This window comes from Perognathus longimembris, chromosome 22 (genome assembly GCF_023159225.1).
Source record: "Perognathus longimembris pacificus isolate PPM17 chromosome 22, ASM2315922v1, whole genome shotgun sequence".
NCBI classification, from domain to species: Eukaryota; Metazoa; Chordata; class Mammalia; order Rodentia; family Heteromyidae; genus Perognathus; species Perognathus longimembris.
Window position 1 is genome coordinate 8527240 of NC_063182.1, and position 60948 is coordinate 8588187.

At 47.4% G+C, this 60948-nt stretch overlaps 4 protein-coding genes across 6 annotated transcripts in view; 3 read left to right on the forward strand and 1 right to left on the reverse strand.

Moving 5' to 3' along the window:
- Window positions 1–1808, forward strand: part of Sting1 (stimulator of interferon response cGAMP interactor 1) — a 6756-nt gene extending 4948 nt beyond the window's left edge. For both annotated transcript variants that reach the window (XM_048331224.1, XM_048331225.1), the window contains exons 6-7: window positions 1–102; window positions 1084–1808. The exon at window positions 1–102 is cut by the window's left edge and continues 85 nt beyond it. In XM_048331224.1, the coding sequence (XP_048187181.1) occupies window positions 1–102; window positions 1084–1271 (290 nt within the window). In that variant the 3' untranslated portion in view covers window positions 1272–1808. The remainder of the gene's footprint in view (window positions 103–1083) is intronic.
- A 2998-nt stretch (window positions 1809–4806) lies between these two features.
- On the reverse strand, window positions 4807–6936 carry Smim33 (small integral membrane protein 33). The gene is made up of 3 exons (XM_048331655.1): window positions 6768–6936; window positions 5920–5934; window positions 4807–5174 (listed from the first exon to the last, which is right to left on the reverse strand). Exons 1-3 carry the CDS (start codon window positions 6934–6936, stop codon window positions 4807–4809), a joined length of 552 nt encoding a protein of 183 aa, XP_048187612.1.
- A 7478-nt stretch (window positions 6937–14414) lies between these two features.
- Ecscr (endothelial cell surface expressed chemotaxis and apoptosis regulator) lies at window positions 14415–24566 on the forward strand. 2 transcript variants are annotated; one of them, XM_048331245.1, is made up of 11 exons: window positions 14415–14553; window positions 18348–18386; window positions 19165–19215; window positions 19348–19407; window positions 19874–20011; window positions 20361–20408; window positions 20979–21098; window positions 21741–21839; window positions 22003–22039; window positions 23251–23347; window positions 23466–24566. In XM_048331245.1, the coding sequence occupies exons 1-11, from the start codon at window positions 14493–14495 to the stop codon at window positions 23472–23474; spliced, it is 759 nt and encodes a 252-aa protein (XP_048187202.1). In that variant the 5' UTR covers window positions 14415–14492; the 3' UTR covers window positions 23475–24566. The 2 variants fall into 2 exon arrangements, with proteins under 2 accessions (XP_048187202.1, XP_048187203.1); XM_048331246.1 differs by having other exon boundaries at window positions 20985–21098; window positions 23466–24565.
- Window positions 24567–33101: 8535 nt separating this feature from the next.
- Window positions 33102–60208, forward strand: Dnajc18 (DnaJ heat shock protein family (Hsp40) member C18). Its single transcript, XM_048331243.1, has 8 exons — window positions 33102–33210; window positions 34998–35181; window positions 43226–43371; window positions 46716–46901; window positions 49367–49476; window positions 50441–50550; window positions 54440–54612; window positions 59301–60208. The coding sequence occupies exons 1-8, from the start codon at window positions 33171–33173 to the stop codon at window positions 59423–59425; spliced, it is 1074 nt and encodes a 357-aa protein (XP_048187200.1). The 5' UTR covers window positions 33102–33170; the 3' UTR covers window positions 59426–60208.
- Window positions 60209–60948: the final 740 nt, after the last annotated feature.

The following is a 60948-nucleotide window of genomic DNA, read 5'->3' on the forward strand; positions in this document are numbered from 1 at the left end:
AGGATCGGCTCGAGCAGGCCAAACTCTTCTGCCGGACACTCGAAGACATCTTGGCTGATGCTCCTGAGTTTCAGAACAGCTATCGCCTCATTGTCTATCAAGGTGAGATGCTGATAGGGTAGAGGGGCCCTGGGATCTCCCAGAGGGTCAAGACATGTGCTAGCCCCGTTGCTCGGACCTTCCCAAGCCATCAGAGAAACCAAACCTTGCCCTTTCCTCCCAAGAGGGGTCCCCTGTTACCCTAAGAGGGTAGTCTTTGGCTGTAGAACTTCCATGGAGAATCCAGAGCGGCGCAGGAAGCACACGGGTCTGCAGCCTTAGCCCTGTTACTCCTTGGCTATGTGACTTGGCAGGCTTCCATCCCTTTGTAAAAGTGAGAGAATGGGGGGCTGGGAATATGGCCTAGTGGCAAGAGTGCTTGCCTCATATACATGAAGCCCTGGGTTCAATTCCCCTGCACCACATATACAGAAAATGGCCAGAAGTGGCGCTGTGGCTCAAGTGGCAGAGTGCTAGCCTTGAGCAAAGAAGCCAGGGACAGTGCTCAGGCCCTGAATCCAAGGCCCAGGACTGGCAAAAAAAAAAAAAAAAGTGAGAGAATGGGCTTCCATCCTCTCTAAAACCACTTCGAAGCCAGGCTACACAATTAGACTCTGGAAATGGGGAGGATTGTGGTTTGAGGTCAGCTCAGGGAAAATATTAGCAAGAACAAATCTTGGTCAACAAGATTTGGGTATGGTGGCCAGTGCCTGTGATCCCAGTTTTACCAAAGAATAACGTTTGAAACTGGTCCTGGCAAAAATAGGAGACTCTACCTGAAAGTAAAAAGGGGCAGGAATAGGGTTCAAGTGGTAGGGAGCCTACCTAGTTTTAAGTTTCAACCTCAACACTGCCTCCAAAAAAATCAGACAGAATAAAAACCTGCTTCTAGCTTTAGGAGTCCATGAGACTCTAGACCCAGGGGTGGAGGGGGTGGGGAGAAGGGGCTAGGGAGGAGGTCTCAGTGATTCCTCAGGGCATGTTCCGATGGCAGGGCATATCATTCCTGTCATTCCCTAACACTCTGCCCATGCCCCGTTCCAGAACCTGCCGAGGGAAACAGCTTCTCACTGTCCCAGGAGGTTCTCCGGCACCTGCAGCAGGAGAGAGAGGTTACTGTGGGCAGCTACCAGACCTCAGTGGCGCCTCATTACTCCGTGCTGTCCCAAGAGCCCAAGCTCCTCATCAGTGACATGGAACAGCCTCTCCCACTACGCACAGATCTCATCTGAGGCCCAGGGCCATCTCGCCCGAGCCTCCATGACTCCCAAGACTGTGAACTGGGTGCTTCCTTCAGCATCTGGATTCCCACAAGTTATTTCTTTCCACTTCACTGAACTTGACATCGCTAGAGAAGTCCTATGTTCTTGGGCAAGTCAATTCTTCCTGAGCCTCAGCCTCCTCCTCTGTGATGTGGGATTATAATTGCTGCTCAGGCCACCTCCACAGAAGGGTTTTAAAGACTATATAGACATGCAGGGTGTTTTATAAACTAAAGGCGAGTTAAATTTAAGGGATGTGCCGGGCCTGTCCCATTGGCTCTCTAGGCCTCCTCTATCTTGGGCCGACCTATCTGCATGGCATCAACAACTCCCTTTGTCCTCAGGCTCAAGGGGAAGGTCCAGCAAGAGCACGGAGGGGAGGAGGAAGATGTAGGCAGGGTATTTATTTCCCCAGCTCCCTTCCTGAGTGTTACTGAGGGCTCCCCTGTCAGCTGACCCTCACAGTAAATCTCCAAGTTTCTGCTAAAGCCTCTTTCCTTTACCCCTGGCGGTACTGTTGGTTCTCCATTAAAGAATAGCTGCTTTTTCTTTGTTTGTTCATTTTTTGTGGTGTTGTGTTTTTTGGCGCCCTTCCTGGGACATAAACTCAGGGCCTGGGTGCTGTTCCAGAGCTGCTGCTGCTTCTTCTTTTCCCCTTCCTTCCTTCCTTCCTTCCTTCCTTCCTTCCTTCCTTCCTTCCTTCCTTCTTTCCTTCCTTTCTTCTTCCTCTTCCTTTTCCTCCTCCTCCTCCTCCTCCTCCTCCTCCTCCTCCTCTTCTTCCTGCTCCTCTTCCTTCTTCTTGGCATCACTCCCAACACAGCTCCACTTCACACTTTTTGGTGGTTCATTGTAGAGAGGAGTCTCATGGACTTTTCTCTCTGGGCTGGCTTGAACCACGATCCTCAGATCTCAGCTCCCTGATTAGCTAGGATTCCAGGTGTGAGTCACTGGTGCCCAGCTACAACCTCATTTTAAAGAAAGTCTACACACAAACACACATGCCAGAGGGGACCAGCTGCCCTTAAAGATGGAAGAGCCATGAGATTTGAGCAGGAAGCATTTTCTTCTCTCCCCAGCTATCCCAGCCATCTTGTCCCCAAGACCTGAGGACTCTAGTGTATTCGTAATTCTTGCACCAGAATCTAGCCCAGATCAAGAGCCTCCCCAACTTCACCTTGCCTCATCCTTCAACTATAAGCATGGTACTCAGGCTGTGCAGTCTGTCAGCCCCAGGTCCAAACGCCTCCATCATTTAGTACATGTCTGGGTGATTCAATAAGCCACAGTCTTCCCAAGTGTGAAATGGAGATAATATGGCACTTCCTACTAAGGTTATCGTGAAGAGTGAATGGCGTAGTGTCCACAGGCTCACAGATGGCCCAGTGTCTGCCACATAGCTGACTCACAAGAAGTAGCAGCTATTAAGATGAAAGCTTCTTCTCTCCAGTCGTTGTTCTGCTAGTCCTGGGCTTGAACTCAGGGCCTGGGTACTATTCCTGAGCTTTTTCAGCTCACGGTAGCACTCTACCACTTGAGCCACAGCTTTACTTCTGGCTTTTTGAAGGTTAACTGGAGAGAAGAGTTTCACAAACTTTCCTGCCTGTGCTGGCTTTGAACTGAGATCCTCAGGCTTCAGCCTCCTGAGTAATCAGGATTACAAGCATGCACTGCCAGTACCTGGTCTGCTGTCCAGTCCTTGAAGGAAAGCCTGGCCTCTGCAAACTGCAGCTCGGCTTCTGCTCCTGGCCACCTTCCATTATTTCACAGCCCCCTGACTCGGAGGGATACTGACTGAGGGTTAACTTGTCCTCAGGAGTTCCCTAGGGTAAAGCACCAGCAATCCCTTCATAAATGTCTTTTTTGTTTTTTTGCCAGTCCTGGGGCTTGAACTCAGGGCCTGAGCACTATTTCTGGCTTCTTTGTGCTCAAGGCTAGCACTCTACCACTTGAGCCACAGCGCCACTTTCGGCTTTTTCTGTACTTGTGGTGCTGAGGAATCGAACTCAGGGCCTCATGTATACGAGTAGAGCACTTTACCACGAGGCCATATTCCCAGCCCCCCTTTATAAATATCTATCCACATGTTCTTGACTACACGTGGGTAAGGTTCTAGGGCGCCAGGGACAGACGTGCCTTCCCGCCAGCCACCAAGAGGCCCAGCTTTGTGCTGGCCTTTCCCTAAGGCCCTCCTACAGGGAAGGGGCCCTTCCCCCAAACAAGTTCCAGGGACCTCCTTTACCTTTCCTGTTTTCCACCAACTGGAAAATTCTGAAACTGAGAAATGTTTCTTATTTTTATTTATTTTTTTATTTTTGTCGGTCATGGGGCTTGAACTCAAGGCCTGGGCACTGTCCTTTAGCTCTTTTACTAAAGGCTAGTGCTCTACCACTTGGAGCCATGGTGTCACTTCCTGAGAAGTGTTTTGTAGTAAATTCTAGGTGTTTCCTCACAGGCCTGTGTATGCAGAGTGGGTGGTATATCCTGGGAAAGCAAGACAATCAGGAAGCAATTCAAAGCCAATCCTCCAACAATAAATGCTTCTGTCTCTGTGCTTGGAGCTCTTGGTTGGAGTGTGGTGTGGTATTCTTGATGTAGTAAGCTCAAGGCTGCAGCTGATTCTGGGGTACTTGGGGTTTCCAAGGTCTTGAAAGGTTATCAACAGGTCAGGGCTCTGTCAGCCAAAGGGCTGCTGCCCTCCAGTGGGTGAAAGGTAACAGACATTTCTTCCTTCCCCAAGTTCCCAGAGTCTAGACCATGGCAGAGCATGGCTGTCCATCTCGGCTCTCCCTGGCTGGTCTTTACAGGACCCAGGGCATGGGACTTCTGACATTCCTGTGTGAGGGTAGAGTCTTCCAAGCTGAATCTTTTTCTTTTCTCTTTGTTGTGAGACTGGGACTTGAACTCAGTCTCTCATGCTCTATTGGCTGGCCCTTTCTCTTTACATCTCCATTCTCTTTACATCACAAGGAAAGAAGACTCAGGGGTGCAAGGATAGAACAGGGACTCATGAGGAGGTTCAGGATCTAGAGTTCCCTGAGGACAGGGAACAAGATCCTAAAGGTGGCCTCGGGGACTGGGAATGTTCACAGTAGCTTGTCTCTGGGCAGGACTGTCAAGCTTTTATTTTCCTGTCACAACAGAGTTTTCTCTACACACATTGAAAGTGAAGCTCTAGCTGAGCCCGGTGGACCTTCTGTAGCTCTGGTGCAGATACTCCAACTTGCTTGTGCTTGAATCTTCAGCCCAATTTCTAGCTTATTATTATTATTAATGCCAGTCCTGGGACTTGAACTCAAGGCCTGGGCCCTTCCCCTGAACTCTTTTGCTCAAAGCTAGCACTGTACCACTTGAGCCCCAGTCCCACTTCAGGCTTTCCCAGGCTGGCTTTGAACTCTGATCCTCAGATCTCAGTCTCCCGAGTAGCAAGGATTACAGGCGTGAGCCCCTGGTGCCCTGCCTCATTTCTAGTTCTGAGCTAAGTAAGGTTCTTTCAGAGTCTCGGCATCTACAGATATGTGTCTTCCCCGATGCTGGGCCTGGGCCCTGGTGCAGGGTCAGAGCCAGGGACGGGAGGGCTTTGCTGGACTTCTTTCTGAGTGTCCTGGGGGCCCAGGAGCCGCCAGTGGATGAGATCGATGCCATCCTTCGCCTTTGAGGCTGGTGGCTCTGTAGGAAGAGTGGCACGGCCTTGGTGCAGCTTTGGCCCGATGTGGACTGCCACCACGATACAGACCGCCAGCAGGACGAAGGCAGCGATGATGACGGTGAGCAGCGGCAGCCCGTCCTCAGGAGGGGGCTCCCAGACCCCACCTAGCACCTCGGGCAGCTGCTTCTGGGGCTCCTGTCCCAGTGAGCCATTCACAGCTGGAGAAGCCTGGACCGCAACAAATGGCAGAAGGAAAGGTTGGCAGGGGCATGTACACACAGAGGAAGAACATTAGAGAAAAGGAAACTGAGAGACAGTCCCAGGGAGAGACAGGAACACAAGAGTACACAGAACCGCAGAGTGTGAAGGATGAGAGAGAGAGAGAGAGAGAGAGAGAGAGGAAACGTCAGAAATGAAGATGGACACAGAGATAGAAAACATCATTGAGGAAGGGACAGAGGATGAGGTTTCAGTATACTCTGGCATAATAGAGTTTGTCCTCAAAGTCCCCTCCTGCCGCCTCTCTTCCTACGCCTCCAGCAAGAGGCCTCCACAGAGCTGCATCAGTCTGAGCCTACGTCCTGGACAGTGAGCAGGCCTGGAAAGGGGAGCTGCTGTCCATCCTCTGAGGGAAAGGGGAGAAGATGTGGGGGGGCCTGGAGTAGGGTGATGCCCAGGGTAGATTCCTAGCTGTACTCCAGCCAGAGGAATTCCTCTGCTGGTCTACCTCTGCCGGGTTCCTGAGTTCTTCTACGAGAGCTAGAGGTCCGGACCCCCTGTCTCCAGCCTGCTACATGTTGAGTGGAGGCGGGAGGCACGCAGTGAAGCATATAAACCATAAAGTTATAACCCCGAGGCTTACACCAGGAAGCCTCGCTACTCAGGAGGCAGAGATTGAAGGACTGTGATTCAAGGCCAGCCTACATTAAAAAAAAAAAAAGGTGCAAGAGACCTCAGCTCAACTAATAAAAAGCCAGGCATGGTGACCTACCTGTCATCCCAGCTACCTGGGAAGTATGAGCAGGACCGCTGTCCAGGCCAGCTTAGCCTCCGTGTAAGCCCATACTGAAAATAACAAAACCCAAGTGGACAAGAGCATAGTGCAAGTGGTACAGTGTTTGTTTGCAAGCTTGAGGCCCTGAGTTCAAGCCAAAAATCAAAACAAGCCAAGCACCGGTGCTCACACCTGTATTCCTAACTACTCAGGAGGCTGAGTTCTGACAATCAAGGTCCGAAGCCAGCCTGGGCAAAAAAGTCCAGGAGACTTATCTCCAACTAAGCACCAAAAAACCCAGAAATGGAGCCGTGGTTCAAGTGGTAGCAGGGAGGGCAGGGAGATGGGGGTGGGTGGGAAACTCACTGACAGTGTCCAGACCCCGAGTTCGAGCCCCAGGACTGGCATCAAAACAAAAAATGAACCAAAACAGAACAGAGACAAATAAACACCACCCTAAGAATTACTGAGCCCCCCCACCCTCCTAGCCACCCTCCTGCCCCAGACACTTCTGCATGGGGCCGTCCTCCTAACCCTGCGCCCTCAGCCTCCCCGGCCCTGTGGTTAGGCAGTTGGGGTTCAGGAAAGGCTCTCAGGGCCAACCCATTTCCTTCCGTCCCCCCATTCCGTCCCATCTCCCCGACGTGTCCCTTTGGTGTGGAAAGGCTGCCCACTTCCCCTTACAAGGCGGAGCTCTGTGGGGCAGCGGCTGGTCCCGGGGCTCCCGGGGCTCCCGGGGCTCCCAGGGCAGGGGGAGAAGGGAACTCACGCCTGGAAAGGCATGGGGCCCCTCGCCGGGCAGGAAGGGGGGGAGCAGGGACTCTACCTGGTGCATCGTCCAGGACTTCCACAGGGCTCCTTTGAGGCTGGATGGCAGCTGGGTAAAGCAGTGCTCGCTGCCCTGGCACCCCTACTCCGAGCTGCCACGTCTGCGGGGCCCACGCCCTCCGCACACGCCCTCCGCACACGCCCTCCCGGCTCTTTCCCGCGCGCATGCTTCCGGGAACATCTGGTCTACCCCGGGCCCGCCCCTCGCTCTGAGAGTACCTTGATCTTCCTCCTTCCCACCTGCCTTGCCAACTTCAGGAGCCCGGCTCCCCACTATTTCTTTTGTTTTGGCTTTTGTTTATTTGCAGTACTGAGGTTTGAACTCGGGGCCTCTCTTCTCATGAGGCAGGAATTCCACCACTTGAGTCAAGTCCCTAGCCCATTGTTTGTTTTTTTTTGAGACAGTCTTCAGGTTGGTCTTGAACTTGCTATGTAGTCCAGGCTGGCCTCAGACTCACAACTTTCCTGCTTCTGCCTCCTGAGTGTTTGGATTATAGGCAAGTTCCAATAGCCTGCCTCCCCCTCTCCTCTCCCTCCTGTCTCTGTCTCTTGGTCTCTCTGTCTTTGTCTCTCTCTGTCTCTGTCTCTGCCTCTCTGTCTGTCTGTCTGTCTGTCTGTCTCTCTCTCTCTCTCTCTGTTTCTGTGTTTGTCCTGGGGCTTGAACTCAGGGCCTGGGCTCTGATCCCGGAGCTCTTTTGTTCAAGGCTAGTATTCTACCACTTTGAGCCACAGTGCCACTTCCGGTTTTCCAGTGGTTACTTGGAGATAGGAGTCTCATGGACTTTCCTGCCTGGGCTGGCTTTGGATCCTGATCCTCAGATCTCAGCCTCCTGAATAGCTAGGATTACACAGGTGTGAGCCACCAGTGCCCAGCTTAAGGCATTCCTTCTTTCCACTTTTTTTTTTCCTTCCCTTTGGTTTTTTTTTTTTTTTTTTTTGTCAGTCATGGGACTTGAACTCTGTGTGAGGCAAGCACTCTACCACTAGGCCATATTCCCAGCCTAGGGGCTTGAACTCTGGATCTGGGTGCTGTCCCTGAGCTCTTCAGCTCAAGGCTAGCCCTCTACCACTTGAGCCACAGCGCCACTTCTGGCTTTTTCTGTATATGTGGTGCTGAGGAATTGAACCCAGGGCTTCATGTATATGAGGCAAGCACTCTACCACTAGGCTATATTCCCAGCCCTGTTTTTGTTTTTGAGACTGGATCTCACTATGTAGCCCAGCCTCAAACTCAAGATCCTCTTGTTTCATCTTCCTGATGCTGGGACTACAGGTGTATAACACCATGCCCGGGCTTGAGACAATTTCACAAGATAATATTTGGTCCTAGGTATCTCCATGAGACCACCCATCATTCATCTTGTCCCTTGATGCACATGTGCCCCTTCCCTTTACTCATCAGGAGACACAAGGAAACCCCTCCTTCACCCAGTGACTTGAAGCAGAAGGTGGCCTCAGGTTCCTTGTCTCTTAGGCAAGCTGCCCTTACTCTTACTTCCAGGGACTTGATTGGGATATCTAAGTCTACTTATGCCCTAAAGAATATAAAGAGTAGTCCATCTTCCTTCACCTTGTTCTGACTAGAGGAAGCTAGAGTTAGGAGTCTTAGAGCCATAGGACAGTGGCATTGTGGGCTTTGAACCACAGTCCTCAGATCTCAGTCTCCTGAGTAGCTAGGATTACAGGTATGAGCCATCATTGCTCCTCTTCTCTTAGACTCTTATCTCCAATTAAACACCAAAGTCTGGAAGTGGAGCTGTGGCTCAAATGGTAGAGCCTTAGCCTTGAGCACAAAAGCTCAGGAACAGCATCCAGACCCTAAATTGAAGCCCTGGGACTGGAACACACACAAAAAGTTTATTAGTTGAGATGAGTGTCCTGCTAACTTTTTGTCCAGGGTGATCTCCAACTGTTATCCTCCTGGTCTTTTTATTTATTTATTTATTTATTTTTGCCAGTCCTGGGGCTTGGACTCAGAGCCTGAGCACTGTCCCTGGCTTCTTTTTGCTCAAGGCTAGCACTCCGCCACTTGAGCCACAGCGCCACTTCTGGCCGTCTTCTATATATGTGGCACTGGAGAATTGAACCCAGGGCTTCATGTATATGAGGCAAGCACTCTTGCCACTAGGCCATATTCCCAGCCCCTATCCTCCTGATCTCTGCTTCCTGAGTATCTGGGTTTACAGGTGTGAGACAGCACTCTTGGTCTACAGTGTGTATTTCTGAGCATGCTCACTTTAAAGTCATGGCGGCAGACAGGAACACTTCTGGGAATGCACGATTCCATTTTATAACAAGCCAAATTTATGCCAGGTTGCCTTGAAGAGTAAGTGGGAGTGGCTCAGTGACATTGGCCAGTTCTGGACACGTTTCTCCAAAGAATTTTAGCTAAAACAAAAAAGGAAGTCAGCTCTGTATGTAGGGATTTGCCCCAAAAGGTACTTTCCTCTTAATAGCTATACCTGAATACCAGTGCCCACGGCTGCATCTCAGTCTGTAAACATCTCTTGCTAAATAATGTAGGCTCGTGTAGAAATAATTGATTCTAGGGATTGGGCAGGTAAATAAGTACAAGATAAACTTGGACTGTCTCATCCTACTGGAAAATAAATGTTTAAAAATGAGGGTCAGAAGGATTCAGAAACTACCTTGAAGGAGCTCCAAGTGGCAAAAAAGGGGGACAATTTGAGCAGCAAAATCCCAAAATATTTTAATATATTAGAACTCATTAAGCAGACATATGTGACTCTATAGAGATAGGAATGGAATAAGTACATTAAAAATGCAACTAGAAATGAAATATTTACACAATTTATAAGTATCTTCCCACAAAATATCCATTGATTGATTACAAAGTGGAAAGCATAATTGTAGAGAGGAGACAGTGGACTCTTACGGGTGCTTGTTAGTCTCCCACAAGATATGTCCACATCTTAAGCCACACCTTAATGCATCTTTTGCAGATGCATTAGGCAAGGATCTGGAGATAGGGAAATCATCTTAGATCATTCAAGTGGGCTGCAAATTCAACAGCTTGTGCCTTTCTTGTTTGTTCCTTTGTTTGTTGTGCTGGTACTGGGATTCAAATCAGGGGAAAGCTCAGGTTTTCCCACTAAAATCTTGTATAATGCTACTTAAGTCAAGTCTCCAGACTTTTATTTACTGGTGAATTAAAGATGGTGTCTAGTAGACTTTTCAGATTGGGCTATTTTGGAACTTTGATTCTCTGGATCTCAGTTTCCTGAGAAGCTAGGATTATAGGTATTAGCTGTTGGCACCTGGCTGTAAGTGTCCTTGTAAGAGACATACAGAAGAGAAGGAGGAGATGAAGGAATGTAGTTAAAATCAAGGAATCCCAAAGCAATCAAACAGCAACCCGAAGGTAGAAGAGCAAGGAACAAATTCTTCCCTAGAGCCTTCAGAGGGAGAATGGTTCTCCTGCACCTTGGTTTTGACTGCCCACCTCCACAGCCATGAAGCAATGAATGTCTATTATTTAAAGGCACTAGTGTGTGGCCACTTGTTACAATAGCCAAAGGACATGAATACACTGGCTTTGTAAACAAATAATCATTATGAACAATCTAAGTCATGCCCAAGCCTGGCACCATGGCACAGGGTTGTGATCCAAGCATTTGGGAGGACCAGAGGCAGAAGATCAACAGTCTAAGGCCAGTCTGGGCTACATAGTAAGATCATGGCTCGGACTGGGAATATGGCCTAGTGGTAGAGTGCTTGCCTCGTATACATGAAGCCCTGGGTTTGATTCTCAGCACCACATATATAGAAAAAGCCAGAAGTGGTGCTGTGGCTCAAGAGGTAGAGTGCTAGCCTTGAGCAGAAAGAAGCCAAGGACAGTGCTCAGGCCCTGAGTTCAAGCCCCAGGACTGGCAAAAACCAAAAAAAAAAGATCATGGCTCAAAACAACCAGACCACCACAATATCAACTCAAACGCAAAGCTGTTTGAATTCCAGCAACACACACACACACACACACACACACACACACACACACACACACATCAGCAACAATTTTTTCTTTTTTTTTTTTTTGCCAGTCCTGGGCTTGGACTCCCGGCCTGAGCACTGTCCCTGGCTTCTTTTTGCTCAAGGCTAGCACTCTACCACTTGAGCCACAGCGCCACTTCTGGCCGTTTTCTGTATATGTGGTGCTAGGGAATTGAACCCAGGGCTTCATGTATAGGAGGCAAGCATTCTTGCCACTAGCCCATATTCCCAGCCCAGCAACAAAAATTATATACTGCTTGATAGGACACAAAAAGAGAAATATCACATTCTGTGATATTTCTGCCAAAGGTAAATATCTGAATCTCATCATAAGCACAAATCAGACAAACTCAGTTGAGGTATAGATAGGTAGTTAGATGGATAGAGATAGAGAGAAAGGTATGTGATAGATAGATGGATAGATAGATAGATAGACAGACAGATAGATGGATGGATGGATAGATAGATCGAGTCTGGTACCAGTGTTTGAACTGAGGGCCTCATGCTCACTCAGCTTGCTTACTCTCAGTAGACACCCTACCTCTTGAGCCACACCTCTAGACCACAGACATTCTGTAAAGTAATTAGACTAAAAGCTTTATAAAAGGCCTGATATCGGTCATCTACAGAGAACTCAAAAAACTAAGCCCCTCCAAGCCCAATAAACCTATTAGGAAATGGGCAAAGGAGCTAAAGAGAGACTTCACAAGAGAAGATATAAAAATGGCAAAGAAACACATGAGGAAATGCTCAACATTCCTGGTGGTAAAGGAAATACAAATAAAAAACAACCCTGAGATACCACCTCACCCCAGTTAGAATGGCCTATACTCTGAACTCAGGCAACAACAAATCCTGGAGGGGGTGCGGGGAAAGAGGAACCCTTCTCCATTGTTGGTGGGAGTGCAAATTAGTACAACCACTTTGGAGAACAGTATGGAGGTTTCTCAAAAAGCTCAATATAGACCTACCCTATGACCCGGCCATACCACTCCTAGGCATCTATCCTAAACAGCAAACCCCAAGCTATCAAAAAGACATTTGTACTTCCATGTTTATCGCGGCACAATTCACAATAGCCAAAATATGGAAACAACCCAGATGCCCCTCCACAGATGAATGGATCCAAAAAATATGGTACTTATACACAATGGAATACTACATAGCGATTAGGAATGGTGAAATATTGTTATTCGCAGGGAAATGGTCAGAACTCAAACAAATAATGTTGAGCAAGACAAGCCTAGAACACAGAAAACAAAGGGGCATGATCTCCCTGATATATGACTGTTAACAAAGGGAGATGGAGAGACAGTAGAGACCAAGTCTGTGAATGCTGTATATGTTCTTGATACATTGTATATTGTATATATGTCTACCTGACCTAGAGAAGGGATAGAAAAACAGGACATAAGATATCACAAGAAATGTACACACTGCCCTACTATGTAACTGTACCCTTTTTGCACAACACCTTGTAAAAAAAATTCGTGTTCAATTAATAAACAAAAAAAAAGCTTTATAAATGTCAAGGTCTTAAATATTAAGGAAAGCCAGGCACCAGTGGCTGGGCTAGTGGCTCCACACCTGTAATCCTATCTTCTCAGGAGGCTGAGATCTGAGGATGGTGGTTCAAAGCCAGCCAGGGCAGGAATGTCTGTGAGACTCTTATCTCCAATGAACCACCAGAAAAACAGAAGTGGCATTGTGGTCAAGTGGTAGAGCACTAGCCTCAAGATAAAGAGCTCAACGACAGCATCCAGGCCTAGAGTTCAAGCCCCATGACTGACCAAAAAAAATTAAGGAAAGCTGCGTGCTGGTGGCTCACGGGTAATCTTAGCTATTCAGAAGGCTGAGATCTGAGGATCACAGCTCAAAGCCAGCCTGGGCAGAAAAGTCCTTCTTTTCTACACATTCTAAGACATTCTTTTTTTTTTTTTGGCCAGTCCTGGGCCTTGGACCCAGGGCCTGAGCACTGTCCCTGGCTTCTTCCCGCTCAAGGCTAGCACTCTGCCACTTGAGCCACAGCTCCGTAAGACATTCTTATCTACAAGTCACTACAAGAAACCAGAAGTAGGGCTGGGGATATGGCCTAGTGGCAAGAGTGCTTGTGCCTTGTATACATGAGGCCCTGGGTTCAATTCCCCAGCACCACATATACAGAAAATGGCCAGAAGTGGCGCTGTGGCTCAAGTGGCAGAGTGCTAGCCTTGAGCAAAAAGAAGCCAGGGACAGTGCTCAGGCCCTGAGTCCAAGGCCCAGGACTGGCCAAAAAAAAAAAAGAAACCAGAAGTAGAGCTGTGGCTCAAATGGAAGAGTGCCAGCCTTAAGTGAAAAAGCTCAAGGATAGCACCCAGGTCCAGAATTCAAACCCCAGGACTGGCAAAAAAAATTAAAAAATAAAAAAATAATTGGGGCTAGAGGCGTGGCTCAAGTGATAGAGTATTAATTGAACAAGTGCCTTGAGTTCAAACTCCAGTATTGCTTCCAAAACAACCAAACCCACCAACCAAACAACAAAAACCCACCCAAAGTAGGATTATGTGTAAGATTCCTCTGCTCTTAAGGTTTCTTTGTTTGGCAGTGCTGGGGACTGAATGGACACTCTTGAATTCTTTGAGTTTGAAAGGATTGTTGTGGTGGATGGAAGTAGAGCGCTCGGTCAGGAGAAGTTACTTCGGTGGTCCTCTGGGTGGGCTTAGGACAGCAGAATAGGTTCCCGGGGCAGCTTGGACCCCCCAGAAATGGGGGAGCAAATCCACCGGGGAACCTATCCCAGGTTCCGACACCAATGAAAGGATCTGTCCCGGCCATCCCAGAGGACCATGCGGAGATAATCACAGACAGGAGAAGAAGGTTCATAAGGAGGTTTATTAGTGGGGCCATAGTTCCCACGGGAGAGGGAGCAACATGGCATCTGCACCTTATCCAGGGGGCAGCTTCTCTCTCTGGGGGTACAGGGGAAGTAGGTAGGTAGTGAGTAGTAGTGGCTCATTAGGTATGGGTGGATCTGGGGGCTAGTGGGAGGAGCTGAGGACCTGAGGCTAGGGAAATGCTAACAGAGTTCACTTTAATAACTCTTTGCTCTATGACAGTCATTGTGTCCAGTCCTAGGGATAACAATGCAGACCTGCAGTCCACGCAAGAGAGGATTATGGGAGGTGAGCTAAGTCCAGGATGGAAGCCAAGAACAGAGCGCTGCCCGAGCCCCTCATACCCAATCCCAGGGGAGTGGGGAGAGGCCACGGAGAGATACTGGAGATGGTGGTCCTGTTTTTCTCTTTAAAATAAAGTCAAGTTCCATCTGGACTGAAAGCCCAGAGGAGGGAGAGGAATGTGGAGAATTCAGTCTCCCAAGCATGGGCGGTGGGTGGGGCGGAGCTTAGCCCCTGGTGTGAACCAGCAGGCGGCAGGGGGAAATCTATCTCCCTGTGGGGTGTGGAGGGTCCTGGGCGACCCCTGGGAGGGGAAGGTGGGAAGGGGGCCCGGCTGTCGTCATTGGTCATGGTGCCATGGCCTGGCTCAGCCTCACATCCTCATCTGGGCTGCGTGCTGAGCCGGGCCCCAGGAGCCAGGCCCAATCTGTTTCCTTCTATTCTTTGACAGGAAGCTCCTGGGGAGCCGGCCCCCGCGCCCGGCCCGCCCCAGCGCTCCTCTTCTTCACCATGGACAGTCTCCACTGAGCGCTCGGCCCCTGGCCACCGACCCGGCTGCTATGGGAGCCGCTGGGCCCACACCACTCTTCTGGGCAGCCCTGGGCTGGCTTCTGCTCCAAGGTAAGGGGCGCCTGCCACGGCCCGCCAGCTTCCTCCCATTCCTGCCTGGCCATCCCGCCGGGCACACCCACCTTCCTCCCATTCCTGCCTGGCCATCCCGCCGGGCACACGCACCAGGGCCCCCCCCCGCACCCCCCCCCCCCCCCCGGCAGGGACATTCCACAGCCTTCCCATGAAGGAGGCTAGTTGGATTGAGGAGGTATCACCATTTGTGGGAAGTTTTCAAGGGGGACCCTAAAGAAGCTGGGCTTCTCCCTCTAAAATGTGGAAAGGGGCTGACTAGGTGTGAGACTGTGGCCAGAAAGCTCTGACAGTTCTAGAACAAAATTGTCTGTACATCAGGCTTCCTAGGTCATCTCCTCCTCCTCCTCCTCCTCCTCCTCTTCCTCCTCCTCCTCCTCCTCCTCCTCCTCCTCCTCCTCCTCCTTCCCCCTCCCCCTCCTCCTCCCCTCCCCCTCCTCCTCCCCTTCCCCTCCCCCTCCCCCTGCCCCTCCCCTCCCCCTCCTCCTTCTCCCTCCCATCCTGTGGCTTGAACTCAGGACTGAGCACTGTCACTGAACTTCTTTTGCTCAAGGCTAGTGCTTTACCATTTGAGCCACAGCTCCACTTCTGTTTTTGGGGGGGCATAGTTAATTGGAGATAAAAGTCTCATCATCTTTTCTGTCCGAGCTGGCTTTGAACCATGATCCTCTGACCTCACGCTCCTGAGTAGCTAGGATTACAGACCACCAGCACTGGGCTTTTTCCTTCTTCCTTATAAGCAGTTACAATCTGAGAATAACAAATGCTGACTTTAAGCTCTGGTCATCGCAAGAAGGTCTCAGGTTAGAGGCAAAGAATTATTCACCAAGGAGGATGTCATGGCACAGCCCTGGGGACTAGATGAGACAGGATCTTCCCCCACCCCCACCCCAGGCCTCTCACACAGGCCTCTAAGTTCTGATGCAGCTCGGAAGGATCCATTTGTTCATGGCTGATGGGAGCCTCAAGACAGACCAGGACACTCTGACTCACAGGGTAGCAACTTCCCTTTGGTCCCACCAAATCCCTCTGTGGAGATGTATGAGGCTGTGTTCTCAGCAGCAAAATCCCCAACGTACTTGGATGGGATGGGGGAGCTTGCAGGATGCTTCCACAGGCCCAGACCTCCCCCAGCTTCAGAGCCACTGCCCAGGCCCAGGTGTGGGCCAGGGCTTCCTAACGTCTGTGCTCACTCTACCTGACATTACCACCTTGAGTCTCTTCCTGTCTCTCTCTTGTTTTTTGACAGACTGGAACTCAGGGCCTTGGTCTCACTAGGTAGACCTTCTACCACTTGAGCCATACCCCCAACTGAACCTCCCTAAGTCTCCTAACTTATCAACTCTAATGCTCAGACCACTTACTAAAGCTTTGTTTGGGGTGGACTGAGGGCTCCTTTTGAGCATATTTGTGCCTGCAAAGGGACTTGAATGTGTGTAGAGACAGAGGGGACTTCAGACCTAGAGGATTTGAAAGAATTGGCAAAGTGAAATGTCTAGGACTGATTGAGCACGGACTGACTGGGTCAGGCACTGTATTAGAGGCTTTATATCCATTTCCTTCTCACAATAATTTATAGGATATAATATCATTTGCTTGTTTATTTTTGGCCCTGGTGACAGCAACCAGGCAACCAGGCAACCCGGGCTTTGACTATGCTGAGAACGTATTCTAGCACATAGCTGCTGCATCCCTAGACCCTCCTTTCCAATATTTTTTCTTTTGCCAGTCCTGGAGCGTGGACTCAGGGCCTGAGCACTGTCCCTGGCTTCCTTTTGCTCAAGGCTAGCACTCTACCTCTTTTTTTTTTTTTTTTTTTTTTTGCCAGTCCTGGGCCTTGGACTCAGGGCCTGAGCACTGTCCCTGGCTTCTTTTTGCTCAAGGCTAGCACTCTGCCACCTGAGCCACAGCGCCCCTTCTGGTCGTTTTCCATATCTGTGGTGCTGGGGAATCGAACCGAGAGCTTCATGTGTAGGAGGCAAGCACTCTTGCCACTAGGCCATATTCCCAGTCAGCACTCTACCGCTTGAGCCATAGCACTACTTCTGGCTTTTTCTGTTTATGTGGTACTGAGGAATCGAACCTAGGGCTTCATGCATGCTAGTTAAGCACTCTACCATTAAGCCACATTCTCAGCCCTCCCTTGGATTTGAATGAAGAGAAAAACTTAAACTCAAGTCAGATAGTAAATGACAGCAAGAACTTGAATCCAAGCCAACCAGACTCTAAAATACATGGTTTGAGAGGTGTACTAAACTATGCTGCTAAGGAAAAGTGGGGCATAGATGTAAACAGATTGGAAGGAAATGAAGCAGGTGGGGGTTTGGAATTAGAGACCAGGAAAATCAGAAGTTTCTATAGCCACAGTTCTTTAGGTGTCTGCATGCCCAGTAATTAGAAACCCCAGGCTCACAACAAACAGATGTTTCCTAAGTCCCTCCCTTACTCACAGAGGAATTTTGACCGGTAAGAAAGTGAGCGAGGACAGGGTGGCAGATGTACAAAGGGAGCAGGTCACTGAGACTTGGTGTTTGTGACTTTGGAACTCCTCCCAAGCTTCTAGATGGTTTTCTTTCTCAGGCCCTACCCAACTCAGATAAGAAAGACATAAGGCATGCCTGGTCAGTAACTGACAGTTTCAAGATGGCCTTGCATCGGAAGGATTCATTTCTCAGCTAAAAGGGATTTTTTTTGTAGCCTGGATTTCTTATAAATGTTAATTCTTCTTTGACTTTTCTACTCACAAGGGAATGGGGCTATCAGATCTTGACCTGGAAAAACATGGCCCACGGTTTAGGAAGCCTGGGCTTGGAAACAATTCATTTTACACTATGCAAGTGATAGTCCCATGGAGGAAGGTAATGGCTTAAGGAAAATAAACAGACTGAGCAGGCTGCCACAGGCTGAGGCGGGTCCCTGGCACCCCGCCAACTCTGTCCTCCCAGGTCTGGGCTCCATGTTTCCCTGATGATGAGAGGCCAGTGGAGCGGCAGGGCCAGGCCCTGGGGTAGCTGTCCCAGCCGGAATAGAGGGACGGGAACCCAGCTGGGCGGTTCCACTTCCCCACGTTGTTTTCCTTTCACATTGTTCACAGGTTTCAAGAATGAGTTCATTGTGGAAAGGGAGCAAACACAACCTGACCTTTCAGGATCCCCCCCCCCCCACACACACACATACACATACACATAGCTCATGTACCTCTGTCCAGAGGCCCACAGACCACACATCACAAAGGGAACCGTGAATGTGCAACTAGGGCCTCCTAGTAACTGACAATAAAATGCTCCTCTTTCTAGAACCTTTACTGCTCTGCTGCTCAGACTCCAGATCTTGCTTCCTGTGCAGACCTCTGGCTAGGGGAAGGCAGAGAGAGAACCCCAACATAAACACCATCTTTCCCTTAGGGCAGGGCCAGGGTGACAATCTTCACAGGGAAAACAATGTCCCAAGCCTAGATCTATATTGCTAGTCTGTCTTTAGATATGCCACTAATTTAAAAATAATAATCTTTTGACCTTGGGTCAGGTTGGCTTAACATCCCAGTAGGACTGGAGAGGAAAGTATTCTGGGACTCTGAATGTCAAGGTGGTTGTGATGATACAACTCAGCCCCTGTCCAGAGCTGCTGCAGTATGAGCCAGGGTCCATATGCTTTAGTTCTGTGCCAAGTGTCTCCTTTCCACATGGGTGGCCTTGGACGGCCTGGATTCCTTTGGGGAGCCTGCAGAGCAGGAGGTGAAGGAGCTAGTCTATGTGTTTTGGTTTCTCTTGCAGGTTTCTACTCTCAACCCATAACAACCCAGACCTCTCAAGGTAAGATGAATTTAAAGGGCCCACTCCAACATTTGGGCCTAGGAGCTTAGGACTGATGTGAGAAGAGGGAGCTCTGAGCCAGTTTTGCACTGACTGCAGGCGACTGGGGCTGGGGCCAGAGCGCTCAGAGGCCCAGTCAGCTTGGCCTAAGTCTGATATGCCTTGAGAGACCAGAGAGATTAGCCAGGCTCCAGTGGCTCACACCTGTCATCCTAGCTACTCAGGAGGCTGAGATCTGAGGATCAAGGATGTCTCCAATTGACCACTCACCCCCCCCCAAAAAAAAAAACACCACAAAAAACTCAGAACTGGCATTGTGGCTCAAAGTGGTAGAGTGCTAGTCTTGTTGTTTTTTTTTGTTGTTGTTGTTTTTGTTGCCAATCCTGGGCCTTGGACTCAGGGCCCGAGCACTGTCCCTGGCTTCTTTTTGCTTAAGGCTAGCACTCTACCTTTTGGGCCACAGCACCACTTCTGGCTTTTTCTATATATGTGGTGCTGAGGAATCGAACCCAGGGCTTCATGTATACGAGGCGAGCACTTTACCACTAAGCCATATTCCCAGCCCTACAGTGTTAGTCTTGAGCAAAAGAGCTCAGAGACAGGGCCCAAGCCCTGAGTTCAAGCCCCCACAACCAAGGAAAAAAAGAGAGAAAGAAGAGAGATTAATGGTTGAAGTAGAGGAAGATATGGACAAAGACCAGCAAATACCAGACATGAAGAATAAAGAAGAGTCAGAGCAATAGGAAGTAGACCTTCTGCCACTGATCATTTGTTACAGGAGTTTTCAACGGTCGCAGACTGACCACAGAGCCAACGTGGTCCCACACAGGTGGGTGTGACCACCCAGATGCCAACCTCCCACATCCCAACCCCCAGCCGTTGAGACCTGCGTGGATGTCAGGGGTCCTTGGATGGGCAAGGGAGTGTGGTGTCACCTCTTCATCGGCCTCTGTTCTTGCAGGAAACCAATCTTCTTCAAAACCCGGCAGTCCAAGCCTCGTGTCCACCACCAGTGCCCCAGGTACTTGTTCCCTAAGATTATACATGCTACCCAGGGAAAGTCTCGAGGTGCAGAGGAGCTAGACAGTTTTGCTCTACAGGCAAATATAGACATATAGGAGAAGAGACAAGCAAACAAGCCTCACATTGGAAATTCCAAGCAGGGGGACAGGTCCTGGGGAAGGGAGTGCGTGAGGAACCAAAGGTCCTGAGGGGCCCAGGTAAATATCAAAGAGAGAGTACAGAGGGAGTAGCCTTAGGAGTTGAGCCCAAGAAGGAATTAAGCCAACAAGGGAAGATTGTGAAGATTGGGTGGAGGGTGGGAAGATACAATTTAGGCAGAACAAAGATAAAGGGCCAGAGGTGAATCAGAGAAATCATCCCTTTCAGAATTGAAAGCGGTCAAGAAAAGGATCGGGGCCTAACAGGCCTCTGGGTGCTGTGCTGGCTTGAGGTCCTGAGCAGGCTACGTGTTTCCTAATCCACAGGCGGTGCACAGGAGGCCTCGCGGGGCTCCCCCGCGCCCCCTAAGCCTGTAGTGCTGAGCTCAAGCACGGTGGATGGTCACTCCCCGTTCTTGCTGGGCCTGACTCAGTCTCAGACACAGAGGCACACTTCAGGACTCGGTGAGCGCCCAGGGCTGGTGGGGCAGAGGTGACCCTGGGTTTATGTCTGGGTGGATCCTTCTCCTCTTCAGGAGGCCCTGGAGTTGGGGGCTGGGGAAAGCATGGGGTGCTCATGAGGCCAGGAGCCCACATCGGCTGCACCCTGGTTGCACAATAATAATAAGTTTGAAGAGGAGTAGAAACAGGAAGTTGAGCCTGGTTACAGTGAAGGTAAAACAAACCTGGGCTTGGGACTGAACGGCATAAAGTGCAAGGAGGGGAGGGGAAGGGACCCCCCAAATGAAGGGGAAGAGCGGCAGGAAAGGTTGGGAAGGGTTAGGTCATCCTATATCTTTGCCGTTTGCTTCAGGTGCAGACAGGGGGACCCCACACAGCAGAAGCAGCAGCACAAAGGGAGGTATGTCCTGCGCATGCTCACAAGGAAGAAGAGAGACACTGGGATAGGTCTCTGGCCTTTTCCCAAAGCTCCTCAAGAGCTATGTGTCTCAGATTTTTCATATGCCTACATTGACTTGAGAGGGGGGTGATTACAGAGAGGAAAATGGAGCAGCTACCAGGCCTAAAGTCCGTGAATTGAGTAAGGGAAGAGAGGGGTCCACATCACTTTTTAAAAGAGCCACGTACCTGCACCCCTTATCTAGAGTCCTGACTTGTGGGATCAGGGCCTAATGAAAAGCTTCTAGTATCTTCTTTTCTGCAATCTTAACCATTGGCCAAACAGAGATGACTGTACCCTGACCAGTCTGGCTTCCTGAATCTGCCGCATATGAGAAACCAATGGTGCTGGTCACATCTCCACAGCTAAGACCTCTGTCCTCATGGGATCTAGTCACAGTGGCAGATGTGGAAGTTTGTTTTTAAATAGGCTGTGCGGTCTCTGGTCTTACCTGGGGACAGGGGTGGGTGAAGTAGCTGTCTTTGGTAGGCCAAGCTAGTCCCCTTCACTGATATGCCGAATCCCACCCAGTTTCAGAAACATCTCAAAACGCTACTTCCAGTTCAGTCACCGCGAGCCTGAGGACAAGGGAAGACTTGACCATGGTGCCCAGCCCCACTTCAGAGACAGTGCTCACTGTAGCTGCCTTTGGTGAATAAGGAAGAGAAGGGTGGGATGGGAAAGGGGACCCCACTTTAGGAAGTGATTTGGAGTCTGGGTCTAGGAGCACAAGTTCGAGTCTCAATCAGTTGTTCCAAGAAGGATGGTTTGATGAGCAAGGCCCTGGTTGAGGAAAGTCCCTGTTGTCTTGTCAGCCATCTTTTCTTGACCCCATTGGGATCCATGGCTACTGCTGGACTGTGGAACTTTCTCTGGCTACAGAGAGCAGGCTGACAGCTCCTTTGTTGTGTAGAGAAGTGGAATCCACTTTGCTCCCAGAGCCCATCTATATTGTGCTTAGCGCTGTCAATCTCTCTCTCTCTCTCTCTCTCCCTCCCTCTCTCTCTCTCTCCCTCTTGCTAATATTGGGCCTTGATCTCAGGGCCCTGCACTCTCACTTGGCTTTCTTCACTCATGCCTCTGTTTCCAGCTTTTTGCTAGTCAATTGGAGATAAGAACATCTTAAATTTGTCTGCTTGGGCTAGCTTTGAACCTCAGTTCTCAGATCTCAGCTTCCTAAGTAGCTAGGATTATAGGCATAAGCCTCTGGCTTATTCAGCCAGGTAGTTGAATACTGGACTCGAGCTGCCCGCTCCTCTACCTGCCCTTCACCTCCTTCTTCTCCCAATTCAGGTGTCATCAGTTTCATTGTCATCCTGGTGGTTGTGGTGATTGTCCTAGTTGCTGTGGTCAGTCTCAGGTTTAAGTGTCGGAAGAATAAGGAATCTGAAGGTACCTGTGTTCACCTGCCGGGCTGAGGGACCTGGAGCTAGAGGCTAAGGCTGGTACTCGGCCTGGACTGAGGGAATGAACAGCATATAAGAACCATTTGAAGGGATAGATGGGCTTCTGAGTTCCAGCATGTGACCTTAGTTTGTGCCTTTGTGTTTTACAGATCCTCAAAAACCAGGGAGCTCAGGGGTATCAGAAAGGTAAGACTGTCAAAATCATAAGGGAGAAATCTCCTATCTGACTCCCATTCCTGCAGTACAAGAGGAAAACACTTCTACCTTCCACACACACCTAACACACAAAACATCCCCCCCACAGATACACACACACACACACACACACACACACACACACACACACACACACACACAAACTACAATCCTGCAGCTTCCACTGAGGCTGGGGTACAGTGTCAGGACGGAGATACACAGAAACCAGGTGAGCAGAGATGGACTGGACTCTTCAGCACCAGAGACAAACCTGTCTTCCTTCATGAAAAGCATAGACATACAGATTCTTGTATACACCATGTCCCCTCTAGGCTGAGGAAACTCTCATTGAATACCTACATGTGCCACATGTACCACGTGTAGTATTAGCTTGAACTCATATAGCAAGTGACTTGATTTTATTTTATTTTATTTTATTTTTTTTTTTTTTTTGGCCAGTCCTGGGCCTTGGACTCAGGGCCTAAGCACTGTCCCTGGCTTCTTCCCGCTCAAGGCTAGCACTCTGCCACTTGAGCCACAGCGCCACTTCTGGCCGTTTTCTGTATATGTGGTGCTGGGGAATCGAACCTAGGGCCTCGTGTATCCGAGGCAGGCACTCTTGCCACTAGGCTATATCCCCAGCCCAGATTTTATAACCTGGTCAACCTGGTCAAGATCAAACAAGCAATAGGTAGTGAAATTAAAGTCTCAATGTAAGTTTTTGTGTTTCAAAGCACATTCTCATTTCACTATGGTCCATTCCCTTGGTAGTGTGTGTGTGTGTGTGTGTGTGTGTGTGTGTGTGTGTGTGACTAGAGATTTAACTCAGAGCCTCACACTTCTTAGGTAGGCTTTCTACCATGAGCCATTCCATCACCCCTTAATAGGCATATATTTATTTATTTATTTATTTTTTGGCCAGTCCTGGGCCTTGGACTCAGGCCCTGGCTTCTTCCCGCTCAAGGCTAGCACTCTGCCACCTGAGCCACAGTGCCCCTTCTGGCCATTTTCCATGTATGTGGTACTGGGGAATCGAACCGAGAGCTTCATGTGTAGGAGGCAAGCACTCTTGCCGCTAGGCCATATTCCCAGCCCTAATAGGCATATTTTTGAAACAAAAAAAAGTTTGAAACCTCAGCCTCCAGTCCCGAGATTCTTCGTTGCCTCCTCCTGTCTGTAACCTCAACTCCCTCCCCACGCAGCTGTTCCACGGCCAATGGAGAGAAAGACAGCATCACCCTCCTCTCCGTGAAAAACATCAACATGAACAACAGCAAAGGCTGCCCCTCCGCAGAGAAGGTGCATTTTCTCTTTCCTTCCTTTCCTGAATGCATCTGTCCTGTTCCTGCTCCTACTCACTTCCCTACTCTGTCCCTCCAGAGACGTTTACCTTTCCTCATTCTGTCTTTATTTGCAGGTTCTTTAAAAGCAGCTCTCGGTCCTGGTGAGTCCAAGGATGTTGCAGCTGTTCCAAGACTGTGAGAAAGAAGAGGTGATATGGTAGAGGCAACAAAGCACATATAAATTATTTGTTTCATGTCTGCTCCCCACTCTAACGGCCCCTGGAGCTGCTCTCGATTTGGGAGTGGGCTACCATGAGAGACTCTTGCCCATGTGCAAGGCGCTCTAGAAATCTGACCTCCTCAGAACCCCAGAAGTGAGGAGTTGATACAGCAAGAGCAAGGAAGATGATGAGGTGAACTGATCCTTTCTACTTGCATTAAAATCATGTTCTGGCCTGCAGCCTAATTTCTTTTAAGGTCTGTAAGATTACCATAGCCTGCCTAGCTGCCTTTCTGCCTTTTCTTGCTTTTTTCCTCCCCCCCTCCCCACACCCCTGTCTCTTTCTTCCTTCCTTTCGTGAGACAAGGTCTCACTGTGTAACCTTAGCTGGCCTAGAGCTCACTGTGGAGCCCACACTGACCTTGAATTTGCAACCCTCCTGCTTCAGCCTGGAGAATGCAGGGATGACAGACCTTTGCCATCATGCCTGGTGCCCTCAAAAGCATTCTAGCAGCTTGGGGCCCTTCTTTTGTAAGCCAGCCATGTATGTATGTTCCTGGTCCTGTAGAAAGTTCTGGAAGTAACTTGTGAGGTGGAGAACTTCTTGTCAGGCCTGCCTCTTTTCACCTAGTTTAGTCAGTAAAGTTCACAGACCAACCATCTCAATAGAAGAGAGTAACAAGGGAATGTGAACAGGGACCCACCATCAGCAATATGGAAGCTTGAAGTCTGCAGAGCAAGAGATAGGAAGCTCAGCATAGTTAGACCAGAAAGTGCCAGTGGTGAGAGCTGAATAACACAAAGACAAATGTCTTCTGTCTGCTCCAGAGAAGCTAGGCATCACTTTGGTCCTAGCCATGCAATGAGTATTGGGAAAATTTGTCTTGAGGATGGATCTATAACTTTATATTGGCTGTTCTGTTTACGTCTCAAAAAGAGACTCAAGGATAACAGCTTTACTAGGAAGTCATTTGAAAAGAAGGGCTGGGAATGTGGCTTAGCGGTTGAGTGCTTGCCTAGCATGCATGAAGCCCTGGGTTCGATTCCTCGGTACCACGTACACAGGAAAAGCTGGAAGTGGCGCTGTGGCTCAAGTGGTCAAGTGATAGCCTTGAGCAAAAAGAAGCTCAAGGACAATACCTAGGTCCCGAGTTCAAGCTCCAGGAATGGCAAAATAAATAAATAAAATAAAAATAGGTATGTCTTAGAAATAAGTATGTCTTCTATGAGCTTGGTTTGGAAATGAATCGAGGGAAGAGTTGTGCGTCTACAGAGAATGATTTTTTTTAATCACCATCTGCCAGTCGGCAGTTTAGAACACAGGGCGAACAAGGCTTCTTCACTGCCCAGCAACAAGACGCTGTTTTCTTCTGGCTTCACAGTAGGATATGACAGAATACTTAGAACAAAGAGTTCCATTTCCCTTTCTCCTTACAAACTCTAGTAAGATGAGACTGGAGAACCAGATGTTAATGGCTCATGTTTATAATCCTACTCAGGAGGCTGAAACCTGAGAATTACAGTTCAGAGATAGCCTGGATTGACAAATCTGAGAGACTTATTTCCAAGTGACCAGTAAAAACCCAAAAGTGAAGATGTGGCTCAAATGGTAGAGTGAAAAAACACAAGAAAGAGCTTGAGGCTTTGAGTTCAAGTTCCAGTACTAGCACAAAACAAAAGAAAAACAATTCAAGAAACCTACTGAAACCTACAAATTTCCAGTGCTGGCCGTGAACCTGATCATATGTACATATGGTGACCAACACACTAGATATAAAGATGAGCTCATGACATTGTCCAAAAAGAAATGTACTTAGCCTGGCATCGTGGCTCATGCTGGTGATCCTAGCCACTCAGGAGGCTGAGATCTGAGGATCAAAGCCAATTAACCACCAGAAAACCAGAAGTGGCACTTTGGCTCAAAGTGGCAGAGCACTAGCCTTGAGCAAAAGACCTCAGGAACACCACCCAGGCCCTGATTTCAATCCCGACGACTAACAACAAAAAATGAAATATGGGCTGGAAATGTGACTTAGTGGTAGAGTGCTTGCCTAGCATGCATGAAGCCCTGGGTTCGATTCTTCAGCACCATATACACAGAAAAAGCTAGACGTGGGCGCTGTGGCTCAAGTGGTAGGGTGCTATTCTCAGGCAAAAAAGAAGCCAGGGACAGGCCCTGAGTCCAAGCCCCAGGACTGGAAAAAAAAAAAAAAATTGGGCTGGGGATATGGCCTAGTGGCAAGAGAGCTTGCCTCGTATACATGAGGCCCTGGGTTCGATTCCCCAGCACCACATATACAGAAAACGGCCAGAAGTGGCACTGTGGCTCAAGTGGCAGAGTGCTAGCCTTGAGCAAAAGGAAGCCAGGGACAGTGCTCAGGCCCTGAATCCAAGGCCCAGGACTGGCCAAAAAAAAAAAATATATATATATATATATATATATATATATATATAATATATATACTCATTATATAAATATATATACTTATTACCTGACTTATGAAGTGATAACCCCTCTGTATATCACCTTTATAATAAAAAATATTTAATCAACTTTATGAAACAGTGTTAGGAAAAAGGCGGGAGTGGCCAGGTGCTGGTGGTGACTCACGCCTATAATCCTATTTACTCAGGAAGCAGCGCTCTGAGGATGGGAATTTGAAGTAGCCTGGGCAGATTTTTATCTTCAATTAAACAGCAAATATCCAGAAATGAAGGCATGGCTCAACTGTCGGAGTGCCAATGTCAAGTGGAAAAAGCCTTTTATGAACTTGAGGCCTTGAGTTCAAGCCCCAAGACCAATTAAAAAGAAAAAGAAAAAAAATAACTGTTGAGTAGAGATCATGCTGTGTGGTCGCCAGAAACAAGTTCTAGGTGATTCCATGGCGGTCTGACATTCTCTGTACTTCTCTCTCCATATCAGCAGAGGACAGTGAGCTCTACCTCGCACATGCTCCTGGGTAGGTAAAGACAAGAACAAATGCAGGGCTATCGGGCAGTAAAAGGACAAGTTTGCCATTGTCGTAGCAAATCTGGAGCCAGGTCCCACTGGAGAATCAAGGCGCTGGTTCCCCAGGTGTAGACAGTGTGGGCTGCTGAGATCGCACGGCTGGATGAGGATTGGTTGTTGGGGGTGAGAGGATGAAGATCTGGACCCCATGCTTCCGGTTCTCTCCCTGCCCTGCCCGGTCCTGTTTCCCTTGCTCCTCACAGCTGGCTTTACACCTCAATCCTCAACTCTCAGCTTCCTGAGTAGCTAGGATTAGGGTCTTGAGCCACTGGTGCCCAGCTCTTACTAGCTAGCTCTAGTACAAAATTCCATCACTGAGATAGAACCTCTAGGTGACATAACAATGTATAGAAATTCTGGGTTCTGTTTGAATTATTATTCTGCCTTGGGCACTTAGTTCAGCTGCTTGGCATAATGGACTCATCAGATCAAGAACAAGGGTCTCATGCTAGGTAATTCAGTTAATGTCCCTAATACAAGGCCAAACTTTCTCCCTTGACTCTGGATAATATCCCACAAATATGAACTGTTAGTCATAAGGTACTTATATATAGGGAAAGGGGTGGGTTGGTATTAATATCTTCAAGATTGCTACTGAGGCCATTTTGGTTTTCCTATTACTGAGGAACTGTCGTTTTGAAGAGGTGGAGAATGTTGTACTCCCTCATGCTGAGTCCTGCTCTCAAACTATATTCAAGGGGTTCTTTGGGAGGATCCTACTATTTATGTAAACATAAGGCCACACCTCTGACAGGAAATCTGAGTACAGCCTTCTGCTGCCCTTGTAGTTTCCCTGAGACCACATCTCTTCCTGGATGTCTAGACAACAGGATGGTGGCCATTTACAAGAAGACTTCCTCCCTTTTCTTATGCAGGACTATTCCGTCCTAAAGCAGGAGCAGGTGTGTGTGGGAGGATGTTTAAAATGTTCTCTCCTACCTTCCCCCATCTTGTGGGCTAGCAACCAACTTACCAATTCAGGCTCACAGGCCCCATTGGACAATAGGAATGTTTATACACTACCCTTTTCCAGGTCTGAATGGGTTAAACTGTTTCATCAGCAAAAGCTCACTACAGTTCCTCAAAAACCATTTTTAAACCAGCACTGGTGGTTCACATCTATAATCCCGGCTCCTCTGGAGGCTGAGATCTGAGGATCACAATTCAAAGCCAGCCCAGGCAAAAAAATTCTGTGAGACACTCATCTCCAATCAACCACTCAAGAAAAGCTGGAAATGGCTCTGTGGTTCATGTGGTAGAACATTAGTCCCGAGCACAAAGAGGCTCAGGGGACAGCACCCAGGCCCTGAGTTCAAATCCCAGGACTGGAAAAAAAAACTTTAAAAAAATAGAGCTGGGTGTGCTGGTAGCTCACATCTGTAACTCTAACTACTCGGAAGGCTGAAATCTGAGGATCACAGTTTGAAGCCAGTCTTGGTAGAAAAGTCCATGAGACTTATCTCCAATTAAGCACCAGAACTGTTGCCATGGCCCAAGTGGTAGAACACTACCCTTGAGCAAAAAAGCTTAGGGACAGTGACCAAGAGCTGAGTTCAAGCCCTAGGACTGGCATACACACACACACACACACACACACACACACACACACACACACACACTGGAGAATATTGATAGAAACGTAGCCCCTCCCCCCCAGTGGAGAATATTGATAGAAACATAGCAACACACACACACACACACATACACACACACACACACACAGTGGAGAATATTGATAGAAACCTAGCCCCTCCCCCCCACACAGTGGAGAATATTGATAGAAACCTAGCAACACACACACACAGTGGAGAATATTGATAGAAACATAGCCACACACACACACACACACACACACACACACACAGTGGAGAATATTGATAGAAACCTAGCTAAAGGCTTGCATCTTATTTGGGTGCATCTAGCCTTGTTAAATTATATGCAAAGTAGGGCCCGAGTGCCTCATGCCTGTAATCCTTAGCTACTCAGGAGAATGAGATCTGAGGATAGTGGTTTAAAGCCAGCCCAGGCAGGAAAGTCCTGAGAATTTTATCTCCAATTAACCACCAGAAAACCAGAAGTGGAGATACGGTTCAAAGTAGTAAAGTGCTAGCGCTGAGCAAAAAGCCCAGGGACAGTGTATAAGCCCTGAGTTCAAGCCCCACTACCAACAACAACAACACTCTGCAAATCTGCTAGGTCCCACTCTTCTCTTGGATTTGTGTATGTCCTCTTTTCTTTGAACTTTCTGAACCTACATAGGTGTGTAGATCCCAATAAATCCTATTTCCCTCCCAGCTGCTCTCTCTTTCCTGGCACCTTCACCCAGTAAACTCTGAGCCCACAGATTTTTGAATTTGACAGTGGAGACCATTTTGCTAAGTGGTGGCAGAATATAAGCAACAGCTGGCACAGCAGTGTTCTCAATGTGGGGATTTGGAGTTCTAAGTTTGTCCAAGTGATGCAGTCAAAGAAAGACTCACGTTCAAAGGTGTTAGTGGAGGTGTAAATGAACTGAAGGAAATCTGAGAAGGTAGCACTGCTGAACCATTTTAAAAACTATTTTAGGTATGAGTGCCATTGGCTCACACCTGTACTTTTTCTATGTAAAACCACTTGATCGATGTCTCTGATCGGGTCTCTTAATCACAGAGCATGAATGGCTCCTCCAGATCGCAGGCTTTGGTGAGCACACTGTTCTCTGGATATGTGAGTTGGTCTTAGGTCCCAGATTACAGAGCTGGACCTCTTGACTCATCCATGGTTTTGGTGTCTCCCTTGCCACTCAAGTTTAAGAGCATAACATAATCCAATATGTTACGTATTGTGCCACATTATCCTCATACTAATTGACTCTGGTGTGTGTGTGTGTGTGTGTGTGTGTGTGTGCGTGTGTGTGTGTTGGTCCTGGGGCTTGAACTCAGGACCTGGGCTCTGTCCCTGAGCTTTCTTGCTCAAGGCTAATTCCCTACCAATTGAGCCACAGCTCTACCTCCAGCTTTTTGGTGTCTAATTGGAGATAAGAATATCACAGGGGCTGGGGATAGAGCCTAGTGGCAAGAGTGCCTGCCTCGGATATACGAGGCCCTAGGTTCGATTCCCCAGCACCACATATACAGAAAACGGCCAGAAGCGGCGCTGTGGCTCAAGTGGCAGAGTGCTAGCCTTGAGCGGGAAGAAGCCAGGGACAGTGCTCAGGCCCTGAGTCCAAGGCCCAGGACTGGCCAAAAAAAAAAAAAAAAAAAAAAGAATATCACAGACTTTCTAGCCTAGGCTGGCCTCAACCTCAATCCTCAAATCTCAGTCTCCCCAGTCACTAAGATTACAGGTGTGAGCCACTGGGGGCTCACCTAGCCCTGCTCTTTTTCAATGCAGAAGAGGAGCACCACTTTAGTCGCTGGATTCAGATAACAGAAAAAAGCGGCTTCTCAGCCCTTGTTGGTAGCTTCATGCTTCTGGTCCTAGATACACTGGCATAGGGATCCAGTTAAGACATACCCAGGCTAGGCACATTTTTGTGCCTAGGATTTATAATCCCAGCTGCTTAAGAAGCAGAGATAGAGAGGATCACAGTTTGCAGTAACTGGGTAAAAAAAAGTTAGTGAGACCCCCCCCTTCTCATTCAAGAAACTAGGTGTGGGGCTAGAAATATGGCCTAGTCACAATTCACAATAGCCAAAATTTGGAAACAACCCAGATGCCCCTCCACAGACGAATGGATCCAAAAAATATGGTACTTATACAAAATGGAATACTACATAGCGATCAGGAATGGTGAAATATTGTTATTCGCAGGGAAATGGTCAGAACTCGAACAAATAATGTTGAGTGAGACAAGCCTAGAACACAGAAAACAAAGGGGCATGATCTCCCTGATATATGACTGTTAACAAAGGGAGACGGAGAGACAGTAGAGACCAAGTCTGTGAACACTGTATATGTGCTTGATACATTGTATATTGCATATGGGTCTACCTGACCTAGACAAGGGATGGAAAAACAGGTTGTAAGATATCACAAGAAATGTACACACTGCCCTACTATGTAACTGCACCCTCTTTGCACAACACCTTGTAAAAAAATTTATGTTCAATTAATAATAAAAAATATATTAAAAAAAAAGAAATATGGCCTAGTGGTAGAGTGCTCGCCTAGCATGCATGAAGCCCTGGGTTCGATTCCTCAGCACCACATAAACAGAAAAAGCCATAAGTGGCGCTGTGGCTCAAGTGGTAGAGTGCTAGCCTTGAGCAAAACGAAGCCGGGGCAGTGCTCAGGCCCTGAGTCCAAGCCCCAGGACTGGCAGAAGGAAGGAAGGAAAGAAGGAATAAAAGAAGGAAGGAAAGAAGGAAGGAAGGAAGGAAGGAAGGAAGGAAGGAAGGAAGGAAGGAAAGAAGGAAGGAAGGAAGGAAGGAAGAAGCTAGGTGTGGCGTTACGTGCTTATGGCCTCAGCTATGAAGGTGGAATAGGTATGAGGATTATAGTCTAAGGCAAGCCATAGGTAAAAATGTGAGACCCTGGGGCTGGGGATATGGCCTAGTGGCAAGAGTGCTTGCCTTGTATACATGAGGACCTGGGTTCAATTCCCCAGCACCACATATACAGAAAATGGCCAGAAGTGGTGCTGTGGCTCAAGTGGCAGAGTGCTAGCCTTGAGCAAAAAGAAGCCAGGGACAGTGTTCAGGCCCTGAGTCCAAGCCCCAGGACTGGCCAAAAAAAAAAAAAAAAAAAGTGAGACCCTAAATAAAATGGGCTCAAGCGATAGAGGGTCTACTTAGCAAGCATGAAGCTCTAACTTCAAACCCCAGAACCATAAAAATAAAATAGAGGACTGGGAATGTGGCTTAGTGGTAGAGTGCTTGTCTAGCATACATAAAGCCCTGGGTTCAATTCCTCAGTACCACATAAACAGAAAAAGCCAGAAGTGGCGCTCAAGTGGTAGAATGCTAACCTTGAGCAAAAGAAGCACAGGGACAGTGTCAGGCCCTGAGTTCAAGACTCAGGACTGGCAAATAATCATCATTATAATAATCATAAATACCTTATGATATATCCAATATATCCCTATTAATTTGCAATGTGAAATCAAAAGATACCATAGTCAAGCAAAGTACTAAATACTTTATAAGCTTTATCTTCTTTCCTAATGATCTTATGCTGATCTCTTAACCAGTAGCTAAGTTTTCCTCCCTCCATCAAATGAAAATCATCCAATACCTAGCTGTCATTTTCTCAGAGCACTCTCTTTAGGTGCTCCATTTGTAACTGATGATACAAATGATATGATTCTCTAGTGGTCAATTGGTAGTTTTCAAGTATGTGGGATTTTTTTTTTATATTTTAAAAATTTGTTTATTTCTTTCCAGTATATGTCTTTACAGGAACTAATTGGTAATAGCATATTTGGGATTTTTTTTTTAAAGTAAGCCACAAAATATGAAGCAGAAAAAAGCAGAGCTGCTGTGACTGAAGAAAGGTAAAGTTCTGGAGCTTTTTCTGCCATGCCTTCTTCCCTTCCTACTACTCATCTAAGATCCCAGACACATGTGCAGAGAGCCTAAAGGACTCCTCTATTTAAAAATGACTAGTCTACTTTAACCTTTTCCATCTTTCGGCTGAGAAGATTGGGGCAGAGGAGGAGAAAAGAGTTGGCCAGGCTCACACAATGATTTGTAGCAAAACACCATCTACACCCATATCTAACTTCTAGACCAGTGTTTTTTTTCTTCAGGAACAAGTGGGATGATGTCAGGGTTGTGACTGCAGGGAAGGACTGGACCTTAATGCCATCTTGAGGCTCTTGTCCTTCTGGGTCCAAGGGAAACCAGGGTTTGGGAAACAATACGAAACATTCCCCATTTACTTTTTATTAACTTCTTCGAGTGTGATCCTCCCGAAAATAAAGGAAAGGGCCAAGGAAAACAGTGAGCTGATAAAAGAGTGAGGAGATAAGTGTCCGAGGGGCACTGGAGTAGAAGAGGATGGAGCAAGGATGAGGGACAAAGATAGGGCTCTGGTGTGCCCCCCAAATCTCCTGACCCCTAGAGATCCCTCTGGTGGCCCAGAAGCAGGCTGGGCTTGGGCTCCTAAGTCTACTTCACTGTTCTCTCTCCACGGCTCTTAGATTTTCCCGGGGTGGATTTAACACACACACACCCCCGCCTCAACCCACCTCTGAATCTCTCAGCTTAGCACAGACTTCTACAAAACAGGTACAAAGGGCCGCCTTCCCTGAGGGGCCTCCCAGCCTCCAGCCGGTCCCACGCAAGACCTTCCTCGAGCCCCTCAGGGACGCCTTCTCGCAGGTTCTGAGGGTTGGGAAGGGCAGATGCCACGACCCCCACACGACGGAGGAGGAAGAGCCCGGGAGCGCGCCACGGCGGGCTCGCGGCACTCCCACGGGCCTCCCCGGCGGGTGAGCCCCGGGACGCTCCCGCATCCCCTAGGGCCTCGCCATCGGGCCTGCCGGGAGTTGTAGTCCCGTGCCCCCCCCCCCCCCGTCGTCCACAAGCCCTGAACTACAATGCCCAGCGTGCCCCGCGCTTCGCGCCCCCTTCTTTTTCAGCCGCGGGGACCTAGGAGGCTCTGTGAACCTGCTGACTGGGAACGGATATGGCGGCCACACTGGGCAGCGGGGAGCGCTGGACCGAAGGTACCGGGGACTGGCCGGAGGGTGGGAAGAGGCGGTATTCTGGAATGATCCGGGAGGGGGCTGTGGAAAGGGCGCGACGAGGCCCGACCCCGGGCCGGAGGCGAAGGGATGGAGGCCTGGGAGAGGATGCGCATCCTGAGGAGGGCTGCGGATGCGGTGGGGACCGCTCCGCGCCGAGGCCGGAGCCGGAAACGAGCAACGCCGGACCGAGCTGGGGCGCTGGCCCGGAGCCCAGAATCTCCGGGGACGACTTGTTGCCTCCGGCCCCCCCAGCCCGGTCCGGCCGTGCCCCGCCCCGGACCTGTGGCCGTCCCCCTCCCCTCCTCCCCCGGCACCTGCCAGCCGGCGGGGTGGCGGGAAGGCAGGTGACGGCCGTGCAGTCCAGTGCTTGCTCACAGATCCTTTATCCCTAACTCCGCAAAACCGCTCCGCCTGCCCCTGCCCCTCCGTCCCTTTAGGCCTCCGATCCAATACCTCTTGTGGGTCCCGCATTATGCTGACACTGCCCGGGGTGCGGGCGGGGGGGGATTGACAGACATGAGCTCGCAGAGCTGTCAGTAGGCCCCGGCTTTTAACGGGTTAATAGCCAATTACAAAATAGGGCCAGCTAGTCTTGGGCTAACAAAGCAAGGTCAAGAACTTGGGAAGCACATCATCAAGGCGGCAAGTACCACAGATCCGAAGGCCTAAAGGATGCGTTGAAGTTAGCCGGGCAGATTTATAGTGTTAAGCAACTGTGGGTAAATATTGAGAGATGTTCGGGACAAAGATGTTTTTAAAGCTTTTTCCAGAACTTCTAACAAGACACAAATGCTCTGCACTCTTTGGATTGCATTCTCTAGGCTATTATGATTTGATGAACCCTCTTTCATTAAAATATGACTTCTTTGTGGTTACATATATCCTCGTGATCTATCTAGCCAAATATTTTAATACATATTAGTTGGATAACTATTAGTTTATTTAACAGTTGATCTGCCCTCTACTTTATAACTTGGGATAAGATTATATAGTAACATAAATATTCTTGGGAGCTGGGAATGTGACCTAGTGGTAGAGTGCTTGCCTTGTATACCTGAAGCCCTGGGTTTGATTCCTCAGCACCACATATATAGAAAAAGCCAGAAGTGGCACTGTTGCTCAGGTGGTAGACTGCTACCCTTGAGCAAAAAAAGCCAAGGACAGTGCTCAGGCTCTAAGGACTGGGATATATATATATATATATGTGTGTGTGTGTGTGTGTGTGTGTGTATATATATATATATGTGCCAATGTTACTTCTGATCGTGGAGCACATAAAAATAGGTTTGTCTTTGTGCTGCACTGAAGGCAGAGTATTGAGTAGATTACTCTTGAGGCCCCTTTCTGTCTCTTTTTATCAACAAGGTTTGATGAATTACCACTCTAAGTGTGGTGAATTTATCGAGCTTCATGATTCTTGCATTTGTAGAATTTTCTTGGGTGCTTTCCCATGTTTTTGTATAGCTTTTCAGGGAATATGTTTATTCCATTGGGAATCATGAAGCCATCATGAAGTTCAGCACCCATTCCTCATACTCATGTGCTCATTCCTATAACCATCCTCCCAGAGAGTTGACCAGGGAGCAAAGTTGATTTGTAAGGCTAAGTGTGGTGATGCACATCTGTCATCCCAGTAGTAGAGAGGATGAAGCAGGAAGATCAGGAATTAAAGGCCATCTTAGGCTACCTAGCAAGACCTTGTCCCCCAAAAGGGAGGAAAAAAAAGTACAAAGTTAATGTGCACTGAAGGGGTAATTATTTTTCAGCTTACATTGATGCAGTTAGAAGAAACAAATATCCGGAAGATAGACCTCCTGAAAGTCATGACCCCTGTGGCTGCTGTAACTGCATGAAGGCGCACAAGGAAAAGCATTCTGAGAATGAGTGGAATCAGACCTGGCAGGAGGGGAGCTCCACTTATACAGAAGAACAACTGCTTGGGGTACAAAGGTAAGCACGAAGTGGAACTAAAGGAGTAACATGCTTAGAAGAGTACATGCCATGGAAGATGTCTACATAAAGACTGTTGTTCTACTTATTACGGAAGCAAGGTAGCATCCAGGTAGACTGGGTAGAAATGGAGTATTTGGAGTATAATGTGAGCTGGTTTAGCTTTAAGAAAAGCACCAAGGGCTGAGAATGTGGCTTAGTGATAGAATGCTTGCCTAGCATCCACGAAGCCCTGGGTTCAATTCCTCAGTTACCACATAAACAGAAAAAGCTAGAAGTGGTGCTGTGGATTAAGTGGTAGGGTGCTAGCCTTGAGCAAAAGCAGCTCAGGGAAAGTGCTCAGTGCCCAGGCCCTGAGTTCAAGCCCTAGGACTGGCAGGAGAGAGAGAGAGAGAGAGAGAGAAAGAGAAGAGAGGGGCACCAAGCTGTAAGTGACCTCTGAGATACACATGCTTAAAGAACATTCTATCCAGTAATCACAGAATATACAGTTCTCTCAAGGACACTTGAAACGTCCTCTAGGATTTTAAAAGATTAGAAGTAACCATACAGGGGCTGGGAATATGGCCTAGTGGCAAGAGTGCTTGCCTCGTATACATGAAGCTCTGGGTCGATTCCCCAGCACCACATATATAGAAAACAGCCAGCTGTGGCGCTGTGGCTCAAGTGGCAGAGTGCTAGTCTTGAGCAAAAAGAAGTTAGGGACAGTGCTCAGGCCCTGAGTCCACGCCCCAGGACTGGCAACAAAAACAAAAAACAAATAAAGGAATGTAACATAAAAAAAGTAATCATACATGTAATCCTGCATTAAAAAAATACAAGTGAGGGGCTGGGAATATGGCCTAGTGGCAAGAGTGCTTACCTCCTATACATGAGGCCCTGGGTTTGATTCCTCAGCACCACATATACAGAAAATGGCCAGAAGTGGCGCTATGGCTCAAGTGGCAGAGTGCTAGCCTTGAGCAAAAAGAAGCCAGGGACAGCGCTCAGGCCCTGAGTTCACGGCCTAGGACTGGCAAAAAAAAAAACAAAAACGAGTGGGGTATGGTGGCATAAACTGTAGCTCATGGATGACTATGGCAGAAGGATTATAAATTCAAGGCCAGCCTAGGCTACAAAGATGATTCCAGACCAGTCTGGGCTCTGAGACCCTGTCCTAAAAAATGAAGGGGAAACTGAGAGCCAATGGCTCACGTCTATAATTCTAGCAACTCATGAGGCTAAGATGTAAGAATCAAAGTTCAAACCAGGAATGTCTGTGAAATACTTATCTCCAGTTAATCACCAAAACAAACAAAAAAACTGAAAGATGAGCAGTTGCTTAAGAGGTAGAGCGCTAGCCTTGGAGAGCACAAAAACTCAAGGATAGTACTCAGGCTCTGAGTTCAAGTTCCAGGACCAGCATGTGCACACAGACACAGACACACACACCAACAAAGGAGAGCTATGTTCTGGTTTCTCACACCTATGATCCTAACTACTGAGGAAGCTGAGATGTGAGGATTGTGGTTTGAAAACAGCTCTTGCAGGAAAGGCTGTGAGACCCTTATCTCCAGCAATAAAAAGACTCCTCAGGGCCTGGGAATATGGCCTACTGGCAAGAGTGCTTGCCTCTTATACATGAAGCCCTGGGTTTGATTCCTCAGCACTCCATATATAGAAAAGGCCAGAAGTGGCGCTCTGGCTCAAGTTGGCAGAGTGCTAGCCTTGAGCAAAAAGAAGCCAGGGACAGTGCTCAGGCCCTGAGTCGTCCCCCCTCCCCCTGCCCCCACACACATAGAGAAAAGCCAGCGATTGATGGTTCATAAATGGTTCTAGTTACTCAAAAGGTTGAAATCTGAGGATCATAGTTTGACACCAGCCCTGGTAGAGAAGTTCGTGGGATTCTTATCTCTAATTAACCAACGAAAAGCTAGAAATGGAGGGATGGCCCAAGTGGTAGAGTACCAGTCTAGCCTGAGTTCAAGCACTAAGTTCCAGCCCCAGTACTGGCAAAACAACAACAATAAACACTGAAAAATAAGTGAAATACTTTTCAATTTATTCTATGAAGTAGTATTACCATGAAGCTAAAGCCAAACCAGAATCGGTTACAAAAAGGCAAAACTATTAACCAATATATTGTTTTTCTAATTTATTCACAAAAGGCAAAACTATTAAGCAATATATTGTTTTTCTAATTTATTCTTTATTGTTATTTAGAGGCGATATATAGCGTGGTTACATTTACATACATCAGTTAATAAGTACATTTCCTTTCCCATTGCGTGATCTGTTCCCTCATTCTCTCCCATTCCCCCCTCCCACCTCCAAACTTTCATCTGTGTCAACTGCAGCCAGTGTGCTCTACTGCTGTACCTTTTCACCCTTTCCTTTGATTCTATGACCTTCCCCCACCCTCCAACAGATGTGCACGTGAATAAACCATATACAAGGTAAAGAATACAGTATTATCAGAAAAAGAAAAAAAAATGAAAAAAAGCTCTAACCAGATGCCAGTGGCTCATGCCTGTAATCCTAGCTACTCAAGAGGCTGAGATCTGAGGATCGAGGTTCAAAGCCTGCCTGGGCAAGAAAAGTCTGTGAGTCTCTTATCTCCAATTAACAACTAGAAGACTGGGAATATGGCCTAGTGGTAAAGTGCTTGCCTTGCATACATGAAGCGCTGGGTTTGATTCCTCAACACCACATATACAGAAAAAGCCAGAAGTGGCGTTGTGGCTCAAGTAGTAGAGTTCTATCCTTGAGCAAAAAGAAGCCAGGGACAGTGCTCAGGCCTTGAGTTCAAGCCCCAGGACTGGCAAAAAAAAAAAAAAAATTAACAACTAGAAAACCGGAAGTGGCACTGTGGCTCAAGTGGTAGAGTGCTAGCCTTTAGTAGCTCAGGCATAGTGCCCAGGCCCGGAATTTAAGACCCATGACCAACAGAGAGAGAGAGAGAGAGAGAGAGACCTTTGGGTTTTTTGTCCTGGGGCTGGAACTCAGGTTCTGGGCACTGTCACTGAGGTTTTTTCAGGCAAGCACCACTTCCACCTTTTTCTGTTTATGTGGTACTGAGGAATTGAACCTAGAGCTTCATGCATTCTAGGCAAGCCCTGTACCACTAAGCCATAGTCCCAGCCCCTTGGTATGTATATTATTCTATATACATATGAAGAGGCACTTGGGTATTGGCACCTTTGTGATTTTCTCCTAAGACTATGCTCTTTGGTCTCCCTATATGTGAGTATCTGGAATTCTATGTAATTTGTAATATCCTAGTGCATTTTAGATCTAACTTCTGCATATGGAGGAGAATATGCACTGTTTGTCTCTCTGATCTTGGCTTACCTCAATTAACATGATTTGTTCTAGTTCCATCCATTTCCCTGCAAATGCCATTATTTATTCTTTCTAATGGCTGTGTAAAATTCTATGGTATAAAGGTATCATATTTTTTGGATCCACTCATCTATTATGGGGCATCTGGGCTGTTTCTATATTTTGGCTATTGTGAACAGAACAGCAACAAACACGGATATGCACAGGCCTTATTGTATACTGGCTCATGATGCTCAAGGTAGATGCCGAAGAGTGGTATGGCTGGGTCACAGGGAAGGTCTGTATTTGGCTTTTTTTTTCTTTGGCCAGTCCTGGGGCTTGGACTCAGGGCCTGAGCACTGTCCCTGGCTTCCTTTTGCTCAAGGCTAGCACTAGCACTCTGCCACATGAGCCACAGCGCCACTTCTGGCCATTTTCTGTATATGTGGTGCTGGGGAATCGAACCCAGGGCCTCATGTATATGAGGCAGGCACTCTTGCCACTAGGCCATATCCCCAGCCCTGTATTTGGCTTTTGTTTTTCCCCTAGTCATGGGACTTGAACTCTGGGCTTGGGCTCTGCTCCTGAGCTCTTCATCTCAAGGCTAGTGCTCTACCATTTGATCCACGTACCACTTCTGGTTTTCTGGTGGTTTATTGGAGGTAAGAGTCTTGTGGACTTTCCTGCCTGTACTGGCTTTGAACTTCAATCCTCAGATCTCAGCCTCCTGAGTAGCTAGGATTACAGGTGTGAGCCATCGTTGCCTGGCTTGTGTTTAGTTTTTTGAGGAACCTTCAGACTGCTTTCCAGCGTTACCAATATAATTTATGGATATAAATTCAACAGTGGAGGCCTGGGAATATGGCCTAGTGGTAAGAGTGCTTGCCTCATAAATTCAACAGTGGGGCAAACTAAATCCAGCATCATATAAAAGTGATTATGCATATTGGTCAAATGGGATTTATCACAGTACTGCATAAAGATCTATCAATAATAGTATACAATGTTGATCAAATAACAAAAATATGCACTCATTTCATTAGACATAAGAAAGGTATTTGACGGGGCTGGGGATATAGCCTAGTGGCAAGAGTGCCTGCCTCGGATACACGAGGCCCTAGGTTCGATTCCCCAGCACCACATATACAGAAAATGGCCAGAAGCGGCGCTGTGGCTCAAGTGGCGGAGTGCTAGCCTTGAGCGGGAAGGAGCCAGGGACAGTGCTCAGGCCCTGAGTCCAAGGCCCAGGACTGGCCAAAAAAAAAAAAAAAAAAGAAAGGTATTTGACAAAACCCAATGCCCTGGGCTGAGAATGTGGTTTAGTGGTAGAGTGCTTGCCTAGCATTCATGAAGCCCTGGGTTTGATTCCTCAGCACCATATGCACGGAAAAAGCCAGAAATGGCACTGTGGCTCAAGAGATAGAGTGCTAGCCTTGGCAAAAAGAACCCAGGGACAGTGCCCAGACCTTGAGTCCCAAACCACAAGACTGGCAAAAAAAAAAAAAAAAAAAAAAATCCAGTGCCCTTCTGTGATAAAATCACTCAAACTAGGACCAGAGAGGAACTTCCTCATCCTTTTTTTTTTTTTTTGGCCAGTCCTGGGCCTTGAACTCAGGGCCTGAGCACTGTCCCTGGCTTCCTTTTGCTCAAGGCTAGCACTCTGCCATTTGAGCCACAGTGCCACTTCTGGCCGTTTTCTGTATATGTGGTGCTGGGGAATTGAACCCAGGGCCTCATGTATACGAGGCAAGCTCTCTTGCCACTAGGCCATATCCCCAGTCCACTTCCTCAGCCTTATAAGGCCATTTACAAAACAAAACCAAAAACTGCAGCCAACATAACATTTAATGGTAAATGACTGGATATATTGAGACCCAGATTACCGGAATAAGACAGATATGATCACTGTTATCAGTTCTATTCCTTTTTCTAGAGGTTCGAATGAGGGCATTTAAGGCAAGAAAAAGAAATAAAAATTGGAAAGAGTAAAATTATGTCCATAGATAATATGATATTACATATAGGAATTATGAGAATTCTAGCCAGGCACTGGTGGCTCATGCTTATAATCCTAGCTAATCAGGAGGCTGGGATCTGAGGATTGCAGTTCAAAGCCAGCCCAGGCAGGAAAGTCTGTGAGACTCTTCAATTAACCACCAGAAAACTGGAAGTGGCGCTGTGGCTCAAGTAGTAGAGTGCTACCCTTGAGCTGAAGAGCTCAGGGACAGCGTTCAGGCCCAGAGACAAAAAAAAGGGGTGGTGGTGGCTGGGAATATGGCCTAGTGGCAAGAGTGCTTGCCTTGTATACATGAAGCCCAGGGTTCAATTCCCCAGCACCACATATATAGAAAATGGCCAGAAGTGGCGCTGTGGCTCAAGTGGCAGAGTGCTAGCCTTGAGCAAAAAAAAGAAGCCAGGGACAGTGCTCAGGCCCTGAGTCCAAGGCCCAGCACTGGCATTAAAAAAAAAAAAAAAAAAGAAAGAAAGAGGGGGAAGGGGGTAATGAGGGAGGAGGTAACGAACAGTACAAGAAATGAAATGCCTAACATATGAAACTATAACCTCTCTGTACATCACTTTGACAATAAATAAGAAAAGAAAGAAAGAAATTCTAAGAAATCCACTTACACACCAGAGTAGCACTAGAATTAGTGAGCTTGTGAGTTCAGCAGAGTTAGAGGGTACAAGATCAACATACAAAATGGATTGATTGGTTTTTTGTATAGGAGTAATAAATAAACTGACAATGAAATGAAAAAAGTATGTCAGGCTGGGGTGTAGCTTGATGGTAGAATGCCTGCTTGCTTAGTGTGCATGAAGCCATTGTTTCAATTTAATAACGACACCAATAAGAATAAGATGCTAAGTTAACAAGGAAGTTCGAGACATACATTAAAAACTGTAAAACTGGCCAATTCTAGTGGTTCATACCTGTGCTCAAGAGGCTGAGATCTGCAGATTGTGGTTCAAAACCAGCCTACGCAGGAAAAGAGCCGTGGCTCAAGTGATAGAGTGCCACTCTTGAGCAAAAAAGCTCAGAGACAGTGCCAAGTGTGCACGCGCACACACACGCACACACAATAAAACAACTATAAAATTTCTTTGAGGATAGATGTAGCTCACACCTGTAATTCTATCTACTCAAGAAGCAGGGAAGAACTGGGCCGCTGATGGCTCATACCTCTAATCCTAGTTCTGGAAGCTGAGATGTGAGGATTGCTGTTTGAAGCCAGTTGGAGCAGGCAAGTCCATGAGACTCTTACCTCCAATAAGCTACTCTGCCAGAAAATGGCACTGTGGCTCAAGTGGTAGATACTATCTTTGAGCAAAAGAAACTCAGGGATAGTGCCTTGGCCCTGAGTTCAGGCCCAGGACTGGAATAAAAACAAACAAATGATGGGGCTGGGGATATAGCCTAGTGGCAAGAGTGCCTGCCTCAGATACACGAGGCCCTAGGTTCGATTCCCCAGCACCACATATACAGAAAACGGCCAGAAGCGGCGCTGTGGCTCAAGTGGCAGAGTGCTAGCCTTGAGCGGGAAGAAGCCAGGGACAGTGCTCAGGCCCTGAGTCCAAGGCCCAGGACTGGCCAAAAAAAAAAAAAAAAAAAACAAATGAAACAAAGTCACATGAGGAAACATGATTTATATTTCCTCTAGGTAAGGAAAACATGGGAAGTGGGAATGGGTTTTCTACAGGATGGGTTTTTTTTTTTTTTTTTTTTTGGCCAGTCCTGGGCCTTGGACTCAGGGCCTGAGCACTGTCCCTGGCTTCTTCCCGCTCAAGGCTAGCACTCTGCCACTTGAGCCACAGCGCCGCTTCTGGCCGTTTTTTCTGTATATGTGGTGCTGGGGAATCGAACCTAGGGCCTCGTGTATCCGAGGCAGGCACTCTTGCCACTAGGCTATATCCCCAGCCCCAGGATGGGTTTTCTACATAGAATTTGTAGAAAACTTCCTAATGGTGGTCTCTTGGGGTGGAGTGTGAAGTGACAGGATGAAGAGGCAGAGAAACTTATTGTGTGTTTTTTTGTACTGTTAGGTAAATGGCCATGCCTGACCCTGGTAGCTCACACCTTTAATCCTCCCTATGCAGAAGGCTGAGATCTGGGGATCACAGTTCAAAGACAACCCAGGCAGCGAAGTCCCTGAGGACTCTTTATCTCCAATTTATATCAGAAAAAGCTGGAAGTAGAGCTATGGCTTAAGTGATAGCTAGCCTTGAGCAAAAGAAGTCCAGGCACAACGCCAAGGCCCAGAGTTCAAGCCCCAGGACTGGCAAAAGAGAGAGGTTGGGTTTCCTTTTCTGACTGGGTTGGCCTCAAGCCACAGCCTTCTTGATAAACCTCCCAAGTAGGTAGGATTATGATTATGGTGTGAGCCACCAGCACCATATTTTATTTTTTTATTTTATTATTATTATTATTACTTTTTTTTTTTAGTCTTGGGGCTTGAACTTGGGCCTGTGCACTGTCTCTGAACTTCTCTTGCTCAAGGCTAGCACTTGACCACTTGAGCCACAACGCCACTTTTAGCTTTTTGTTTATGTGGTACTGAGGAATCGAACCTAGGGCTTCATGCATACTAGGCAAGCACTCTACCTCTAAGCCATATTCTCAGCCCCATGATTCAAATTTTTCATTAATGGATTTAGGTTCTCACATATGGGAAGATTGTGTTATTTATATCTAGTTGAACAAATGGGCCTTTGTAGACATACATATTTCCTTCTCTTTTTTCCTTAGGATCAAGAAATGCAGAAACTATTATGAAATTCTGGGAGTTTCTCGAAACGCTAGTGATGAAGAGCTTAAGAAAGCATACAGAAAACTTGCCCTGAAGTTTCACCCTGACAAAAACTGTGCTCCTGGAGCAACAGATGCTTTCAAAGGTCTGATCCTAAACTGATACTTAATTCTTCATCTTTTGTTTGTCAGTCCTGGGGCTTAAGCTCAGGGCCTGGGCACTGTCCCTGGCTTCCTTTTGCTCAAGGCTAGCACTCTGCCACTTGAGCCACAGCACCACTTCTGGCTTTTTCTGTTTATGTGGGGCTGAGGAATCGAACCTAGGGCTTCATGCATGCTAGGCAAGCACTCTACTGCTAAGCCACATTCCCAGCCCTAATTCATTTTTTTACCCCAGCAGTGGGGATTGAACCCAGGGGCTTGTGCATGCTAGGCAAGCAGTCTTAGCACAAAGCTACATATCAAGCAGCCCTCTTTCCTTCTTTCTTTCTCTCTCTCTCTCTATCTATTATAATGTTGCCCAGCTGGTATTCACAATCCTTCTTAGCCTCCTGAATGCTGAAATTGCAGGTGTGGACTACAAACCTGACAGTAACTTGCTGTAACCATAGCAAGTTGTCTTTAGCCTTTCCCGAAATTGATTTATAAAGCCATTAAGCAGGCACTGGTAGTTCATGTCTGTAATCCTAGCTACTCAGGAGGCTGAGATCTGAGGATCATGGTTCAAAGCCAGCTTAGGCAGGAAAGTGCATAAGACCTCTTTCTTCCTTCCTTTTTTCCTTCCTTCCTTCCTTTATTTCTTTTGCCAGTCCTGGGGCTTGAACTCAATGCCTCATCACTGTCCCTGGCTTTTTTTGCTCAAGGCTAGCACTCTACCACTTGAGCCACAGCACCACTTCTGGTCCTTTCTATATATGTGGTGCTGAGGAATCGAACCCAGGGCTTCATGTATACGAGGCAAGCACTCTTGCCACTAGACCATATTCCTAGCCCTCCAGCAGACTCTTATCTCCAATAAACTACTCAGAAAAAGCTGGAAGTGGCACTGTGGCTCAAGTGGTAGAGCACTAGCCTTGAGCAAAAGAAGTTCAAGGACAGAGCCCAGGCCCAGAGTTCAAGCCCCAGGACTGTCAATAATAATAATAAATTAAGTGAGGCTTTTTTCCCCCTTTACCCCTTAGTAATTATCAGCATAGCCAATAGTAGTTTTCATCTACTTACTGTAATAGTTTTCTTGGGGGGGAAAGTATCTGGTTTCTTTGTAACAGCCTTTGGAATTGATTCCAATGATATTCATTGAAGACCTTCTATCTGCCTGATGCCACAGTAAATAAAACAAACATACTTCTTGTGGCTCCTACAAAATAAGACCTAGGCAGCACCCCCAAACTTCTAAGACCATGGAAGTTTTTGTTCAGAAAATCTGTCTATAAAGAGCATAAATAGAAAATAGACCTGAGGCTCAAAGTAGTAGAGTGCTAGCTAGCCTTGAGTGAAAGAGCTCAGGGACAACGCCCAAGCTCTGAATTCAAACTGTAACTGGCAAAAGACAAAACGTAAATGCTATTATAGATCAAACATATTTTCCTCTGATTTCCATGCTAGTTTTTTCCCCACATGTTTTATTAGCATCTCTTAACTGTACAAGGGGATTTCATTTTGATGTGTCTATAAGTGTGTATAATGTACTTTGACCAGTTCTAAGCAAGCCCTTTACTTCTGGACTATACTCCCAACTCCAAGAACACTTTTTTCCTTTTTTTTTGCTGGTCCTGGGGCTTGAACTTAGAGCCTGGGCAGTGTCCCTGAGTTTCTTTGGAGCTAGGCTAGCACTCTACCACTCAAGCCACATTGCCAATCCAGCTTTTTCTGAGTGGTTTATTGGAGATGAGTCTCACAGACTTTTCTGCCCTGACTAGCTTCCAACTGCGATCCTCAGATCTCAGCCTCCTGAGTAGCTAGGATTGTAGGCATAAGCCATCAGTGCCTGGCTCAAGAACACATTTTTGTGGGTTTGTTTTTTTGGTCGGTCATGGAGTTTGAACTCAGGGCCTGGCCACTGTCCCTGAGCTCTTTTGCTCAGGGCTGGCACTCTACTACTCTGAGCCACAAGCTCCACTTCTCGTTCTCTGAGTGGTTAGTTGGAGATGAGTCCCATGCCTTGCCCTGGCTGGCTCCCAGCTGGGACCCTCAGATCTCACCCTCCTGGGTAGCTATGATTTCTGGCCTGAGCCACTAGCACCCAGCTTCAGGAACACATTTTTGATGAGTTGAGAACGCTGGCCAGTGGGAGGATACTTTTGAGCTTGTCTGACAGTTGCACTGATTGGCTCTCTGAACTCAGGGCAGGGCCTCAACTTCCAGGACAACTAGGATGGCTTGAAACTCTTGATTAGATGCCAGGTGCTGGGGTTAGAGATATGGTTTAGGTGAACAAACCGAATGACAATGTGGGGCCCTGAGTTCAAGCCCAGTGTCAGCACACAAACTCTCTTGCTTTCTTTTTGCTGGTAATGATGATTGAACTGAGGGCTGAGGTGTTGTCCCTGAGCTTTTTGCTCAAGGTGAGCACAGTACACAAATTGTTTTTTAATTTAAATATTTAATTTAATTGTTATTATAAAGGTGATGTACAGGGGCTGGGAATATGGCCAAGTGGTAAAGTGCTTGCCTTGTATACATGAAGCCCTGGGTTCGATTCCTTAGCACCACATATATAGAAAAAAGCCGAGAGTGGCACTGTGGCTCAAGAGGTAGAGTGCTAGCCTTGAGCAAAAAGAAGCCAGGGACAGTGCTCAGGCCCTGAGTCCACGCCCCAGGACTGGTAAAAAACCAAAACAAACAAATAAAGAAATTAGTTCTCAAGCTAGGCTTTCCACCAAAGAAGTGGAAATAAATAGACTTGTGAGTCAAGTACTAGAATGCTAACCTTGAACCAAAAAAGCTCAGAAAGCCAGGCACTGTTGGCTCATGCTTGTTATCCTAGCTACTCAGGATGCTGAGATCTGAGGATCATAGTTCAAAGCTAGTCCAGGGAGAAAAGTCCCTGTGAGACTTATTTCCAATTAACCACTCAAAAACCAGAAGTGGCACTGTGGCTCAAAGCGCAAGAGCACTAGTCTTGAGCAAAAGAGCTCAAGGACAGTGCCCAGGCCCTGAGTTTAAACCCCACAGTCAACAAAAGAAAAGCTCAGAAACAGCACCCCGAATCCTGAGATCAAGCCCTAAGACCAGAAAAAAAAAAAAAATTGGTCTCACTTCAGCAGTAGTTCTTAGTTTGTGTAATTCATTCTTGTGGTTTTGGGCTTAGTAAACTCAAGAACAACTTCAAAGGCAAGCAGGCACTTTGGGAAGCTTTACAGATCCAAGCACCTCTTCTTGGGCTCTCGTAAAGTTATTTAGCACCAATCAGCTTTGGCCTTTTGCCTTTTCTCTGATCACCCTCAGACACAGCAAAGATGCTTTGCTTATATGCTACTTCTTGTTGCAGCGATAGGAAATGCCTTTGCAGTCCTGAGCAATCCTGACAAGAGGCTCCGCTATGATGAATATGGAGATGAGCAAGTGACTTTCCCAGCACCTAGAGCCAGACCTTATAATTATTACAGGGACTTCGAAGCCGACATTACTCCAGAAGAGCTATTCAATGTCTTCTTTGGTGGACATTTTCCTACAGGTTAGTATCCCAAAATTAGCCCCCCCCCCCCCCCCAGTACTGGGGCTTGAACTCAGAGCTTCACACTTGAACTGCACTCCAGCCTAACCTTTTCTAATTATTCTGAACATGGAGTCTCATGGACATTTCTGCCTAGGCTGGCCTTGAACTGCCATCTTCCAGATCTCAGCCTTTTGAGTGGGTAGAATTACAGGTGGAACTACTGGTTCTTAGCCAAAATTGTTTTTTAACTCTTAGCAAATTTGTTTGAAGATCATAGAGGGACAATAATTGTTTGAAATACCAAGTGTCGGGCTTAATCTCCATGTCTCCCCTGGGGAGACAACAAGCCCCCAATTGTGAGGGACAGTTGGCTCTGCTTCTTCAGCCAGTAGGAGGGGCGGAGCGTGTCCCTGTCGGGCTAAGCCGAGTTGAGGCAGGGCTGCCAAAACCCCCCGGTCCCAATCCCTCTTACGTATAAGAGCAGATGCCAGACACGAAGATCTCGGGGAGCTGGTCCGATGGACTACCAGCCTCAAAGGATTGTATTCAAGGGAGGGGTTTATATAACAGTAATGGCAGGCAGGAAGAGGAGGTATTGACTGGGTATTAACGATTGGCTAGTGAACTGTCCATCACGGTGATATCTCAGAACTTCCTCTATGGGTGGAGACCACAGCCCCCCAAGGACCAGGTCTCTGGGGTCTCTGGTTGCCATGGTGGCACACGTGGCCACGACGGAATGTGGGGCTGGTTTGCTTCTCTTCCAGCAGAACCCAGAAGATGGGAGTGGCTAGCTTCCACACTGCCCCAGGGCTGGAGGAAAGGCAGTGTCTCAGGACCTTCCTCTTCCCCCCAATGCCAAGCTGAATCCCCAACAACCAAGAGTTCAGAATCATTTAGACACTCACACTAGATGTTCACTTGAAAATGGGACCAATAAAATGATACTTACTTTGGCAGGTTGCTGTGAGGATTCAATTCCCCCCCCCCCCTTTTTTTTTTAAGATATTCACATTACTTCTACACAAGGCTAAAGGGAATATCTACCTACCTATCACATATCTATCTATCTATCTCTCTATCTATCTATCTATCTATCTATCTATCTAATTTATGTGTGCATGCATGCTGGTGTGAGTACCAGGGCTTAAAATTGGGGCCTTTCAGTTTTGCTCAGCATTCTGCCACTTGCATCATATCTTCAGTCTGTCATTTTACTGGTTAATCATGGCTTCGGGCAATGATTGTCACTCGGCTTCCTGAGATTACAGCCATGAACCGCCAGTGTCCAGCTAGGACCAGATCTTGTGTAATACCTTCTAAATCATTAGCAAGATGTTTATTATTATTATTGCAAAGTAGCAGATATAAAGATAAATAAGAAACTCTCTCCACTTGGGAACAGAGAAGGAGCCAGGAAGAAAGAGGACATGGAGACAGAAGAGGGTAAAGGAGCCAGATGCTGGTGGCTCCCACCTGTAACCCTAGCTAGCTATCAGGAAGCTGAATCTGAGGATCATGGTTTGAAGCCAGCCCAGGCAGGAATGCCCATGAGGTTCTTATCTCCAAAAAAACTGAAAGTGGAACTGTAGCTCAAGTGATAGAGTGCTAGTCTTGAGCATAGAAGTTCAGGGACTGCACTCGGGCCCTGAGTTCAAGCCCCAGGACTGGCACCAAAAATAGAAGAGAGTAAAGGACAGTGAACAGGATCAAAGTATATATGAAGATGTCACAACAAACCCCTTATTTTATGTAATTAATTATATCCTAAAAAACGTCAAAAAGTACCCTGTAGAGCTGTCTCATGTTTGTAATCCTACCTACTCAGGAGGCTGACATCTGAGGATCGTGGTTCAAAGCCAGCCTGGGCAGGAAAGCCCATGAGACTTATTTCCAACTTACTACCAAAAAGCTAAAAGTATAGCTGTGGCTCAAATGGTAAAATTAGCCTTGAGTGGAAATGTAGGACAGTACTCAGGCCCTGAGTTCAAACCCCAGTACTGTTGTGTGGGCTTGCGCGCACACACACACACACTGTTGGAAGTTGGGATAATTCAGTGCCCAGAAAATAGTCTGAATATCTTTGTGGTGCTGAGGGTGGAATTCATATTAGGCAAGTATTAGCAGTAACAGAATCTGATATTGGGCACTGAAGCAAATGTGAGTTAGATAAGATTCATGGCCCAAATCCTTCCTTTTCTAGTTGCTTAGAAATCCTGCTTCTTCCTCCAGAGTGCTGGTATTGTAGGTATGGGCCACCACAGCCAGCCCTACAAAAGACTAAATGAAATCAAGAGAGCTATACACATTTCATTCCCAGGTAGTACACTTGGCGTAGCCACTGTCTTATTTCTCTACTGGATAAAATAGACCAATATCTTATCTTCAGATAACCTAGTAGGGAACAAGGAACTTGAAGGTAAAACAAAACAGAAGTGTTTGCTATATCTCCTAAATGTTTGTTTTATTTCCTTCTTTTCCAGGAAATATTCATATGTTCTCAAATGTGACAGATGACAGTCATTATTACCGCCGGCGACAACGACATGAGAAGACACCGACACAAAAGGAAGAGGAAGAAGATAAACCTCAGGTACCTAGGGAAGAGAAGAGCGCTGCTGCTCGTAAAGTTTGCCATACCTCCCTCCATGGAGTCGAATCTAGAAGTTAAGTCTGAGCTGCTGCTAACGTGTGCAGTAGGACAGTAGAGGTGGCAGTAAGAAAAGCTGGGTAAGCCCAAACAGGCCAGAGTGGTAACTCAGCCACCTGTCCCCCGAATCCATTGTTTTGTGGCTTTCCCAGGATCTTGGTAGATCAAGAAAGTCTCCTGAAGCTCAAGAGCAAGAGCCCAGCGGGAGCCAGAAGCTGGGTGTTTCAGGCTCCGTGGGACTGTACTTACTAGGACTCTTCGAAGCCAGATTGGCTGGTTTTCCCATCACTCTTCAACTTGGTTTTGTTCTTTTCTAAGCAGGCTTCCCCTTGCAAATGACTAGTTAATAGTACATGAGAATATGTGTCCTTTCTTTTCTTTTTTGGTACCGTGGATCGAACCCAGGGCGTTGCACTCGCTAGGCAAGCGCTTTGCCACTGCGCTACATCCCAGCCCAGTGCTTCATTTCTTGAGATGATGACCCTCAACCCCAAATTCCCAAGAGGGGAGAATGCAGTTATCTCAGCTAGACTTAAGTTGTCCCTAGACCAATTAGCTATGGGTAAGGCAAAAGCGTTGCATAACTCTGTTGTGGCTATTAGAACCCCACCCTGGGAGAGTCCTTGTCTGGGCACATTTAGATAGAGGCTGCCTGCCTCCTTGGTCTTAGAAAAGTAGCTGCGGAATGACTGCCTGTCAGTCAGGGCGAGCCCCCTTCGGCCCTCACAGAGAGCATACGGGCTACTTAGTATTTCTCATCCCAGAAAGCTCTTTGCAGATGCTTTTTTTCTCTCTGCTGTGCACTGTCAATTTGTATTTCTCAGGAATTTCTTTGTATTTATATTTTCAATAAGCTTTATACTGATGATTCGTTCTTATATCATCTTTTTTTTTTTTCCTTTTTTAGACTACGTATTCTGCATTTATTCAGTTGCTTCCAGTTCTCGTGATTGTGATTATATCGGTCATTACTCAGCTTCTGGCTGCTAATCCCCCATATAGTCTATTCTATAAATCGTAAGTCAAATGCTTATACATTTTTGTTCTATTTTAATTGTTTTGTAACAGAGTCTCACTTGTAATTCTTGTTTATTTGTTTTTGTTTTTGTTGCCAGTCCTGGGGCATGGACTCAGGGCCTGAGCACTGTCGCTGGCTTCTTTTTGCTCAAAGCTAGCACTCTACCTCTTGAGCCACAGCACCACTTCCAGCTTTTTTCTATATATGTGGTGCTAAGGAATTGAACCCAGGGCTTCATGTATACCAGGCGAGCACTTTACCACTAGGCCATATTCCCAGCCCTCACTTGTAATTCTTTTTTTTGTTTTGTTTTTTTTGGCCAGTCCTGGGCCTTGGACTCAGGGCCTGAGCACTGTCCCTGGCTTCTTCCCGCTCAAGGCTAGCACTCTGCCACTTGAGCCACAGCGCCGCTTCTGGCCGTTTTTTCTGTATATGTGGTGCTGGGGAATCGAACCTAGGGCCTCGTGTATCCGAGGCAGGCACTCTTGCCACTAGGCTATATCCCCAGCCCCTCACTTGTAATTCTTGAACTCACTGTGTAGCCTAGTCTGATCTCAAACTCGATCCTCCTGCCTTTAGCTTCAAGTGCTAGGGTTACAGATGTTTGCCACCATGCCCAGCTTTTAAATCTTTCTTAATAATCTAGAAGATGAAAGACTTAAAGGTTTTGTAGATATATTACTAGTATTTCATTTCATCTGTCAAATGAAACACTGATCTTATGATTAAAGAAACAGCTAACAGTTCAAGTCAAAAATACTTGAGTAGCCTGTGCTCCTCAAATGGATTGTTTTGTTCTACAGCGACATCGTCTGGTCAGCCATAGAATGGCAACAGACAGTTTCTGAAGCATCAGTAGCATAATTTGATATTCAAAGTAAATTCTTCTCTCACGTTAACAGAGTTAGAAAGGAGCCCAGTGAGCTTGAGATAGGATTCCTGAATGCTGTGGGCCTCAGGTGATAGAAACCAGGACCTAGGGATTCTTTTCAAAAAATTGCAAGGAGAGGCCATTTATTAAACATAAAGGTATACATCAAACTATACTATTATGTTTCTTGCTCTGACTGAAAACAAAAATTCACTGTAGGGACTGGGAATATGGCCTAGTGGTAAAGTGCTTGCCTTGTATACATGAAGCCCTGGGTTCGATTCCTCAGCACCACATATATAGAAAACGCCGGAAGTGGTGCTGTGGCTCAAGTGGTAGAGGGCTAGCCTTGAGCAAAAAGGAAGCCAGGGACAGTGCCCAGGCCCTGAGTTAAAGCCCCAGGAATGGCAAAAAAAAAAAAAAAAAAAAAAAAACTTAAAAAAATTCATTGTAGCAATTGTAAATACGTATGGATTTATATAAAGTCTGATAGAATATTTTTTTGGAGATAGGATTTCTCTATGTGATCCATGCTGGCCTCGACCTTTCGACCTTCCTGCCTTCGTCTCCTGTGTGCTGGGATTACATGTGTGAACCACTGTAACTGGCTCTTGAATTAGTTCTTGTTTTTGTTTTTGTTTTTGTTTTCTTGACCAGTCCTGGGCTTTGAACTCAGGGCCTGAGCACTGCCCTTGGCTTCTTTTTGCTCAAGGCTAGCACTCTGCCACTTGAGCCACAGCACCACTTCTGGCCGTTTTCTATGTATGTGGTGCTGGGGAATCGAACCCAGGGCTTCATGTATATGAGGCAAGCACTCTTGCCACTAGGCCATATTCCCAGCCCTTGAATTAGTTCTTTCATTTTTTTTTCCTTTTTTTGTCAGTCCTGGGGCTTGAACTCAGGGCCCAGGCACTGTCCCTGAGAGTCTTGCTCAAGGCTAGCACTCTGCCACTTGAGCCACAGCGCCGCTTCTGGCCGTTTTTTCTGTATATGTGGTGCTGGGGAATCGAACCTAGGGCCTCGTGTATCCGAGGCAGGCACTCTTGCCACTAGGCTATATCCCCAGCTAGGCCATATTCCCAGCCCCTGGGTTTTTGTTTTCTACCGCTGGAGTGCTTCCACTTAAGCCACAGATCCACTTCTAGCTTATTTTTGGTGACTGACTGAAGAGGAGTTTCATGGACTTTCCTGCCCAGACTGGCTTCAAATCATGATCCTAGGGCTGGGAATATGGCCTAGTGGCAAGAGTGCTTGCCTCCTATACATGAGGCCCTGGGTTCGATTCCCCAGCACCACATATATAGAAAACGGCCAGAAGTGGTGCTGTGGCTCAAGTGGCAGAGTGCTAGCCTTGAGCAAAAGGAAGCCAGGGACAGTGCTCAGGCCCTGAGTCCAAGGGCCAGGACTGGTTAAAAAAAAAAAAAAAATGATCCTCTAATCTCAGCCTCATGAGTAGCCAGGATTACAGGCATGAGCCACCAATGCCTAGTCTTTCAATTGGTTTGGTTCTCAAAAGTTTGGTCCTTACACTAGCATTAGCTGGCAACAATATTAGAAATGTAAGCTCTGTCAGTATGGACCAACCATCTGAGGTTTTTATGTTTTCTTGAGCCAGTACTGGGGCTTGAACTCAGGACCTTTATTGGCTTTTGTGCTCAAAGCTGACATGTTACCACTTGAGCCATACCTCCAGTTCCCAATCCAATTTATAAAGTCCTCCTCTCTCCTTCCCTCCTTTTCTCTTCCTTCCGCTTTCCTTCATTCTTCCTCTCCTCTCTCACTCTCTCTCTTTCTCTCTCTCTCTCTCTCTCTCTCTCTCTCTCTCTCTCTCTCTGCCAGTCATGGGGCTTGAACTCAGGGCCCTAGGTACTTGCCCTGAGCTGCTTTAGCCACAGCTCAATTCTGGATTTTTTGAGTAGTTTATTATAGATAAGAGTCTCACAGACTTTGTTACCTGGACTGGCTTTGAACTGCCATCCTCAGCTCTCAGCCTCCTGAGTAGCTAGGATTAAGGCATGAACCACCAGTGCCCAGCTCCTTCCTTCCTTCCTTCCTTCCTTCCTTCCTTCCTTCCTTCCTTCCTTCCTTCCTTCCTCCCTCCCTTCCTCCCTCCCTTCTTCCCTCACTCCCTCCCTTCTTTCCCTCTCTCTCTTCTTTCTTTCATCAGTTGTGGACTTTGAACTCAGGGCCTGGGTGGGTACTGTTCCTGAACTTTTCTGCTCAAGACTAGTGCTCTACCACTTTGAGCCATAGCTCCTTTTCTGGTTTTCTGGTGGTTAATTGAAGAGTTTCACAGACATTCCTGCTTGAGCTGGCTTTGAACTGTAATCCTTCGATCTCAGCCTCCTGAGTAGCTAGGATTGCAGGCGTGAGCCACCAGCGCCTATCTTGTTTTGTTTTGAGACAGTGTCTGATTTGTGGCTTAGGCTTGCCTGGAACTTCTGATCCTCCTGCTCCTCCTTCCCAAGTGCTTGGATTACAGGCACATGCCACCCCAGCTCACATTGTTTCCAAGCGTCCAGCACTCTTTCCACATGAAAAGCCAGCTAAGAGATACAGATCCTTTTTTTTTTGGCCAGTCCTGGGCCTTGGACTCAGGGCCTGAGCACTGTCGCTGGCTTCTTTTTGCTCAAGGCTAGCACTCTGCCACCTGAGCCACAGCGCCACTTCTGGCCGTTTTCTGTATATGTGGTGCTGGGGAATTGAACCCAGGGCCTCATGTATACGAGGCAAGCACTCTTGCCACTAGGCCATATCCCCAGCCCGAGATACAGATCCTTGAAGGAAATAAATTATATATGCTGAAGCTCTATCCACAGCATGAACCTGCTTGTGTAATATATCAATAATGATTTTCTACTTGCCACTTTGCTAGGGGAATAGGAAGGGTTGGGTATACTAGCCAATGGAATCTCCAAATCTATGGCGTGATAGGGAGCGTCATAGCTAGAGGCCTGCGCTGGAGTCAGAGTGCCTAATGTTACGAGCTCACCTATGCCTCTCTCTCTCTGTTTCAGAACCCTGGGCTATACCATTTCTAGAGAAACTGAGAACCTACAGGTGCCTTACTTTGTGGATAAAAACTTTGACAAGGCCTACAGAGGAGCTTCTCTGCGTGACCTGGAGAAAACAATCGAGAAAGATTATATCGATTACATCCAGACGAGTTGCTGGAAGGAGAAACAGCAAAGTAAGATACTGGAAGCAGCTTTCGCTGGTAGTTGTGCCTTCCAGCATGCAGCAATGCGGCGATCTCAGCTTCCTGGTCCCTCCCCTCTGTGTGTCCTGGTTATATATTTATGTGAAGAGACACAGGACACAGGCCCATTCAGGATACTGCAAACAAAAGGGGGAAGTTTATCGACAATACATGTGGCAGGATTAGGAGAATTTAGGAACCTAGAAAGCATCCGTCATCTCTTGTCTATTTGACAAGTCTTTGGGTCTCTATCTCTGCTGTACTCTCTCTTCTTTCTGCTTTTCTTCGTCTCTCCAAATGTTTCTTTCTTTCTTCCTTTCTTTCTATCCCTCCTCCTCCTTTTCCTCCTCCTCCTTCTTTCTTCTCCCTTCTTCTTCTTTTTCTGCCCTTACTATGTAGCCCAGATTGGACTTAAACATGTGATATTCCTGCCTCAGCCTCTCAAAATACTTGGATTATCAGTGTGTACCAACAAAACCTGGTAATGGTACTTTCCATTCCATGGTCCATTGTGGTTACTGCTCTTTTTTATTGCTTTCCCATTAGCCTCCAATCCTAATCATTGTTCCCTTTCTGTATCACAAGCTTCCTTATGAAGTTCTTAGTGCCATCTAGTTTGATCAGTTTCCACTTTTCACATCAGAGAGAAATCTCATTGAACCACCCTATCTTTTTTGAGCCAAATCAAAAGTTTAGAGGTTGCTGTTACTGAGTCAGGTATCTGCTACGCCACTTTTGTAACCTGCTGTGGAGACAGAACGAAGTAACCCTGGGTGGGATTTCTCTGCAGAGCTGGAATGGTAATGTCTGCCTCTTGGCTTACAGCTCCACTTGCTGCTAGGGGATGCTGGCAGCGGCAGTTGCCCGTCTCTTAGCCAGGAGCTCCACTTTCTATCCCATTAGAGTTACACGGACACATACACACCATTAGTAACCGCCGCATCTTGGCTTTACAAACTTGGCTTTGATTATTATTTTTTTTGTCAAAGCAAACTCTGACTTATCTTTTAAACTTTACTTCTGGTATCATTAAATATCTAGCTGTCTGATAAGATCTTTGGTCACCGTGCTGCTAAGTCCTCACTGACCTATCACCTCTCCCAGCCCCAAGTTAATCTCTCCTTCCTCATTGCTCCTAAAGCTCTTCGTTCTTCCCGCCAGTACAGCGCTGCTCATCCGGTGTTAGTGTGCCATACATAGTAGAAGACATGTCATTCGAATTCTGTGTCCCAGGCCCCCAGCGCAGTCCTGGCTTCAGAACAGATATTCAGTGTCCTTAGAGAAGAGAGGATTTGCCGGGTGCTGGTGGCTCACGCCTGTAATCCTGGCTACTCAAGAGGTTGAGATCTGAGGATCATGGTTCAAAACCATCCCTGGCAGGGAAGTCTGTGAGACTCCTATCTCCAATTAACCAGCTAAAAACCAAAAGTGGCGCTGTGGCTCAGAGTGGGAGATCACTAGCCTTGAGCAAAAGAGCTCAGGGACAGCGCCCAGGCCCTGAGTTTAAAGAAGGCTATGTGTGGATCCAAATCAAGGAGAAAGCCAGTCAGTGTATGTCCCACATAGTCCCCATAGTTCCAGGCATTAAGAGAGCTTTGAACTTACTGCTTTCTGCTAGAGTTGCTAGAATTCCGCTAGGATTGGCTGCATATCTGCATTTCACCTTCTCCCCCTCCCCCCTGGGACTTACGATACAGAACTATGCGGAGAGCTCATCGCAGGCATTGTACTGACCGAAGGGGCCTTGCTTTTTGCCAGCTGAAGTGCTCGCCAGGTAGAAGGGAAAATAAGTGAATAAGCACAATGTGTGAGCTCGCTGCCTCCTAAGAGGGGTTGTCAGCACGAACCCCTTCAGGATCTATTTCTGGCATTTGACAATGGCTCTTTGGAGCCATTCCACGCTGCCCAAGTGCCATTTGAGAACCGGCAGCATCTGCCCTCTGAATCCAGCAGCCAGTGCAGCCAGAGCGGTTAAATTTAGTTCTTAGAGCTGGTAAAAATAAACCCACTTGAGAACAAAGTTCACTCTTGGCAAAATACTGAATGGAAACTGTTTTTTTATCTAAGTTAGTCATTATCTTTTTAAATCTTTTGTTTACTTTTCTCTGCTTCTTTCCTTAGAATGCTTAACCTAGCCGCCTGTGTGTGAATACTGACACTGTAATTCCCCAGTTTACCCCTTCCCTGCTTTATCTGCATAATAGACCGAATACCAGGAGGGGAAGTGGCCCCGCCCCTTCGCGAGGAGGACCAGCCTCCTCCCTGTACAGCTGAGCAGAGCTCGTGGCCCCAGCGGGTTGAGGAGCATGTCTTCCATGCCCTTGCCCAGGGCAGCTGAGAGGTAGAAGGCAAAGCTTTGAACTAGGGCAAGAATTAACTAGCTACTAGAGCAGCCGTGTGGATTATAGCTGATGGCGTGGGGGTCACTCTTAGCATTGGGTGTGACACATAATAAGTGACTCATTCTTGGTGAAGTCCAGGCTTTCTGTGGCCTTGAATTGTAGATCAGAGGTAGCTGTATTTCACGGGGCTAGATTATGGGGGTAGTTGGGGTTTACCAGAACCTTCCAACTTTCACAGTCCATTCTGGGCTCTGAGACACTCTGGGACTTGCTTCTTTAGTCAGTGTACCTTTAAGACTCAGCACTCTGTCCATCTTATTACACTGGGCCCTTAGGGAAAAGGGACATTTTGTTAAGACAAAAAAAGGTGTCTCGGGCTGGTAATGTGGCCTACTGGCAAGAGTGCTTGCCTCCTACACATGAGGCTCTCAGTTCGATTCCCCAGCACCACGTATATGGAAAACGGCCAGAAGTGGCGCTGTGGCTCAAGTGGCAGAGTGCTAGCCTTGAGCAAAAAGAAGCCAGGGACAGTGCTCAGGCCCTGAGTCCAAGGCCCAGGACTGGCAAAAAAAAAAAAAAAAAGCTTGAGCGGTGGACTTAGTGCTGAGGGCTGGAGAGGACTCGGGAGCAGAGACCTTTCACTCGGGGGCAGCACATGACCCTTCCCGAAGCTCTGTCACCTGCAAGATGGCTATGCCAGCGCAGCCCTGGCAGCAGACCTCGCAGCACCCTCGCCAAGGGGGAAAGCACGTTGTTCTGCTGCCCGGGAGACCTGCTCCTTGCCAAGCCATCGCTGGGCTAGCGCCCAGGCTGCAGTCCAGTGCACAGGGCGGGTTCACCTTGGAGTCCTGCCCTTCATCCACACTTGGAGCCCAACTTGGTATAAAAAGAATTGTTGTGCGCAGAAATGCCAAGCCATGTTACGTGTGGATAGCAACTTACTGAGGAATCAATGCCCGTCGTTCTTTCTGGCTCACGTTAATTCCTGTTGCGTGGCGGTTTGCTGATGAATCGAACAGGTGTGTCTCCTTCCACTAACAGAAAAATCTGTCACAAGATGATTAGGAATGGATAGGCAGATTTGAAAATGATTAAAATAGCATGTTCACAAGTATGGTCCTTTCAGCATTGAGTGGCCGCCTGCTTGTCGGAGGCTGGGGGAGCCCGTGGCTCGCCCAAGCTCATCCTGTTAGTTGGCAACACACTCCCCTTCCTGAGAATGCCTCTGTAAAAGAAGAAAAAGTTGAGGCAGTCCCACCACTGTGGAGTCAGGAAATAGAGCAGAGATTACATTCTAGTTGAAAAATAGAATGACCTTCGCTACCGCGCGGAGAAAATGCACTTCCCTTAGTCAAGGAGACAAAGGACACCGGATCCCGATGATTTCACTGTGAAAAGAACCCAGCTGCTCGGCCTTTGAGTGGAGGACTTTGGACGAAAGCGGCCAGCAGCCCGGCCTTGGGGGCGCGTCCCCCCCAGAGGTGGGCCCTGTGTCATGGGTGAGTTATGGAGCAGCCACGCTGGGGAATGAAGCAGCTGTCTTTGTTTCAGATGACAGGAATAGGCAGTTGGACTCCAGTCTCTCCAACTGCCAAGCGAATGCCAGGGAGAGGAAGGCTGCGAGGGCTCCTCTTACCACACACGCGCACGCTTTCCTCCCTGATGCCAAATGTTTTATTGATAAGAACTACGAGCAGTGCTTTGCTAAGAGTGCAGACAGGCTTGCAGGATCACAGGTGCCTGTTAATCCTCAGCACCTGGTGTACGCCTACTGTACACTTCTTCAACAAAGGCACTAAAGTCAGCCGGCTGCTAATGGCTCTCGCCTGTAAACCTAGCTACTCGGGAGGCTGAGATCTGAGAATTAAGGTTTGAAGCCAGCCCAGGCAGAAAAGTCCCTGTGAGTCTCTTATCTCCAATTAACCACTCAAAAAACCAAAAAAATGGAGTTGTGGCTCAAAGTGATGAGTGCTAGCCTTGAGCAACATAGCTCAGGGACAGTGACCAGACTGGACCACAAGTGGAAAAAAAAATAGCATTAAAGTAAAAGTGATTCCAGACATGTGAAATGAGACAAAGAGCTCAGCTTTTTTTTTTTTCCCCTGCCAGTCTTGGGGCTTGAACTCAGGGCCTGAGCACTGTCCCTGGCTTCTTTTGCTCAAGGCTAGCACTTTACCACTTGAGCCACAGCGCCACTTCCGGCTTTTTCTATATATGTGGTGCTGAGGAATCGAAACCAGGGCTTCATGTATACAAGGCAAGCACTCTACTACTAAGCCACATTCCCAGCCCAAGCTCCACTCTCCTGATGAACTGGTTACCTCTTTTGTTTTTCAGAGTCAGAGTTAACAAATTTGGCTGGATTATACAGAGATGAACGGCTGAAACAGAAAGCAGAGTCGCTGAAACTTGAAAACTGTGAAAAACTTTCCAAACTTATTGGCCTTCGCAGAGGTGGCTGAGAGGGTGGTGTCCTTCCTGCCCAGGATCTGGGGTTTTGTTACTTGTTACTACTTATGTTCCCAAGTCCATTTTATAATACAAAATTAGGAAATGATGAACATTTTACTATTTGTGAACCTTGGGCAGAGTTGAGGGGCTTGAGCATGGAGCCAGACCTTTATTTCATCACAGAGTCCTCCTGGGGAGAGGCTTCTGGGACAGGAGCACTTCACTTAAGCGACATAGGTGGCAAAACATCCACTCAGCCTACCCTGCCTTTGTGAAGACAGTTGAGGGCATCCCAGAGCACGGCAATGATTCCCTTGCTTCTTCCCATCTTCAGTGATCTTGATACCCAGGCATTCCTGGGCCTGGCCGAAGCAGTTCCATATTGTTTATGGCATCTTCCAGGAATCATCTCCCTACATAAAAGTCATTATCATCTCTCTTGAGAAATAGCCCTGGGAATCCTGGCTTTCTGTTATCCCAGCCTCCAGTCAGAGAATCCAGAAATTAAAATCACAGATGAGTGGAAATTCAGCAGCTAGAAGCAGAGTCAGGGAGAAGGGGGAATGAAAGACTCAGTTCACCTCCTCAGTGCAGATCCCCAGGCCATCACAGAACCCAGATTCTGCTCTTTGTCATTCTCCCTTGATGTACTTGTTCAGTACCTGCACCCTTGAACCGAGTCCCTCCATTCCACAGAGGTACTGTGGTTAGACCCACGAGGGGTCAGAGCCACCCAATCAGTGAGCCTCCCTCTGTGGTAGGGGCAGCGGTTAGTGTTGGGTTCTGCAGCCATTTTGTTTCGTTTGTAATGCAAGGTGATTTTTTTATTCATTCATCTTTTTTGGGGTCGGGTGGGGCTTTTGGTTGTTGGGTTTTTTGTTGGTCTTACAGCTTGAACTCAGGTCCTGGGTGCTGTCCTGAGCTTTTACACTCAAGGCTACCACTCTGCCACTTTGAGCCACAGCGCCTCTTCCAGTTCTTTGGTAATTAATTGGAGATAAGAGTCTCACAGACTTTCTTGCCTAGGCTGGCTTTGAACCAGCCCTCAGCCTCATAGGTAGCTAGGGTTATAGGCATAAGTGACGTACAGTACACAGCTTCCTGGGGCTCTTCTTTCCTTTTTTTTTTTTTTTTTTTTTTTGCTCAAGGTTAGTCTCTAGCCACTTGAGCCACAGCTCCACTTCTAGCTTTTTTTTTTTTTTCTTTTTTTTTTTGGTGGTTAATTGGAAATGAGTCTCACAGATTCAAGGATGTCTTCTAACCATTATCCTCAGATCTTAGCCTCCTGAGTAGCTGGGATTACAAGTGTAAGCCACTGGTACCCAGCAGTTTATTCAACTTTTATTGTAGCAGGGGCTCCAGCACCATTGAGTTCCCACGCGTGCTGCATGGAGTCAGGACACGGGCTGTGGGTGAGGGGAGGAGGCTTTGGTGGCTGTTGGGACAATGACGCAGTGGCGGAAAGGGAAGCAGCCAGATTTTGCTGCCCTCTTTTTTTTTTTTTGAAGACCTCCTTGACCTTTGAGGGACATGG

Bases quoted from the DNA above. Each gene is read 5' to 3' on its own strand.
- Smim33 (XM_048331655.1), bottom strand. From the start codon at position 6,936: ATGCGCGCGGGAAAGAGCCGGGAGGGCGTGTGCGGAGGGCGTGTGCGG.
- Ecscr (XM_048331245.1), top strand. From the start codon at position 14,493: ATGGGAGCCGCTGGGCCCACACCACTCTTCTGGGCAGCCCTGGGCTGG. The intron at 19,216-19,347 runs GTGGGTGTGACC...CTGTTCTTGCAG, and splicing joins GCCAACGTGGTCCCACACAG to GAAACCAATCTTCTTCAAAA. The intron at 21,099-21,740 runs GTGAATAAGGAA...CTCCCAATTCAG, and splicing joins GCTCACTGTAGCTGCCTTTG to GTGTCATCAGTTTCATTGTC.
- Dnajc18 (XM_048331243.1), top strand. From the start codon at position 33,171: ATGGCGGCCACACTGGGCAGCGGGGAGCGCTGGACCGAAG. The intron at 35,182-43,225 runs GTAAGCACGAAG...TTTTTTCCTTAG, and splicing joins CAACTGCTTGGGGTACAAAG to GATCAAGAAATGCAGAAACT. The intron at 49,477-50,440 runs GTACCTAGGGAA...TTCCTTTTTTAG, and splicing joins AGGAAGAAGATAAACCTCAG to ACTACGTATTCTGCATTTAT.